This window comes from Sprattus sprattus, assembly GCF_963457725.1.
Source record: "Sprattus sprattus genome assembly, chromosome: 1".
Lineage (NCBI taxonomy): Eukaryota > Metazoa > Chordata > Actinopteri > Clupeiformes > Clupeidae > Sprattus > Sprattus sprattus.
In genome coordinates this window covers 50,771,212-50,842,736 of record NC_137920.1, presented here as the reverse complement: position 1 = coordinate 50,842,736, position 71,525 = coordinate 50,771,212, and the positions used below count along the sequence as shown (strand labels likewise).

At 39.9% G+C, this 71,525-nt stretch overlaps 6 protein-coding genes across 8 annotated transcripts; 2 read left to right on the top strand and 4 right to left on the bottom strand.

Annotated features, from left to right (window-relative positions):
• Positions 1-14,733: 14,733 nt before the first annotated feature.
• On the bottom strand, positions 14,734-20,494 carry trpv1 (transient receptor potential cation channel, subfamily V, member 1; the record flags this gene model as incomplete). The annotated part of the gene is made up of 14 exons (XM_080832277.1): positions 14,734-14,884; positions 15,278-15,399; positions 15,505-15,815; positions 16,033-16,099; positions 16,207-16,372; positions 16,479-16,549; positions 16,673-16,768; positions 16,872-17,036; positions 17,593-17,769; positions 17,911-18,209; positions 18,465-18,602; positions 18,689-18,841; positions 19,633-19,787; positions 20,271-20,494. The coding sequence occupies 14 exons, from the start codon at positions 20,492-20,494 to the stop codon at positions 14,734-14,736; spliced, it is 2,295 nt and encodes a 764-aa protein (XP_080688403.1).
• A 5,263-nt stretch (positions 20,495-25,757) lies between these two features.
• shpk (sedoheptulokinase) lies at positions 25,758-29,040 on the bottom strand. Of its 2 annotated transcripts, XM_080833886.1 has the most exons (7): positions 28,848-29,040; positions 28,606-28,747; positions 27,865-28,048; positions 27,522-27,674; positions 27,251-27,426; positions 26,750-26,824; positions 25,758-26,578 (listed from the first exon to the last, which is right to left on the bottom strand). In XM_080833886.1, exons 1-7 carry the CDS (start codon positions 28,998-29,000, stop codon positions 26,172-26,174), a joined length of 1,290 nt encoding a protein of 429 aa, XP_080690012.1. In that variant the 5' UTR covers positions 29,001-29,040; the 3' UTR covers positions 25,758-26,171. The 2 variants fall into 2 exon arrangements, with proteins under 2 accessions (XP_080690012.1, XP_080690013.1); XM_080833887.1 differs by lacking the exon at positions 26,750-26,824.
• Positions 29,041-29,402: 362 nt separating this feature from the next.
• Positions 29,403-31,001, top strand: emc6 (ER membrane protein complex subunit 6). The gene is made up of 2 exons (XM_080860753.1): positions 29,403-29,586; positions 29,782-31,001. Exon 2 carries the CDS (start codon positions 29,806-29,808, stop codon positions 30,139-30,141), a length of 336 nt encoding a protein of 111 aa, XP_080716879.1. The 5' UTR covers positions 29,403-29,586; positions 29,782-29,805; the 3' UTR covers positions 30,142-31,001.
• A 179-nt stretch (positions 31,002-31,180) lies between these two features.
• Positions 31,181-38,928, bottom strand: p2rx5 (purinergic receptor P2X, ligand-gated ion channel, 5). Of its 2 annotated transcripts, XM_080860730.1 has the most exons (12): positions 38,618-38,928; positions 37,598-37,745; positions 36,297-36,368; positions 36,033-36,108; positions 35,598-35,682; positions 35,435-35,515; positions 34,787-34,928; positions 34,324-34,457; positions 34,148-34,241; positions 33,994-34,059; positions 33,636-33,718; positions 31,181-33,239 (listed from the first exon to the last, which is right to left on the bottom strand). In XM_080860730.1, exons 1-12 carry the CDS (start codon positions 38,749-38,751, stop codon positions 33,071-33,073), a joined length of 1,284 nt encoding a protein of 427 aa, XP_080716856.1. In that variant the 5' UTR covers positions 38,752-38,928; the 3' UTR covers positions 31,181-33,070. The 2 variants fall into 2 exon arrangements, with proteins under 2 accessions (XP_080716856.1, XP_080716857.1); XM_080860731.1 differs by lacking the exon at positions 36,297-36,368.
• Positions 38,929-41,055: 2,127 nt separating this feature from the next.
• LOC308373803 (polyubiquitin) lies at positions 41,056-43,461 on the bottom strand. The gene is made up of 2 exons (XM_080849448.1): positions 43,392-43,461; positions 41,056-42,781 (listed from the first exon to the last, which is right to left on the bottom strand). The coding sequence occupies exon 2, from the start codon at positions 42,771-42,773 to the stop codon at positions 41,172-41,174; it is 1,602 nt and encodes a 533-aa protein (XP_080705574.1). The 5' UTR covers positions 42,774-42,781; positions 43,392-43,461; the 3' UTR covers positions 41,056-41,171.
• Positions 43,462-49,014: 5,553 nt separating this feature from the next.
• cenpv (centromere protein V) lies at positions 49,015-66,216 on the top strand. Its single transcript, XM_080835384.1, has 5 exons — positions 49,015-49,160; positions 60,235-60,333; positions 64,793-64,862; positions 64,940-65,054; positions 65,192-66,216. The coding sequence occupies exons 1-5, from the start codon at positions 49,135-49,137 to the stop codon at positions 65,320-65,322; spliced, it is 441 nt and encodes a 146-aa protein (XP_080691510.1). The 5' UTR covers positions 49,015-49,134; the 3' UTR covers positions 65,323-66,216.
• Positions 66,217-71,525: the final 5,309 nt, after the last annotated feature.

Below are 71,525 nucleotides of genomic sequence, written 5' to 3'. Positions count from 1 at the left end.
TATCAGAAGCACTAGCGACTACTACTCTATTCATCTTTCCCAGGCCTTTCTCCTTTCTACTTAGGATAGTAATGAGTAATGAGTGAGCTTGGTAAGCATGAAGACCATTTACAGCCGTTGTGCTGTATGTGTCAATGCTTATCCCTGGTTTCACATCATATACATTAGTTAGTTCATTTTATTTTGAGCACAGAGGAGACCATGCCTAAAATTAGTATGTAAGACCCAGATCACAACATGCACAAAGTGTGGCAACTGGCAGAGTGACCTGTGCAGGGGCCAACGGGACCGAGGCAGGCTGATTCAGGCTGGCTCAATGGTGTAGGACACTGTCCAGGGCCACAGTGGCAAAGCTTTCACATTAACAACTATTTAAAGTATGCCATTTGAATGACCTTTTCAATGGCATGGTCAATGTGAAATGTACCAACACTGATATGCATCAAATGAAAGCATACATTATCAAAGCCGTACAATAGGCCTTCTGAACAACATACTGTATTCCTATTTGAAAATGAAAGGCCACAATTAAGTCTTGACAAGGCAGTCAGTGGTGAATAAGAAAATTATTCAAAATGACAAGAGGGCAGACGTTAGGATGCTTGGCCATCTTTACCATATTTTACCTCTCCTAGAAATAGTAGTAAATTTATCACAACCAGGCTGAGATTGAAATCCCAGCCTTATAACAGTATGAGTAACTATTCTCACAGCCTTGGTACCACAAGAGGGTAGTATAGGGCTGTTTTTCAGCATCTGAGCATTCAGATTGTGTTACGATATCATCTTTAAAATGTCTGTGGTTGTGGTTTTTGGATAAGATCAGGAGAAAACATTTGAGTATTGTATAACAGCTTAGTGCCCTGCTGAAAATACCAGCTACAAACCAGCCTAGGCTGGTTGCTGGTTTGAGCTGGTCTTTGCTGGTCTTGCTGGTTGGGCTTGCTGGTGTGACCATCTAAGGAAGCTGGTCATGATGGTCTGACAAGCTAGTCATATGCGTGTATGCTTGTTCATGCTGGTGACCAGCTTATCAAGCTTATATTGATGGTTTAAGATGGTCATGCTGGTTTGTCCAGTCAGACATTGCTGGATAGACAATGTTGGTCATGCCAGTTTATCAAGCCTAAATTGGTGGCGTATAATGTTTATGCTGGTTTAACCAGTCACAGTTAAAAAAAAAATCTTAAAAAATGATGGTTACAAACTGTCAAATAGCATTAATTTCACCACGACAAGAGCAACTGTGGTTAAATCAACATGGCTGAGACTTACTCTTCAGGTCAAGTTATTGTACATAGTATCTTTTCTTTTGGGGTACAGTAAGACGGGGCGTGGTTTCCCCACAGTGTAATAATTTAACTTTTCATGCTGCTCCAGCTCTGACTCTTTTTGTGACCATCGTGAGGCAGGAGTTGACACGACTGGCTCCCTCCATGCTTGATGTATTTTCTTTCTGCTATTACCAGTAAAGAGTCAAAGACCAGGTCGGTTGTGGCGTCTCTTATTTCACACAACACAACGCAGAGAACGTGGAAGAGGGAAAACTACCTCTGTTACACTTACTCTTCTATTTTATGTTAGTATTATTGATAGTCCCAGAGATAAATGTTAACATCCTTCACCATCTTTAACATACAGTGCAAACACTCAACTCATGTCTAAATTTGTGCAACTTTATTTTCAATAGTTCATTTCATCAAGAGGGACAGTGTACATTCATGAATATTAAAATATAAATGCAGCCAATTATAGTCAATTGGCTAGTTTCCATTGGCAGTCCCTCCGCCAGACTGAAAAAGGGCTATACAACTTAATATAAAAATATAAAAACAGCAATACAGTACAATATATCAACAACACAGAAACCACAAATAAGTGGTAAAATAATGTAATAAAAAAGGTTAAAACCGGATTTTGACCATTTAACAGCAATTCTTAAATGTGATCAGGTTGTCCCATCTTAAAGTCTGTACTTTAAAGGTAGCTCCTGTTGGAAACTCCTGGGTTACGGCCTGTAAAGGTTTGTTCTCATTTTATAAAGAAATGTCTCTTTCTGACATGGACACACACATGCTTCACAAAAGAAAGAGATACAAACAGATACATTCAGAAAAAAAAAAAATCATGGTCTAAACTTCACAAAAATAGAAACACCTCACAGTTGAACCGATTGCAGTTTGAATGTGCCTTCAAAACAAAACTAACTTTTTCAAAGCAAGGACCACATAACCAATTTGACATTCACTGACTAAGCTGACATTTTATCCCTTTATTTTTTATCTGAACTGATTAGTTAAGTGAGAATTTAAGGTCATAATGAGCATCCTTGCTCTCAATCCTATCCTAAGGGACTGCTAATGGTTTATAGTCCTAAGACTGTTGCTACTTTTAAATCAAGGCTCAAAACTTTCTTGTTTTGTCAGGCCTATGAAATGTGTTGATGGGTGCCAATGGTTAGAGTTACAGATACTCTTGAGTGTTTATTATCTCCTTATCGCCCTATCCTTTTTTACCAAAGCATTTTATTCATTCTATTTTGCACTACTTCTTCTCATCTTGCACTTCATTAATTTCATCTTGCACTTTTTCTTTAGAACTGTTTTAAGGGTACCATGGTGTTATATTCCAGGAGGAGCTAGCTAACTCTCTGGATAGACAAGGTGTTAACTATATAGTAAAGTCTCTCTTCTGTAAAAAAAAATATATAAATACATAAAAGTAAAACATAAATTATTTAAGCAATATAGCACGAGTGCGAGTGGTGTTGGTAAAGGATATCGCCACGGGTGTTGTTCGGCCGTAGCAACGAGACGCAGCTTCACCATCTTTAACATACAATGCAAACACTCTTTGAGGGCCGTTGTTATTTTGCACAGGTTTTTATCTTTTTTATTTATTTTCCTGCTATGTAAAGCACATTGAGTTAGCCTGACGATGTCATACTCATAATTCTAGTCAGAATATGAGTCTGAGACCGAACCATTGGGCTGTGATTATGGGGCGTGTTTCAACGAACCAGGAAAGAAAATTCCTCTTTGCTGAATTGGATACCTAGAACCAATCAGAGCAACGTGGTATTACCATCTGACAGATTCAACTTTTACCTGATCCCGTAGGAAGGACGGCAAAAACATCGTTTCAATCGACAAATGCCTTGATCGCGTCTCTCTGTTCCTCTTTCAAAATGAATGCGCTGTCAATATCTGTTGAGATATGCCTGCTCACGTTACTTAATTAGCACTCAAGGCTAGAAGCTACCATTTGTTTCAATGTTTTTTTTTGTCTACGCGTTAGGATAACCGATCAATAATGGTCTAGAGTTAAGACCTACAATCTTTAGCAACACTCGTTTTGCGTATACACAACTAACCGAGTCAATGTAGACATAAAAAAGTCGTGTAGATAGCTTAAATCATATAAAATATGTCCCACTAAGCTCCCGAGACGGCGCCATCTTTGTCCGATGTATAGGCTATTCTATCTATATCTGTCCATCAACGTATAAAGCCCGCCCTTACAATTGTATTGGTCAGATCACTTTTCGGTGGGCTTGAATCCCTCCCAACTAGCTCGACTCCAGACTGAATCTCCCAGACCAAAAATGTTGTGGGCGGAGTTCAGGCTGGTATCCAGGCTAACATTGAGTTGCACTTGTGTATGAAATGCGCTATACAAATAAAATTGCCTTGCCTATATTGCTAATACAGGGTGACAATGCGGCAATTGTGGAGCTCAAGGGATTGAATAAGGGCAGTTATTGTAAGGTGAAATCGCTAACCCTAACCCTATTCCTAAGGGTAAAAGAGTTACAATACATAGTATTGCTTTAAGTTAAATTTAAGAATTTATAGATAGGGTGAGGTGGAGTGTGGTGTGGGTGCAGTTGATCTTTTTTCTTTTCCCTCCTTCTTCCTTATTTAAGAATTTAAGAATGACCAAGATGGCGGCGTGTGCACAACGTGCGGCTCAGCGTCTCTCCAGATTTAGCGAAATAGTAGTTATCTGCCTACTTGTTTCAAGTCTGCTCACTCAGAACTGTCTTGAGAACACATTCTACAGCCGCCAGGAACTTTTGGACATTGGATCTCAAAATACAGGATACTTTATCGATGGACTACAACTTTTCCCAGAGATCGCTAGGACCACCGAGACAATCAACCCGGCTCTGCCGACCGGAAGTGCTCGCAGGCTCGAGATTGTAAACAAAGACTGGGCTAAGGGCTAAGCTGAAGCTAACACCTCACCGGCTATCCCTACCCTTGCTAATGTACGGTCTCTGGCGAAAAAAATGGATGAGCTGCGACTGTGGATCACCACACACAAATGGATTATGGACTGCTACATCATGATTCTCACGGAAACGTGGCTTAACAACAGCGTTCCCGATAGCGCCATTGAGCTAGCTGCCCAGGGAGTTTACATCTACTATTGTGACTGCAGCCTATATCCCACCCAATGCTAACGCTAAACTGACAGTGAAAGAACTGTATGCTGCCATTCGCAAACAACAGACATCACATCCGGTGGCAGCCTTTATTGTTGCTTTATTGCTGTGCTCAAGACAGAACACCAACCCCTCACACATTTTCAACCTATCACTAGCCCAAGCAGCTGTCCCCACATGCTTCAAAACCACTGATTACCAAACTCAGTGACCAGGGTATCAATGCCCAGGTTCAGCATCTGTCAGAGTGGTGCGCCACCAACAACCTGGCTCTCAACACCAAGAAGACCAAAGTGCTCATCGTGGACTTGCAATGACAATAAAGTTGAATCTAATCTAATCTAATACCTTTTCTTACTACCGTCTGAATTTTTTTTAAACTAGGCTCTGTAAAATTACAAATTGACGCTTTACAAACTGAATTGAAATTTAATTGAATATGACAGCCTAGTTGCCGGGAGGGCCGGGGAAACAACTGGAAATGAGACAGCCTTGGTGCCAGGGAAACAACTGGACTCACTCCCGACAGGCAAATGATAAGACAGCCTAGTTGCCGGGAGGGCCGGGGAAACAACTGGAAATGAGACAGCCTTGGTGCCAGGGAAACAACTGGACTCACTCCCGACAGGCAAATGATAAGACAGCCTAGTTGCCGGGAGGGCCGGGGAAACAACTGGAAATGAGACAGCCTTGGTGCCAGGGAAACAACTGGACTCACTCCCGACAGGCAAATGATAAGACAGCCTAGTTGCCGGGAGGGCCGGGGAAACAACTGGAAATGAGACAGCCTTGGTGCCAGGGAAACAACTGGACTCACTCCCGACAGGCAAATGATAAGACAGCCTAGTTGCCGGGAGGGCCGGGGAAACAACTGGAAATGAGACAGCCTTGGTGCCAGGGAGGGTTGGCGTACTTTCAATCAACTTCAGTCTCTTTCATATGGGTTTGGAAATTTGGAACACACATATCTTTTATCATCCACTAAAAAACTGACACATTTACCTTTGAGGTGTTCCACTGAAAGTAGTATGGAAGGGTCCAAATGATCGACCATTTTGATATGTGGAACAAAACCATATGGATGCAACAATGGAAAAGCATGGACCACGTAAAATGGTTTAAAAATAAGCACCACATCATTGGGCAGACAAATAATCTTCTCAATTTCGCCACACTTACCATCGGTTAATTCTACAAAGCATTCCTTGCGCCTTTGAGACTGAGTATATTGCTTACTTGTGTATATCCGGGACAACGTTGTACTTTGCCTGGCTGAGGTTTGTAAAAGACCATAAGGATTGAAAAAAGCGGACTGGAGGGTCTCCTAGTTCGTCTTCTCTGATGAGTCCAATTTTCATCTTTGCCCAACACATGGTCGTCTGATGGTTAGACGGAGACCTGGAGAGGCCTACAAGCCACAGAGTCTTGCACCTACTGTGAAATTGGACTCATCAGAGAAGACGAACTAGGAGACCCTCCAGTCGGCTTTGGTTCAATCCTTATGGTCTTTTACAAACCTCAGCCAGGCAAAGTACAACGTTGTCCCGGAAGAAAAACTTGCTTCCTTTTGCTCTGACAATGTTCCCCAACTCTGAGAAGTGTTTTTTCCAGCAGGGCAATGTTCCATGCCACACAGCCAGACCAGTAAAGGTGTGGATGGAGTATCACCAGATCAGGACCCTGTCATGGCCAGCCCAATTTCAAGACCTGAATCCCATAAAAAAAACTCTGAAATGTGATCAAGAGGAAGATGGATGGTCACAAGCCATGAAAAGAAGCCGAGCTGCTTGAATTCTTGCGCCAGGAGTAGCATAAAGTCACCCAACGGCAATGTGAAAGACTGGTGGAGAGCATGCCAAGACACATGAAAGTTGTGATTTTAAATCAAGGTTATTCCACCAAATATTGATTTCTGAACTCTTCCTAAGTTAAAGCATTAGTATTGTGTAGTTTAAAAATGAATATGAGCTTGTTTTCTTTGCATTATTCGAGATCTGAAGACACTGCATCTTTTTTGCTATTTTGACCAATTGTCATTTTTCTGCAAATAAATGATCTAAATGACAATATTTTTATTTGAAATTTGGTAGGAATGTTGCCAGTAGGTTATAGAATAAAACTAAAATGTACATTTTACTTTAACACATACCAATAAATAGTAAAACCAGAGAAACTGATAATTTTGAAGTGGTCTCTTAATTTTTTCCGCGGCTGTATAAGACAACAACAATGAACAACGTATCACACTTTGCTGATGAAACTAAAGATTGTGAGGAGAGAGGTGTGTAAAGATGTGGACAAGGGGAAAGGTGCTGTGAGAATCATGTTCTTTGATATATCCAGTGCCTTTAACACCATCCAGCCCCTCCGACTGAGAGTGACAAGCTGGTGCAGACGGGTGTGAACGTCCACCTGGTATCCTGGATCACTGACTACCTGACAGGCCACAGTTTATGAGACTGTGCTGTGCAGCACCGGCGCTCCGCAGGGGACTGTGCTCTCACCGCTCCTGTTAACCCTCTACACATGTGACTTCACCTACAACACAGAGTCATGCCACATCCAGAAGTTCTCTGATGACTCTGCTGTTGTGGGATGTATCAGGGATGGACAGGAGGGTGAGTACAGGAGCCTGGTGGACAACTTTATGCAGTGGTGCAGGCACAACCACCTGCAGCTAAACACCACTAAGACCAAGGAGATGGTGGTGGACTGTAGGAGGTCTTAGCCTCCTCTGCTACCAGTCTCCATCGAGGGGGTCAGTGTGGAGGTGGCTAACACCTACAAATACTTAGGAGTGTATCTGGACAATAAACTGGACTGGTCAGCCAACGCTGATGCAATCTACAAGAAGGGTCAGAGCCAGCTCTACTTCCTGTGGAGGTTGAGGTCCTTCAATGTCTGCAACAAACTCCTGCGCATGTTTTACCAGCCTGTTGTTGCCAGCGTCCTTTTTTATGCTGTGGTGTGCTAGGGTGGCAGCATAAAGAAGAGGGATGCAGGGCGACTGGACAGGCTGGTGAGGAAGGCGGTAGCTGTTGTTGGCACTGAACTGGACTGCCTCACAACAGTGTCGGAGAGAAGGACCCTGAGTAGGTTGCTGACCATCTTGGACAATGTCCACCAACCACTACACAGTACTCTCAACAGACAGAGGAGCATATTCAGTGGTAGACTCCTGTCGATGTCATGCTCATCGGACAGGCTGAGGAAGTCCTTTGTCATCAGGGCCATTCAGCTTTATAACGCCACGCATAAGGGGAGGAGGAGGGAATTTGTGTATAAGCTACTGGATGACCTAAATTTCCCTCGGGATTAATAAAGTATCCATCTATCTAAACTGTATGGCAGAGGGGAGCGTAATGTACTTAATGTTACACCTTTCAAGAACACTGAACATAAAAAGTTTAGAGGGAAAAAAACAGTTCCTCACTCGCAATAGGATAGCACTGCAATTTATTCTCTCTAGTAAAAGAAAGTGTTACATCCAATTTTCCCAGCTATTTATTGGCCCTATGAAAGACCAAAAGGTCAAAGACGTAGTGCGAAGCTACTTAGAACAATTTGGAGATGTAATAGGGGTGATATACAACAGTTAGTGAAGAGTATACATACTCAAAAAGAAAATAACACTAAGATTGATTTAACCACCACACATCAGGTATATAATCTGAGGCTGGTCAATAGAAGACCTGGAACCACTATTAATCCATAATTTCCTCTTGAATTTCAACAGAGACTTCATAATAGGTATAATAAGGCATAATTTGACTACATTGGACCTATACTGAATCCAAAATAGGAGAATATAAAAAATATAAGCCTACACTGTTAATACAAATAGCACCAATACAAATATAGACAGTTTGAGAGGGTTCATGTCTGCAGAAGATATGATTTAAAGTAAAGTAAAACCTGTGCTTTCATGATGTAGTCCTGGTTATTAAAGTTTAGGTTTTTTTCAATCTTATACATAGGCCTGCCTAGTCAATGGTATCTTATAACCATTTTAAAGTAACTTCTAAACAGTACCAAATATGTATACTATATGCATTGTAATCCTGTTTTGCTCTTATAATGCAAGTGCACTGATCAAATACATTATTTTTAATATAGTTTTCAGCTACAAGTATCCTGTACGTTTAAAAGTAGGCTAATGTAATATATCTCACCTTGTTTTAAAACAAGTTAATACAATGCACAGATAACACAATACTATTATAAACAATGATCTAGCAAGTAGTCAGACTCAGACTTTATACTGACAATTAGGCTACAATAGCTTTCAAACACGCTTTCAACTATTTTCCCGATAATTACGACAAATGCAACAAAAACTCGTTCCATAAAAAAGGTTTTTATATAACCCAGTCGATTTACAGGGCTGTTTGTTGTAAAAACCTTTCATTTGATACAAAAAACGTATTTTACTTCCTCGTTTCCTTTTACTTCCTGGGGTTATTGTGGGTTATCGTTGCTGAAAGAACGGAACTACTATGGGCAGCAGCGTTCTGTGAGCAACTATAGTCAAATGAGCTCCGGCAACTTCCGGTTACGATTTTTCAAAATAGAAAGCGCCTTTTTAGCCCCGTGTTTCTTTAACTGTCAGAAATATTAATTTCATAGGAAAATCAAAATTGGTTAAAAACTATTCACTGATGTTAAAAAATTATGATTTTCTTGTTTAAATATAAGGAACACTGACTAAACAGGACATTTTGCTATTATTATAGTAAGAAACAGTAAAACACACCACAATCTGCTGATAAAAGGATTATACCTCCATTAAAGTTGGTTGAACATGTTCAGTACACTGTAAAGAAAGGGTAAAATATGTTTAACAGTAATTATTATGGTCATTCACTGTGAAAGAACAATTGACACACAGATCACACAGGTGAAAAAGGATTATCTCCAATGCCAGGGTATTGCCATGTGACACATGTCACACTATGCTGAAGAAACTAAAGATTGTGTCTCAATGAAAGGGGGGTGGAATATGTTCAGGACACTCCAAACATTAAATAAAATGTGTGATGAAGATGTGAATTGCGTCATTGACTGCTCCAGAATACTTTAAACATAGGCCTACACACAGGCGAAAATGCAGTATTTTTAATTGCAGGACCATATGACAAATATCACACTATGCTGATGAAACTAAAGATTGTGTCTCAATGAAAGGGGGATGGAATATGTTCAGGACACTCCAAACATTAAATAAAATGTGTGATGAAGATGTGAATTGCGTCATTGAATGCTCCAGAATACTTTAAACATAGGCCTACACACAGGCGAAAATGCAGTATTTTTAATTGCAGGACCATATGACACATATCACACTATGCTGATGAAACTAGAGATTGTGTCTCAATGAAAGGGGGATGAAATATGTTCAGGACACTCCAAACATTAAATAAAATGTGTGATGAAGATGTGAATTGCGTCATTGAATGCTCCAGAATACTTTAAATATAGGTGATCAGACAGGCGAAAATGCAGTATTTTCAATTGCAGAACCATATGACACATATCACACTATGCTGATGAAACTAAAGATTGTGTCTCAATGAAAGGGGGGTGGAATATGTTCAGGGCACTCCAGACATTAAATAAAATGTGTGATGAAGATGTGAATTGCGTCCCTGAATGCTCCAGAATACTTTAAACATAGGCCTACAAACAGGTGAAAATGCACTATCTTTAATGGCAGGGCCATATGACACATATCACACTTTGCTGAAGAAACTAAAGATTGTGTCTCAATAAAAGTGGGGTGGAATATGTTCAGGACACTCCAAACATTAAATGAAATGTGTGAGGTAGATGTGAATTGCGTCCCTGAATGCTCCAGAATACTTTAAACATAGGCGATCAGACAGGCGAAAATGCATTACTTTCAATTGCAGGGCCATATGACACATATCACACTATGCTGATGAAACTAAAGATTGTGTCTCAATAAAAGAGGGGTGGAATATGTTCAGAACACTCCAAACATTAAATAAAATGTGTGAAGTAGTTGAGATTTACGTCCCTGAATGCTCCACAAAACTTTAACAAAGGCCTACATACAGGCGAAAATGCATTATTTTCAATGGTAGGGCCATACGACACGTTTCATACTTTGCTGATGAAACTAAAGATTAAGTAAGGTTATTTTTGCCTATTTCAAGCAAATATTACTTATTTTAAGAAACCTTAACAAGCCAAATTTGCTTAACGCACTGGCAGCCAAATTTGCTTGTTTTAGGCAAAAATAACCTTACCAAAGAGCACTAGGTAAGTTCAATTTAGCTAGAAACAAAACCAACTAGATTTTTTCATCTCAATATAAGAGTAATAACACTAGGTTAGAAAAGCATTTTTGCAGTGCAGATCAGTGCAGAATGCAGAAACACCAATCCATGCTCTTATTACGTCAGGACTAGACTACTGCAATGTTCTACTGTCCAGATGTAACAACAACTCAATAAAAAGCTTCCAACTAAAACAGGACGCTGCCGCTCACACTGAAAAATATGAACATATCTCACCTGGATTTCCTCGCGGCACTGGCTCGCTGTCAAAAGCAGAATCGATTTCAAAGTACTCCTTCTAACTCAAAAAAGCTCTAAACAGCTTGGCTCCAAATTATCTCAAGGCAAGTTTCCTTGTTATTCAAAGGATATCTAAAAACACCACAGGAGGCGGAGCCTGTGGATTGATCTTCCTGCCACCTCCTCTCAATCTTTAAAACGAGATTAAAGACATTCCTCTTCAGTGCATCGTATATTCATGAATAATTCATGCATTCCCTTTCACCATTTCAGCCAACATAACTGGACATAACTCATCAAAACTAAACACTTAGAAAAGCATTTTTGCAGTGTGAGTGTCATCCAAGCACACAGCCTTGAGTGACTAGATGACTTCCTCTGATGCGACTGGGTGGCTCATGGTGGAGCTGGACAAATTGAGTTAAAAAGGTAAGATCTAAACCAGGATGAGACACAGCCTTTGATAAGGAAGTTGGGTATGCCTTTAGTTAGCCAAGTTATCAGGATCAAGGTTTGCTTTTTAAGAGATAGTGTGATTTCTGCTATTTTGAATGATTGTGGAATGTATCCTGAAATCAGTGAATTGTCCATTACTTTAAGTAGTGTCTTATTTAATAAGGGCAGTGCATGTATAAGCAGTTTTGTAGGGATGGGGTCTAGTAGGCAGGTTGATGATCTAGATGAGGATATCAGGAAAGTGAGTTCAGGGAGGTCAGTGGTTGTAGGAATGGGATTCTAAGATTAAACCAGGTTGTGGGGGTCATACAATAGTTACTGCTGTAGGTTATAGGAACAGAGCATTGGATTACATTGTGTTGTTTTGCTAGACTAGAAATGGTGTTAAAGAAAAACCTTGGATTGTTTTTATTGTTTTCAATCAATGAAGAATAATAGGCTGCTTTCGCATCAGAAACTGTTTTTTATAGCTAACAAGGCTATCCCTCCATGCCAGGTGAAATATAGAGTTTGGTGGAGTACCATTTTCAAGTGCATGAGTCTGGTCAGGTCCGGTCACCACTGGCTGGAGGCAGCCGCAACACCACGTGTAGTACCTGGGATCCGTAAAGGCACTCCTTCACAGTGCAACAGGTGCTGTCTGTAGCCCACAAGTGCTAAACACAACAACATGGCTGCCCAACCATAAAATCTGAGCAGCAGGATATAACAACAACAACAAAGCTGCCTTTGTGAGCATTTCACTGGGTTTTCAAACAGGCACCTTTCTTCATCAGTGGTTCGTTGAAATAGGCCCACGACAGCTCCGAAAGGCTCAACTCAGTGTTTCTATTGTTTGCTAATTATATACCAGCTCATATATGGAGTGATAGGTGCTCAGTACTCCGGAGCTGCATAAAAGTATATTTATTAGACAAACAACAACAACAATTGCAATCAGGCTCCGCTCCCTGGCTGAAAGTGAAGCAATGATAAACACATCGCACAAGGTTTATATAGACAGAAGTTAAGCTTTCAGTAGTGATAACCACGTGCTGGATTTCTGACTTCCGAGGCATGGATGGAAGTTTTGTACAAGATTGGAAGAAGCACAGTTTGTCCCTTCTTATCACTTCTGGTCTAAACATGCTCTTGTACGTATACAGACTAAGTGGCACCTCATAATCTAAGATACACACACACACCGAAAAGCCATGTTCCTGCTTTCATAAGCACATGATTCATACAAGGAATATATTAATGCAAGGCACTTGATTATTATATTCTTTTGTCATTAACAGTGTTTGGAAATAATCTCACTCATGGAGTTTTGTATACTCTGTTAGTGTAGGCTAAATACATGCTTACGTTAGCCAAAGCTAAGCCTGTTATCAGGAAAGCAAGCCCACAGATCCACAAATATAGGCTCACACTGGAGGTGGAGTTATGTCTTTCCAGGCCCCGATAATGACACACCATAAATAAGGGATGCACCGATACCACTTTTTCACGAACTAATACGAGTAGGCCTACGACTATTTTTATTTGTGCTTATACCTAATACCAATTAGTCTTCCTCTCTACCTTTCACTGTCTGTGAGTGTGTGTATGTGTGTGTGTGTGTGTGTGTGTGTGCAAGTTTTTTTTCTTTTGCAAGACGCCAGTTAAGGTTGGTTGCTTCGGTCTTGCACCACTAGCATTTGTGAATAACGTAATTATAAAAACTTTTTTTTATTACTTTTAGTTTTACTCGTTTTCATCAATAAACCTGGAGCTTCGAGGCTACATCCTGACTTTGCGTCTTTCATGAAAGGAGTTAGGCTGGCTGTCTATATGTGTTAGGATACAATCTTGGAGGATACTACAATAAGCTTGACACATTTTTCTTTTAACAACCCGACGGAGTAGGCTTATAATCACACGCATCCTTACCAAAAGAAAAATAATGATTCATTATCAACATAGTAAGTGATTAATCAGTACCCACATACACACATATACATACACACATACCTCTGTCCTAGATCTCCCTCAGACCAATTATACAGTAACTGAAACAGTTTGCATGCACATACACATCCTGTGAAGTCTGGTTCACATATATAGTATACAGTATGTGTTGATTATACAGTAAGTGTGTTTTATGATTTTATTCAACATTTGCTAATTTAATTTTGACAACCTGAGAGCAAACAAAGCCTTGCACACCTCCTGTGATATTTGCCGAACCCTTAGGTTGAGAACCAGAGCCCTCAGGAAAAAGTCTATCGAGAAAGATTATTTCAATCATGTTGACCGAAGCTCTCGTAATTATAGCCTCTATAGATGGACCTCGCCATAGCTTACCTGTCTATGGACCTTATGTGCTTATCCTGGTTCTGACTATTCTATTTCAAAGTTGTCTTTGATAAATAGTGACATTTAGAACTGCTGAGAGGTGTTATCTGATCATATGTTGCTGACTGATCGAAGGCTCATCTCTTCTCCTTGTCCTTGCTGTTGGCCTTTGGGCTGACGGCCTTGGGGCTGACGGCGAGTAAAATCCCTCACGAACCCTCGCCAGCTTCTTCCTGTTAAAATAAAACATCTATTAATACACATCCTGTTTATACTAAGTCATGTGTCGTACCTGTTCAAATATTTTGGTCTAAAACTAGCGAGCTAAATAAAAGGTATGTAAAACAGCCCAGTTGGCATTGATTATGGCCAGCCAACATGCCAAATGGAGCCTTTTGGCAATATTGTTGCCAAAAAAGTTGGCAGGGTGTTTTGTCCCGGACCATAGAACATGCACAGCCTCGACAGCTACAGGGAACAGCAGGTGTATTCATCTTTTTCTCACATGACATACTATTGAGATGATTTCGAAGATATCAAAAGCAGTTGCTTATAAAAACATACCTCAAAAGGGGGAAATTGTTGCATAGTTATGCATTTATTATTATCACAACAAGTTGTGTTATCTACCACATCCTCTGCCTTGTAAAGGAAAACCTCAACTCTATGTATTTAAACAACTAAACAGAGAAAACAACTGGCAATCTGCATCACTACAGTGGCATTTTAGAAACTGCAGTAAAATCTTAAATAGCAAGTGGGCAGGATAAGATGTCATGTTCTGTTTTAGTGTTAAAAGATTAGGAAAATAAAGTTATGTAGATCTGCCACTCAAAATATGGCAATTGTCACATTTAAACTTGGAGCTATAGCAAATCTTCCACAAAGGTAAATGTAAAATAGCCAAGGACAACCCTGATATCATCAGTCACGGCTACTAGATTATTGAAAACTTTGCACACTGTCAATTCATTTCTACTGGGTGTTTGATATGAGCATGATCGCTACATTACCCCTCCCTGGTCTGCTAGGAGGAGTCGTTGGTATCTTGAAGTCTTGGCTCCCAGGATCCTCATGGATAATGCCCAGGCAGGTGTTCCATTTGTTCCAGTTGACCTCCTCCACTCTGAAAACAACAAACAACACACGCTCCAAATTAGCCATTGTTAGCGACTCCAGTCAATAAGTTCCAATTATTGACATTGTTTCTACATATGAACCGTTGTACATTTTCAATAACATTACATCCATTAGTTAAACCTGGATATTTTATCAACATTTTTTATTTTATTTGATAAGTGCTCTTGTTTATAACAGATCAAATCTGGCTGGATCAAATGTGGTTTTATGATTGGCTGTGTAATATAAGTACAAAGTCGGCAATAAACTATAGGTTAGTTACCAGCTACTAAGCAGTAAGAGTACTGCCATTTGCTGTTACCGAGCCCCCACCTGGGGGGGCCACCCAGCCCCGCCATGCCCCACACTTTAGAAAGCACTGAAGTGCAGTATGTGTCACCTGAAGCACCAGCGAAGGTCCTCTCCATCCCCCTTGCCCAGGTTTTTCTCTACTCCAGAACGAAGTCTGCGCTTCAAACACTGTGGTAGACGTCTTTCTGTATCTAGGATGGTAATGGCTCGCTGGAAACGTATGAAAATATAGGTACAAACATGAAAGACCATGCTCAATGATCTCCCCTTGGGTGGTCTACCAGAAAAGCAGCCGTGTACATTCAGTCACTATACCTGTAGTCTCCAGATGCTGGTGCTCTCCTCTGAGATCTTCTCCACAGTTTTGTTCATGAGGGCGATGAGCATGTTGAGGAGCAGAATGTAGGTGAGGACGATGTAGGAGATGAGAAGCACATAGAACACCTCCTTGTAGCGGTACTGCTCAGTGAACTCCAGGTCCCCCATGCCTATGGTGAACTTGAACAGCTCCAGAGTAGTGAAGTAGAAGTTCTTGTAAGTTGGCTTTATGCATTTGTTCGAATCTTTATCAAATAAACGTGCATTTTTGCTGTTTGGCTCTGGTTCATCCAGCAGAGTGACTACCGCTAAAAGACAATGAAAAAAATGAAGATGGTTTATACAATAGGTGCCTATGGCCTTTGAAACAGCATTCAGAGATGATATTAGCTTTGGATTAACTCTCTAACAGTCATGTTATTTGATATGTATTGTATGTTTACATGTTTACATTTCAAATAATTATCTACTTATATTATATTTCCAAACAACTATTTATCAGTATTTAGGAGGGAATCCATGTACCTGATGAAAATCCAAAGAGGAAAACCATGTAAACAAAAAGAAAACGTAAAATGTCTCCAAGAATCATCTAGAATAACAAAATAATATGTGTGATTATCTACGAAGAACTTCAGGCTGTCAGGAGATCACAACAAATGGCATCCAAAGGTGGGCAGCGCAGCATATGGCAGACACCTTCTGTATCATGACGCTGTAGATGCCCATGTTTTTGGATCCTCTGGAGAAGTAGAGTAGGTTCATCCAGCTGAGAGCCAGACAGAATACCATGAACCCAAGGTACTCCATCCTGCCACAAAAGTACAGTAACACAGACGCCAGGAAGAGAACTCCCTGGAAGAAACTAGGGCCCGGGACACAGAAAATAAGATCAAAAAGACATTTTTGATTGTAAATCTATTTTTGATTGTAAAGCACACAAAGTAAGGATTTTTTTTCATGTGACTTACAAAAGGAGTTCACAGAAGCCATCTATTAACAAAGTTCCCAGTTTTGGACGTTTCCTTCTGAAATCCGAAAACTTGAGAGAGAACAGTATTAGTCAGTATTAGTAGCTCATTTCTGTCCTACAGAATGACCCCCCCCCCCCCCAAAAAAAAAATAATTCTATAGCAATGGTTTCCATTCTAACAGTGATACATACCCCTTTTAAGAAGAAGTAAAGAGAAGCCAAGAGAAGTATGAGTTGCCCTGCCAGGAGAAAGTAATCCTCTATCGTATACTCCAAAGCATATGGTGGCTGTGAGGAATGAATGCAGTGGGGCAGATCAAACCAAATGCAATCACAGAGCAATCAATCATTGGAAAAAATTTGGTAAAAACAACTTAAGTGAATGACTGACCAGACCAGCTGATCCGTCTTTCCTGAAATAGGCCACAGTGGAGAATACGGAGAGGTACATCACATAAACTACAAAATTGAAGAAAAATATTGGATAACCAAATCTCTTCCACTTCTCCTCCAGCAGCTGATTGAGTGGTTCCACCTGAAGCATCTCCAGACGATTCTGAAATAACAGTTTAGCCTACCTCAGTACTGCCACAAGCTGGAGTCTATCATATCAATTCCTACCTCAGTACTGCCACAAGCTGGAGTCTATCATATCAATTCTTACCTCAGTACTGCCACAAGCTGGAGGCTATCATATCAATTCCTACCTCAGTACTGCCACAAGCTGGAGTCTATCATATCTATATGGAGTGATGTCTTTCATTATCACATCATTAGTGTGGATGATACATTTTTAGTACCACTCATTATTTGGCCACACTTCCACACTAAACTGATGACTTTGATACACTAAATAAGGTTTTAGTGTATTACTGTAAAAAACAGACTCTTGATACCTTGATTAACTCACTAATCTTATTTCACTAAAATATGGTACAGTGTTTTATATACTGTATTATAAATATAAATATATATATTGTATACTGTAAGGTACCAGGCTTAAACTGCCTACACTGCCAAATAAATCATTAATTTGAACATTTGTAAACCAATATGATATTTATATATCCAATCGTAATGATACAAAACCTGCACAAACGCTAATGGCTTACTGGGATTTCAGTTCCGTAAACGACTATCTCCAGGACAGATTTTTTCTCACAGGTGTCCAGTGATGAAAGGTCGTACAATGAGGAATAGACAGGCCCATAGGCCCACTCCGTGAACTTCCTGGAAAGATGTCTGGTCTCTTTATCCTGGAACTCTCGATGTAACATGTGTTTAAACAGCTTCAGAAAAACACATAAACAAGGAGTAAAAATGTAATTATGCAATGAGCTTAGGAGAAACAAATCACATAGTATCAAAAATAATACAGCCTTACACATGCCAGAAATAATGTTATCTAATATAATCAAATATAATCTCACCTCAATCTTGCCTCTTTTGGCTGCGAGTTTAATTGGTGTGAGGCGTTGGTTGTTCTCAATCTCCTCCAGCTTGACTTTCGGGTAAAGCTGAGCCGCTTTGGCCAAGATGTGGTCATACATCTTTATAATGAACTCTGTGTTCTCCAGACTGTTATCTGCTACCAGGACCAGAGCATGGAGAACCATGTTACCCTGTGAGTCTGCCTCCCGCACATCTGCATTCTGGTACTGGTTTTCCAACAGGAAGTCAACTATGTCTCTCTGGTTGGTGCAGGCTGCCAGCGAAAGTGGTAGCTCGCCTGTAAACAGACAAAACATGCTTTTCAGTGGTGTAGTCCAGGGTATACGCAGGTATACAGAGTATACCCACTTATTTTTCAAATTTCTAATTTCTCAAAACAGGGCGTTTATCCTGTGCTGTATGGGCTGATAAAAAAAAAATAAGAGTATTCCCACTTCTCCAGGGACCACTACATCACTGATGCTTTTGTTTAGTTACTAATACAAGGTTAAATTAACATTAGCATCAAGGTCTGACTCATTTGGTATCTCACCGAAATAGAAGCAGGGTCCATCATGCTGCTGAAAGAACTTCCCACAGGCCTTGGCGTGGACATCAGCACCTTTCTCAACCAGAAGCTCAACAAAGTATTTACTCCTTCTCTCAATGGCTACATGAAGGGCCGTCTGGCCTACAGAGAAGAAGAACAATCTGAATATCAGAATATCTGTCTGCATATAACAACATCCAGGTTTTAACAATATACCGAACACTCACCTTTGTAATAAACATCAGTATATGCCGCATTGACAAATTTCTTCAAATCACCCATCTTCTCAGTGATGTCAAGGAGCACTTTAACAGTGTCATTTCTGCCATCTCTTAGGTTTAGGAGAGCTTTGAGCAAAGCTGACTTGCCCTTGGACTGATCTGCACAAAGATAGAAAGGTTATGTTTAACACTTGAAATCTGAGGATTATGTATTTACATAACAGTATAATATTACTTTGATAAGTATCTGAACAAGTCTTTGAATCATAAGGTGGGTACAGCGTCTGTCAAGGCCTGAAACAAATAAAGACATAGGCCTATATCACACAACACTGAAACTGTAAACAGGATACGATCGTCCACAAGTTAGGAGAGTGGATGTTTCTGTAACCTGATGGTGTTTTCTAAAGCTTTTTTCCTGTTATTGTTCCCCGTGTGATTAAATGTCAGATGGATCCTTGAGGGTTCCTCGTGATTTAAATGTGAGAAGCTGCAAATTCTTTGATAAAGCATATTATTGTTCTGATAAAAATAAATGTGATTGTGACCTGATGGATTTCTTAAGGCAGGCCCAAGCATTGAGTTTGCCATATAACCTAATACACTTGGATAGTACTCTTACTCGTCTAATCAAATTACTGTTTAAAAAATACCAAGATGCAAAGCACAAATACTAAACTGATTACATTTTTAATCGGTTGAGCTTAATACTAATAATGACCGATTTAATCGAATTTACAAAAAAAGACAGAATGTTCTAATATGGACTTCTGTAGAATTGCAGTTGCTTAATTGATATGACACCTCAAATTATTATACATACTTGATTTCTTATCACACAAGGAGTGAGGCAATATTTTACATTAACATTTTTGAGCGGGGGGATTCATGAATAGAAATAGTTAAATGCTTATATCTTTCTACATTGTGAGAGTCATCTTCCCCCTTACAGGCAGAGTCAGTCAGGTATTTCATAGCGCGACGCAGATACTGCTCCAGTCCCTCTAGCTGGGCAACCTCTCCACTTGACACTGCTGTGAAGAGCCTTTTAATGTCGAATTTGTCTTTGTCTTGAGCAGCTTCACCTGTTATTCCTCTGATACCCCTGCATTAGAGAAGATTATATGTGAAAAACATAGCTTTGACAGCATTCTGGGACCATAGAATTCAGGGTTCCATAGGACTTGTTATAAATATGTAACTTCATATTCCAAACATATAAGGTGTCACTACATATAGGTGAGCCATAATACAAAATAATAGTTTACACTTTTTTATATATAAAAATATATATATTTTTTTAATTGTTTGGAACAGAAAAGGTTGTGGACACTTTATGAGGGTGGCAATGTTTGAGTCCAATAGACAATAAAATGTATCATTTCAAACTCAAAAATGTCAAGGTCATTCATACTTGACTTGAGATTTTGTTAAGCATTAATACCAACTTTAGGACAGTTAACCAAGACACAGAGATGTTGTAAATATGTCAATGAAATGAAAATTGTGTGCTTATAAATACATTCAATTATTTAATTACAATTTGTATACAAAGTGTAGTGATTATTATGAATTATGACAAACTCACTTGATGAAATTCCTGTTGATTTTGATCTGCGGAGTGGTCTCTCCTACGTCCTCTTGATATTCAGAGTCCATAGGGCTTCTGTCTTTTTCAGTTGGACCCAGTCGAAGAGCAGATGCCCAGTGATCCTTTGTTTCCAGTTCTTTGCTCTGTGCACACTCTTCGTCAGTCCTGTCATCAACTTCCAGGATGAATGGCTCCCTCTCTTTGCCCTTTGGTGTACCCATGGTGATGTCTGAATGCAATAATACCTGGATGAGGGAAAAGTCATATTTCATGTGCAATATTTCTGAATATACGTAGATGTAATTGGTAAATGGACTGCATTCATATTGTGCTTTTTAACTCAAATTGCTTTAAACATGGATGCCTCAAACATCTCGCCATTCAAAACACCAATGGCAGAGAATACAGTCTAAGTTGCCAACCTGCTCATCGGGAGTAGTTGGGGGTTCAGCGTCCTGCTCAAGGACACTTTGACATTTAGGGAGAAGGAATCGAAATCAAACTAGCAACCTTCCGATTGCTAAACGACTCTACCTCCTGAACCACAAGCTTGAGCTTTGAATTCAGCACATCTGAACATCTAATGTAATTGCCTTAGATGTTCAGATGAGCTGAATTCAAAGCTCAAGCTTGTGGTTCAGGAGGTAGAGGAGTCGTTTAGCAATCGGACTGGGCATGTCTGCAGATAAAGAGGTGTTGGGGGTCATCCCCAACTCATCTCTACACAAGACTGTATATGATCTATAGCCTTGCATATGAGCCATGACAGCAATACACATCACTCAGCCATACTCCAAGATCATATCATCATCGGAAGCTTAATCATATCATAGGACGCTTTTCAACAAAGGTGTTTGAGACTTGTTAAACTTTTGTATTGTATGAAAAGGACTTCAGTATTCTGGTTAAATACCAGATTGATTGTAAATTCTAAACTTCCTATGTTATAGTCCAGTGGTATACGTGTGTTAGACTGCGTGCGTCAGTAGATCCATGAACCTTAAAATACGATTCAGTTTGACCACCTTACATGTTTGCGTAGCGGCGACTGTGTAGATCAGGGCTGCCCAATTTGGGGCTGGATTTATTTTGGCCCGCTCTCCGGTCAGAATTATAGTTAGAACGTCATTTGTTAGACAGCATTTTAACCCATTTTAACAGGGTCTCTGTTTCAACGTCATATTTAACTAAGACTGGTTGCAGTTCACTGCTTGGCCACAGTTTTAACATTGTTTCAGATGGATCAAGGGGGGCACTATTGACCTTTTGTCAATACAGATCCATATGGTTATCTTGTTGCTATGCTAGCTAACTAGCTAGCTTTTACCTTAACCTTAAACAATATGGAAGAGCTCCGTTTGCATGAAATGATAGCTAGTTATCTAGCTGATGTTATAGTCCTCTCAATTTACATGTATAATGGGAAAAGGTAGAACAAGTTCATATTCATGTGTTCAAATTCATCATGTCAACACGAGTTTAGCAACTGCCAACTATAAGTACCTTACTTATGTGTAAAGAATGTTGAAATGAAATATGAAATCAACCAGTAGTCAATGTGCAAGCTCTCTCTCTCTCTCTATCTGAGTTGGGGCAGTCTGTCCTTCAGTTGAGGTCAAGGCATGATGCTCTCTTGCTACAAGTTTCACCTGTTCGTGTTGGCTTAACAAATGTTTGTGGAGGTAGCCTTTGGAGTCAAGTGCTGTCATGGCGCTTGTTTCCACGGCACAGCTTACACGTAACTGTTATATCTTTCTCTTTTGACGGATACAAATAAAAATAATGGGAGTATTTCCATCGAAACATCAGTAGTCACTCTTGTTGCCTGCAATCATGTTTATCAGCCTTGCAGGTAAGTATATTAATGGTAATGTTAATTGGGTACACATATGCACTACATTTCAATATAATGGGACATGACCTAACATGAAACTCTGGTTTTGGCCCGCGGCCCTCCACTCCGATTAATATTTGGCCCCTGACAAGAAAGAATTTGGGCACCCCTGGTGTAGATAATAGAACAAATAAACATAGCTGGAATGAACCTGTTAGCCTTAGCATTTGTCTGTCTACAAACACGGCATGTAATGTCGTGGTTGTAGCCTATATAAGCATATTGCAGACCCTTTTGCCTGCTTCGATCTGAGATCTTGCTGTTTTTCCAAAAAATGCTTATGATTTATTTGGGTAGAGCTGAAATTGACACGGTTGAAAACATGTTGCCACCCCATTCATACCAATGCTGAGAACCTGGGAAACGTGAATGCTTGACTGATATACCAAACGTTGCTAAGGGGGGCGGAGTTTGCGGAAGGGTCAATTGAGGTAAAAAGACAAGAGTATTTAAAGGGGAGAAGGACGTATGTGGATCTGGAAGGATCATTCTGTGGTGGACCCCTGGTCCTATATGTTACAGCCTGAATTTTTTTGACTTGCTGATGTTGGATTGATGTCTTTCTTTTCTTTTTGCCCAGAAATAGCTGCAAATAAACTACAAATAAACAGCAGGTTTTGTTTGGACACTTAGTCCATGGGCCAGACAACATATTAGTACCATCTGAGGGGGCAACACTTTACCTATACTAAGTTGTTTGTAGGACTGATATAATATTAATATATGATAACCCTTGCACAAAAGCAGCTTTTCATATTTTTGGGCTATATTACAGTTTTCACTGATCAGAGCTTTAGCGAATTTTCCCCAAATCGCATATGTGCTAATATCATCTTGACAGTTATATAATTTTGGTAGAGCTGCTGTAGTGAGAGAGCTGGAGAAAAGCGTTGCCCCTGTAGACGTTATCCCAGAACCATCAACAACCATCATCCATGGGATGAGCTTGGTGTAGCAGATGAAAGGGGATTACAAGACTTTCACACAGCTGGCAGAATCAGCCCCAGCCAAGGTCCTCCATGATGGAGCCAAGAAACAACTCATTGATGTTGTCTATGATGTCTACAACATCTAACATCTAACAATGGAGGAAACTGCTCTGCAGTTCCTCCATCAAAGCAAGTCTAATCAAATTATTGGTAGATGAATGGAAGGAACCCAAACACAGAGAAAAACGCCAGAACAAGGCGTTCAATGTCATGTGATGAACTCTGCTTCAAACTCAACAAAGAACTAATGGAGGAGGTAAACAGAGCTCAAATCTTCCCAGGAAGAAGCTGACACTCGCATGCTGTTACATGCTCTCCATGCAGCAGAGTCTGGCTACAAAGAAGTTGTCTTCACTGCTGAGGACACATATATGTGTTGGTCCTATGCTTAGGATTCAACAAGAACATTCCCTGTCCTATCTATCAGAAATGCGGAACCCAAAATAGAACCAGGTTCCTGTACATAGCGAAGCTAGGCCAATAGCTAACTGTAAAAAGTGGTTTTCTGCCGATTTGTTGAGCCTGTACTCTCACAACACAAACAGGTTAATGCTGATCTGAGTTGTATGACTCACTGCAGGTATTCCACATGAATCAACACCTGCTTTATTGCACCTTAAGCCCGCTCTGTAATCACCATTGAGGCTACTGCTGCCAAATGCAAGTTTGGGATAAGCTACTTCCAATTCTCTGATGGTAAGTGTGAGTCACTCCAGTCAGTCACTCCACTCTTTTGCTGTTTTAACTCTACTCGCATAATTTTTTATCCAAACAGTAAATTTGCCTCTTTCGTGTTTCCACCAAGTCAGAGCCATTAAGGTTGATTTTACGAGGAGTAGATAACTGAGATGTAATATGCTTTGGGTTTTATGGATAATGGTTCTGATTCCAGCTTACATTATAATCTATTTAGTGATTGCCCTACTCTTGACTGCTGTTATATTTGCAAAACAAATGAACACTGCTCCCAGGATATTTGGGGTGATGTTTAATGATTACAATTGTTGGTGCGGCTTCACAGTCTGAGAATCAGTCCTGGTTACCCCATGTGCTTAGTCTTGTGATGTTAACCACATAGCACAGACAAAGCATTTATTCAAAGTGTCTGTCTCCTTCAATAACAGTCTCTAGTGTCAGCCTGTCAAAACCATAACGTTTCACCGAAGGTTCAACAAAAATCACATTCAAACATGCCACGCTCCTAGGGGATCTCGTGACAAGTCATGCCTGCCATGATCGTAGCACATGATCAGACAATTGGGGAAGGTGGCTGACAAGCTATTATTTCTAATAATGTTTTTTCTAAATTATGGCTATGGGTGGTCTGTTATACCATTTAGGTGCTGTTGAACAAACCAAAACAATGCGTGTTTACAACGTTTCATTAACAACCAAGCGTAACACACTACCCCTTGCATTAATCAAACAGTCTAACATTATAGAACAGAAACCTTAACAATGCCTACATGAGGAAATGAGAGCCAGTGTATTAATAGACAATGACCACTTGGAGGTTTAGTGTTGCTGAGAAACTTGAGAAACAGACTTATTGATGTAGTATTTTTTTCTCACTTGATTCTCTTGTTCCTACATTCTTATTGATTTTTATAAGACCGTAATAACATGGAACATTCACATGGACATCTCAAGGACTGCCATCTCTTACGTTGAATAGAATTTCAGTGTACCACAATGCATATATCAGTAAATCAGTTCATGTACAACATGTAACAAAGTAGTGTTCATTTCCCTGTGGTGCACCATATTCCTTTGACACATTTCTATCTTGCCTTTCTAATGGACTGAATTGTATTATCTTGGTTTCAAGAAGCAAAGAGCCCAAATAATCAGATTCTGGTCTTTTAGGCAGAATAATCATATCAAATTCTGGTCTTCCTCACTTGCTATTCCAGATGACAGTGACGTTATCAGTTTTACATGACACACAACCTTTCTGAAATGTGTCTGAGCCCACAACACGGATTCATTTAAGCAGGTTTCACAGGGTATTTACAACTATTGTGGAAAATTTGCTTTCAAAATGTATCACATGCTAAATGAAAATAACACCACAAAACTACTTCAAATGATTGCAATTGTATTGTATTTACATATTGAGAATATCAATGTTGAAGTCTTACCTGAGGTGAGGAGAACCTGGTTCCTGTGATTTAACTGTTCCTAGTTATCTTAGTTAGATGTAACAGAGTCTTGCTTAAATGAGTTTCCTTTTGCAGATGTTCTCTTTTTATATCCTCATATTGTTGGAACTTCCTGTCTGATGATTCACAGGGCTCATTGCTGAGGGCTGTGGTCATGAAGCTGTCTCCGATGCATATGAAGGTGCATGCCTGTATGCCAGTGTGCACATGCAGAAATGAAAGTAGCACCGCCCATGCCATTGTAAAGGCTTTGTTGATCAAATGTGGTGAAGTGATTTTGTTTTTGCTGTAACATTTGTACCGATCACACGTCTAAATACAATATTGTGCAAGACTTTTATTTTAAACTACACATATTTTCATGATTTAGTTATATGTTCATTGAGTTTATACATCAGAAAAGCATTTTACACTGTACATTATAATCCCATTACACATGATATAATATATTGCCGTATCACTATGTGATTGGTGCTGTGATGTTCATTAAGAAATGGCTATTAACATACACTATCACATAGACTATTGAGACATCATGGGCATGCCTATATTTAAGTTAAAATAATGTTTGTTTAAATATGAAATTAAGATATAATCATATAAAAACATTTTATGCAATTATCATGACACATATAAAACTAATTGGTGCTTACTCAATTCAACTTAACTTCTTAGAACATAAAATACAAATTTAAAATCTGTTAAGGAAACCTGATCAGTTAAAAAAAACTTGAAAGAAAATAACGGTAAAAAAAAATGATGAAATTAGAACTTACAACCCTACAGAATTAGCTTTCTTAGACTGCTTAATTACAATTGTCAAAATGTCAAATGTGAATGTAGCTTCTGCTATTTATTGTTTCCTACTCAAACCGTCACTGCAGACCATAGCAACTCCAACTGCTGAGTCTACATCTTTCCCGTAGACAACTGGCAGTGGGAAAGCCTTCTCAACTTCCTGCTTTAACACTTCATTCCGGCCAAGGGCACTCCCACTAGCCACAACCCTCTCCACTCCCGCCTCCAGCAACTTCTGCGAAGGCAACATGCTTACGAGATTGTCCAAGATTCCACGGCACAGGGCTCGAGTCACGTGACCCAGCGAGAGGTTCCAGGGAGAGATGTTGGACACCTGGCCCTGGGAGGAGGCTGCATGCCGCTCACCCAGCACGGTGGGGATGACTCTCACGTCTGTGTTCAGCTGGGCCTGGGCAGCCTGGATGAGCTGAGGGTAGATCGTAGACTCACTGATCTCAACCCCTGGATGAAGGACATTTCAAAAGCAGAGATGATGATGCAGGAGAAACTGGACCCCCCCCCCCCCCCCACCCTTAGAAAACCTGAGGTTTATGAAGAGCATCAACCCTGTAATGTTGAGTTGTGTTATAATACCACTAAGTGCATACTAAAAGTTTCAGTGAATGTATTTACCAAGCTCCTTCATCCAGGCAGTCAGCATTCCAACAAAGGTTGCCATCACATTGCCTCCATTCAGTGAAGCTGCCACTGCCAAATAGGAGCCATTGAAGTAAGGGAAGTAGGAGATGGGTGACAACGCATCAGGCACACAGGCAGGTATGAAACCAGCAGGCATGGCAAAGGTTAATTGAGCTGAAGTGCTAATGTTGAGTACTGTGGATGATATTAGTGGGGTTGTTAGTGGTTGTTTGTTTTTCTTTCAAAAAGACTATACACCAGGCATTACCTATGTCAAGGCTTATCTTAAATGCATTTTAACAAACACCAAGAGGCACTAACTACTACCAAAAACATGGCCGTTAATAGAAGCAAGTTGGTGCCACACAAGACAGGTACATTAGAACACTCCAAAACAAACATTAGAAATGCTGTTGTATGCTTGTACAGTCTATCCGTCAAACATTGTGTTATGTGACCAGAGGCATACACACATACCACACTTAAAATATATACCTGCATCAGTCTTGTTGGTCATTGAGGAGTAGACACTACACTGAAGGTCCCCTAGTGCCGCCCCAACAGGAGTATTAGCAGGGACCCCATGCCATTCAGAGCAGGTGTGACCAGCAAAGGTCCCAGACTCAACAGGCTCAGGGAGCAGATAAACAGGAAAGCCAGCCTCCCTCAGGCTGAAAGAGGTGCCAAGATTGCAAATCCATTCATATAGACGTAAAAAAAATAAAATGCTTATTGCTACGGGTAAAAATATAGAGGACATCCTCACATGTCAAGGTTCCACTGATGGGTGACAGTGTTGAAGTAACCCCAGCTAGCAGCATTCTGTGCCGAAATTGAACAATCCTTGGACGCACACAACATTGATACCACATAATCATGGATGGTTCCAGCCACATTGAATTCTGAGAGCAATTCAGGTCTGCGGATGAAAATACTGTTAATCTCTGCAAAGTATCATGGATATGTCCACATGTGTGTAACACCCTTGGCACGCACACATGTGCACTGTCTATTCTATGTTGTTCTTGGACCATGGCGTTGGAACAAGGTAAATAATAATGTCAGTAAATATTAGATACAGGGATGGCATTGTAAACCACTTTACTTACCTGTGTTTGAGCAACCAGAAGATAGTTGCACATCCAAAGCCAGTGGCTAGGTTAATATGAGAGTTGGGCTGTGGCAATGAAGTAAGGAAGTCACTGCTGCAGCGGCCATCCTGCCATGTGATCAGCTGGCTGATGTCTTTAGGCTTGAACATGTGAACACTATCGGTACCAAACCATTCGCAACCTAACAAGGTGGGTGTCATATATTATGAAAATGTGAAGGTATGGAAATATGGTCAAACTGAATGTAAATGTAGGCTACGACGTTGCACGAATTTGGTAACATGTGTTTTAAAGGCACCCAGTGCAACTTTCGAGGCTTAAAAATAAACATTCAATTTCTAGTCTTTTTTACACATAGTAAGTTGAGATGTAGTTGTGTGGTGAGATCTGATAGAAAATCGATAACAACAATCGCCGCCATTTTCTTTATTTTTTGTAACCTACAATAAATAAAGCAGGATTCCAGTCAATGGAAAAATGGCCTCTCCCCACCGGCGATTGTTGTTGTTTACGATTTTCTATCAGTTCTCACCACACAACGACGTCTCATCTTTGCTCCTTGAATGTCGATATGTAATGGTATGGAGTTATTGAAACGTACTACGTGTAAAAAAGACTAGAAATTGAATGTTTATTTTTCATTTAATGTTTATATAAAGTTGCACTGGGTGCCTTTAAGACACTTCCTAGGCTCGAGAACACACACCAAACGAACTTGCAAAAAACTTTGATAAAAACCTCTCTTTGCTCTCCAGAACACAATCCCATGCATTTGTCCAGAAACTCCGATTCCAACGACTTTCTGTAACTTCTCTCGAGGCAAACAAGTAACACATTTATTGAGGGTGTCAATTATCCTCTCTGCAATTTGCTCCTTGGCCTGCAAGAGTAAAAGACAGTTAAAGACAACATATTTAGCCTAGATTTCTGAAGTAAGACTTCAAATAGACAGGGTTTTGAATCAATTGACAACGGCGTACATTGGGCACACTGCCTCCTGTGTCAGCCTTTGTTGGCAAACATTGACTCTCCGTGGCAGTTCTGGACAAGGTGTCGAGCAATACAACTTTCACAGATGTCGTTCCTAAATCTATGCCAAGGACATAATTCGAAGAACAGGTAGAAAGTGCCATCTTTAAGTTTGCAACGTGTTTACCTCTGAAAACTAGAGACCCTTTTTTCTACTTTCGAAATCTGGCTTAAGACCAGCAACGAAAATATTATACTTGTAGCTATTCTCCAGTGGACGGGTTCCTAACCTGTTTGCTATAACGACGTAATGTTACGGTATACCTTAGCAAAATGGATTTATTCTGTATGTCTAAAAGGGGCAACCGTAGTGTCAAAGGTCATAGTCATTCTTGTAAAATCAAAAAATAAATACTTTGAAAATTATGAATGCATATACAATGATAATTAATGGATTTAATTGTATATTCGATCATCTAATATTTGATCAAATAAAGCTACTTTACGAACAATATTTCCACAGATTGTAGTAGCAACGTCCCAGAATGCTTTGCTTTAAAGATGGCAGCACAAGGAAAAGACAGATGGTCATAACGATTTAACTTGGGTTGTCTCATCAAATAAGTATTATTTTCAGCATCTATTATATTCTTTTTTCATGAGCGTCGCATCTCAATTCATACGGCGGAGTGGTTTGTATATCCACAGTTGGACATTTCCGTAAAGGAAATATCGTTTTCTATCTTCACGGTAAGATGTCACTTATGCTACGTTACATGTATCGCTAGCTAGCTAGTTGTGTTAGCCTTAGAAACATCGTATATGTATGGTGGTAAGTGAACTAACAACACGTCTCTTGAATAAGGTATTGTTTTCTTTTTTCACTGGAATCTAATCGTTTCAACGGTATCAAGTTACTTAAACGTCCCTTTCCCCTTTCGCTAGATTCGTAGTTGATTCTGTTCAATCATGGCCGCCGCACTGCTAGCCAAACGTGAGGGACCACAGTTCATCAGTGAGATAGCAGTGAGGGGCAACGCTGCTGTGCTTGACTACTGCCGGACGTCGGTCTCGGCCCTGTCCGGGGCTACAGCGGGCATCTTGGGTCTATCTGGGTTATCTGGCTTCGTCTTCTACTTACTGGCATCATTCCTTCTGTCTCTACTACTCATTCTCAAGGCAGGTCGCCGATGGAATAAATGCTTCAAATCTCGACGCTTGCTATTCACTGGAGGTCTTGTTGGAGGTCTTTTTACCTACATCTTGTTTTGGACTTTCCTGTACGGAATGGTTCATGTGTACTGAGGGGTTTACAGAGACGTTGCTAATATGTCTGGTTGATGTAAGTCTATAGATTTCACCCTTGTGTTGTATAGATCAGCAGCCACTTAATGCCTAAGGTGACATTTTAATGAATATGAATCTTCACGGAAAACTGGTATTGCACTGAATGTGATCTTTTCCATTAGTCCCAATACAGTTCATGAATGGCGTCCATAGCTCAGTTTTTGCATTGTTCATGTAATTGGCCTCATAACGTGCTTCTGCCACAGACCGTGCACAACGTCAGTCCATTTAAGTTGAAAACATTTTTATTTCGAGAAATGTTATACTCAGTAAATCTGTTCCAACGCTAATTATACATTGTCAGCTTATCTGTGAGCTACCACATGCATAATGTTTCAGGTGATTACTGTAGAATGTGTAACAGCTGGGTATTTATTTCCATCTTGTAGCTCACTGACCTAGAAGTTTTGCTTTATTATTATGGAGGATGGCCCTTTACCAATGTAATTGTTTTCATGAAATGAATAGGAGAGTAGTAGATAGCCATTCCACCCAGTTTATTAAATTATTGTTATTGATTTAGAATGAGTAATATTAACTGTAGAACAGAACACCGGACACAACAAAGTGTCAACAAACCGTCAGTCTTTGCCCTTTTTTGTCATTGTTTAACTAATAACAAATTGTAGGTTGTCCTTGTTTGTGTGCATGCGATATTACTTTTAATATGGTTAAACTGACTGCAAACATACATTCTCTTTGTAGACGCATTCAGAAAAAAAATTGTTTTCTCATGTTGAAATGAATTGTTGACATGTATGGACTGAAATAAAACACAATAATATCAGTTATATGCACATATAAAATGTGTCACCTGCAGAGTTTGGACAAATTAAAGTGACATGCACATGTGCTTGTTTCTCAGTTTATTCAGAAGCCATGTATGTTTAAAACACTCCCTGAATGACTAACCTCAGTTGTCAAAACATCTAAACTCTTCTATCAACTTTGGGTGCCCAGTCATATTCAGTGAGTGTCTCTTGCTTAAAGCAGCTGGAACACAAAACAGCCAGCCTACAATACTGTGAAAGCTGAATGGTTTACATCTGACCAACTGGAAAGCAAATCATTCAGCAATTCCTGCCCCTTTATTTTGACAACATTATTATGTGCCCAGGTAGAAGGGAAGGTAGGAACAGTTACATAAAATTTGGGCAGAAATAACAGCCATCAGCTATATAGAGATGTGTCAATGAAAATGCGCTCTACAGCTCTTCATCTGTAAGTTTATTGTAAGGTTAACCCTCTTGTATAAAAAATATGATTTAAGTACAATTAAAAATAGTACATATTTATTTCATATTTTTTAATTCATGATTTATGAGGATACTTTCCATGCAATTCTCCAGCTGATTGTGAAACAATATAATGAACTTACATTTGTTTTTCTTCACAATAGGTCTGTTCCATCAAAGACCATACATAAAAAAAAAACAGAACAATAAATAATGAACTGACATACATGGACATTTCTCTCTTCTTGCACAATTTCATAAATTAAGGTTAAACTACAAGAGATAGCAATGCTAACTAGAAATAAGACCTGGGAATACATTGTCCTATTAAACACCACACACCAACACAACATTTTGAATTGGCCTGAGCATAGCACACCTGGGGGGTATTCGTTGTATGTGGTTTGGTGGCAAATCTGGATAAGTTAACTCAAAGTAAGTGGTAAACCTAATAAAATAACCCCCATTTGTTCATTCTCCTAGCAAAACAACGTCAGAGGGCTCTTCTATTAGGAGGTTTACCACTTACTCTGAATTAACTTATCCAGGTTTGTCACTAAATCACGTACAACGAATACCCGCCCGGACACAAATGGACATATAGTATGGCTACCAAGATCTGTGTACCAACTGGACTGTAAGTCTAACGTTTGTATGCCATCAGCATATGGCTCTTTTGAAGGCTGAAATGTGACCCTCTATGATGGAAAGGTTGATTGCTTCAATGCAAACAGAAAAAAGGTGACGTATGTGATACATTTGTAAGGTTGATAGGGGATTTGCAACACACCGGTCAAGTAGGCTGCCGATAATTCAGTGCAGTAATCTGGGGTCAGGTGAAAATATTTGTAAACTTTTGTTTGAGTAACCATCATGGGTCAAAAGAAAAACATGGGGTGGGATTTTCAAAGTAAGATTGTTTTGGAAACAGTGACACAGACATCTTGAAAACTACAGGTATTTTTCAGGCACAAGGGCAATGTCTGGCATGTGTGAACACCTGTACAAGCATGTAATTTATTTGTCTTCATTGTCGATAGAGCAAGAAGCTGCCTATTGAACGTGTCAGCAAACAGCTATGGTTGTATTGAATTAGAATGGTTTTTTTTCATCATTTTTTTGCCAACTTATAACTGCTTTTCAAAAGATCTGAAACAATGTCAGAAATGATCTGAGCCTTTAACCATCCTAGTATAGACCTGAATCTCACCTTGTTGTGAGCATTTTGTATGAACAACGATGATGAAACATTTTTATCGCACTTGGCTATGGCTGCACACTAATGCAATTGTATCTGTTGTAACCAGATTACTCTGAATATAACTCAAGGCCACTTTGTGGCTAAATGTAAAGACATGCCAGTACTCTGATTGCTGTTTAAAGGAGCAAATTAACTCTTAAATTAGCACTGACTGCTACAAAGACAGACAGAATCATGTTATTCAGTGCCATCTTATGAAGGTGTTAACAGAAAATTCAAGCCATTTCCAGGATATTACTCACATTTCACTCATGAATTTGTCTCAAATTCAAATTATCTCCCAGTGACCCTACATGTGGGGATCCATCTTGGAGACTGCCTCTGCAGATTACAGCTCTTCATGCCTTGTAGAATATCCCTCATCTTCTCCATGGATCTGGGGAGTGGGAGGCTAATTTTGGGTTGTGACAGCATTCAGCTCCTGCTCTTCTGCCGGACATTTTCGGTGCCGTCTCTCTCTATGATGCGCAGTTTTACGATCTTTGTGATCTTTACGTTCTTTACGATCTTTGCGATCCTTGTGGTCTTTATGGTCTCGATGTTTTTTGTGTCCTCGACCCCTTATATGTGGGAAATAACAATTAGTAGATGTAAAATGAAGACTGGACAATTTTTTGGGTCAAAAATAAGAAAGCCTCTAGACCTACAGTGATCATCTGAATGGATGATCAGAGAAACAGCATTTCCCAATATTAGTATGCATTCTCAACATACCATACCGTTAGTCTGTTTGAGGGACATTATTGCATATGTTTACAATCTCAAATTTTTACATTTAAATTTAAAATGGTCTCTTTCAAATACCATCAAACATAGCTCTTCAGTGATACAGTTTAAAGTTAATCTGATCCGAGTTGAAATACAGGTAGGATGACTTCTTTTAGGCCTAGAAGCCTTTAATTTTCTGACAGCAAACCCTCAGAAAACAGCTCTTTTTAATTCTTAGAGCCCCTTACTTGTCAGTTTCAAATTTCTTTTCACGGAAGTATGAACTATTTGGCATCAGGTAGACTAATATCATGTCGCAAAGGAACACTCCCTGAAAAATAAGGATAAAAATGGTGATTACTGGAGAATAAACCTTTACTCAGTATCAGAATTCTTTCTTTACACATGAAACAGAATGCATTGTTATTAGAGATGGCTTACTCTTTATTATCTGTGCACAAAAACAGGACATTCAAAAGTTCAACAACAGCGAAACAATAGTGCCACTTGGAGTAGTGAGACACTTGTACAACCACAACGCACAAAGCCTACTATATTATTTATGTACGGACACATTTTTAAATAATATTGTATTTAAATACTCACAGCTCCCATTAGAGCGAGGCCTGAACCAATATTTATGACGGTTGGAATAATGCTGAATTTCCCTGCCTGTTGAAGAGGGAGCAGTGTTTAATCATCCGGGCCCACAAACCCAGAAAGTTGGTAAAGACAAGTTCAAATGTGCACTTCCCCATACCTGTCCATTAACCATGATGTCAATCCGAATCCCAAATACTTTGTACAGGGTACGATAGGTGTCCCCACTTCCATCTTTGTAATACTGGGTGTATCTAAAAACATCATTTTGTCTCAGCAGATTTTAAAATGAATCACATGCGACAAGGAAAGGTTTTATGGTTCTCATCACAATACCTGAAATTGTAACCTGATGTGCCAGAGCTGTCTGCGTGACCATCCAGACGAGCAAAGCTGTACTGAGGGTTGCACAAGGAGTTATCTTTGTCAAGATCACAGTTCCACTCAATCACAACTCCGACTGACCCACCCTGGAAGAACAGGCAATAAACAGACATTTATTGGAATATTAACGTTTACACTTACTGTATGATTACATCCTCATTTTAGTCTACATTCTTGTTTTGTACGTTATACGACTGATAGTAAATAGTGGTTCAATCTGGCTTGAGTTAAGCTAAATGTTTTATAAGAGCCAGTAAGAATCAGTATAGAGAATGAACCTGATACCATGCATGTTTCCTAGGAGCACTATTAGGTATCTCTGGGTGCTGGTATGAGAAATCCAATCAAGAGACTATTATGCCCTGAGGCAGATAATGATCCTCCTGTTTTATTCAATAAAGCAAAGACCACTTGCCAACACAGCCATTTCCTCGAAGGTGTGTCCAGTCCAACTCACAAGGTCACCAAGACGAAAAATGGGGCAGTAAGGATTGTGATCCTCATCATACGTACAATTTTTAAGATATGTGCTATTCCCAGTATTCAGGACATTGGACCTAGAAAGGCAGAGGTTTGTAAGAAATAGTCTCAAGACCCTGTCACAGACTACCATATACAGTATGGCATCACACGTGTTTTCAGATTACCCTGCCTGAAGGGGGTGCACTGACTAAATACTTTAAAAATACAATTTCATATAAGCATAATTCAGAAGAAATGTCCAAAGCTGCAATATTGTATCTCTCTGGGTTTTGCCAGCCTTGAGCTATGGTTCCAGCTGGTGAAGTCAGACAACAGCCCTGCTGAAATCGGAGAACTTGAGCCCTTCCTGCTGACACCTGTCATGACCAGCACAAAGTCTGCTGTCATAGATCTCTCGGATGACAGACCTTGCAGTCTGACAAACCAGTAAACTCTGACCGAGTACAGAAATGGTGTGAGACAGTTAACTGTCAAGATATTAAGGGGGAGTAGGGTACTTTTGAGCTAAGAATTCTAAAACACGTAGTGACCTTTACAGACCACTATAAAATCCAAACACGGTCCATGTAGGAAAACTCACTTGGAGAATTCAAATTTAGGAAAACGGATGAAGTTCTTGATGTAGACTGTGAAGTTTTCAGCTCTACTCAGCAAGGCCTCTCTGTTAAAGAAGATAAAAGGCTGATAAATTGTGGAAGATGACCAAGTTAGAAAAGTTCTCTCTTTCCCTCCCTTTCTCTCACGTGGGTTTGAAACTATTCTCCACAGGACACCATCCATAGATCTCACAGGTACCAGTAGTGTTTTCGCAGCGCCCAGTCTTAAGACCTGTTGAAATAACATGGGCAATCAACTGTGTTTCCACCTGCTCTTCTTGAGGTTTCACTGATGCAGCACCGTGTATTGCACATAATCATTTGCCAGTATTGGTTGACTAATCTACAACTAGTGTAGCCAAAGGTCCGCCATTCACACAAAACATGAAGTTAAGTGTGGTGGAGCTCTCTCAATATGAGATAAAATCATTAATATCCTTCACAGTATTAACAGTGGCTAGCTACAGTGAAAATGGTTAACAGGTCCCATGATACAACTTCAAAGCAAACCTTTCAATTTCATTAATGAGGATCTTATCAACAGTATTTTACAGATGATCATATTTTAAGGGAAGGTCTTACCATGGCCAGCACTGACAATTTCCCCTTCAGGGCAATCTTCATCCTGCTCACATTGACCATCGGGCACCCTATGACTCTGGTGAACAAATAATGTCAAATATCTCCACCTGTTATGTTTTCTTATCTTCTTGTGAATTGTTTGTTGTAGATCAGCAGTACATGTCAAACAGGAGGTTAATCTACCTTCAAAATACCTCTTTGACCAAGGACTGTATTTGACTAATATCTTATATGAGCATTGCCAAGCTGTAGGTAATTTCATACCTCAGGGCAGAGACCCAATCTCTGGTTTGGGGTTTCTATGTAATTGGTTACAATGAAGAACACTTGATCACCCTGAAAAGAAAAGTACAGAATACATAATAATGCTTGGTTAATTTAAAATTATTACACTATCATTCTCATCATTCTCCATAGTTTAACTTTAGTCTGGATATTCAGAAATTGTGGAATTTACGGATAAACACTGAGGTCAGGGAGATACTTTTGGGACTTGGGGTAGTTATAATATGCAGTAGAGGCAATGTCGTGTTCATCTGATATGGTGTCCTGCAGTCTAAACCAAAGAGAAAGAATAAATGTTCAATAAAGAGACAATGCTTCACTGTGAATAACACAAGGCTGTGAATTATTTTACGGATGTGTTTCATCCAAATGAATCTCTATATTTAATATGAAATAGTTCATTACAATGGTGAGACGTTTAAAAAAAAAAAAAAAATTCATCCCTTCATCTTTCTGGATCTGGATGTCAACTGTATTTATTATTATGCAGACTAATAATAGTCATAGCCCCAGTCATAACTATCATTGACACATATAAAGTAAAGGTAAATGTCAGGTATTTAGCAGACGCTTTTATCCAAAGTGACTTAAACACAACCTGCAGCGATTGGGAATTGAGCACAGATGCTGACCACTTCAGCACCACACCTCAAACATATGGGTCCCTCATTATAGAAGCAGAGGACTTATGTCTGATGCTTTTTGACAGGATGACATCTTTGTATGTGTGGCCAGATAATTTCTAGGGTTTGTCTTTTCTTCAAATCATGCTGTTCAGTTAAGAAGAGTGCACTGATTGGTTAATCGCTCTTAATTGTGAGTGAGGCCATGTATCTCTGAGTGTACTCAAGTAAAATGTGTGAATAAATGCACAAACAAGCCTCAAATAAGGTCTTAAAACTAACAGCTGAATTTCAATCATCTTTTTGCTCCCCGGGAAAGTGATCTGAGATATAGTGTGGCAGTCTGAGCCAGCACCATCAATAATCGGACCCTGATCTCTGATGTAATCCCTGCCATAGGTGAAATACAACTTTGTTTCTCCACTTCCATAGGCCAATATTCTCATGGGAAGATTGTTGAGCTAAGGCATTGGATTTCATCCCAAGTTCTACTATAGTCCATAAGTACTCTTATGGCTGCATTCCATTGGATCTTAAGACAAGGTCAGTAATAGTGCAATTTTAAAAATGTATTCTGCAGCATTGTATAGGCTAGTGATTAAGGTTCAGCACTATTAACACATTTGTACCGATGGCATTTTTCTCTGAAATATGTACCTGTGGGGGGATGACATAATCCTCTGGTCCCCAGATCTGCGGTCCTGATGTGCTGTTGATCAGAGTCACTCCCTTTAATTTTGTTAAGACAGAACTCTGAACTGCTCCATCTTTCTCCTGGTAGCCTTTTTTCCACAGGAAGACCCACCTATGGACAGTGTATGCAAAGCATTCATTCAGCAAGGACACAAATAGTTTTTGGAGGAGGAGACATTTGAGCATCATATTAACTGCTCACATTATCAGTATTTAAATAGAATAAGCAGACTGGTACGTTTATGAAGTGTTAGAGCCAGTGGACCTATTTATGGAACGTAAAAATGCTTTCTTAAGTCAGTCAGTAGCCTACCAACTAAAGCTAAGCAACTTTTCCGATTTTAGAGTAGCCTGAAGAAAAAGAAGTCAGAGTAAAACTGTCCTGTTAGAAACTTTCTGAACACAGAGAATGCTATGCTTTAAGCGGCTGTTCATATTTAACGTGCTGAAGGGCAGTTCTCAAACTTCTCTAATCGACCATTGCAACTCCAAACAGAAAATATGATAGTTATGATATCGCCCATATTTATTTCCAGCTAATGCGTCGATTTCTAACTTCTAATACTTGTCCTATAAATCTGTAGGCTATCATATTTCGACCGCACATTGTCGGCATACGAAAATGGGCAAAAAAAAACTAAAGAAAGATAGATAACAAACTAACACACAAAATACGAGAATATGTTCAAATGCCATGATAGGTGTACGGATCCACAAAGTGTGGGAAATACTTTAACCAAGTTAAACTTCCTTTATACTTAGTTGTGCCCTATTAATAGACTGCGAGTTATTTCAGTCATATGAATTCGCCTGCTTTAAGTCTTGAATTTCACCTCTATCTTTATAAACTACTTTTTGCTTTTCATTGTTTGAAGGCAAACTATTAGGTAAACTTACAGAATAGTCTAGATGATAACATATGTTTGAAAGAAAAACAAAGTTGCCATGGTTCAACTCACGTAATGAACATGGTTCAAAGCTTACCCAATAAGGTATCCAATGACTGATAACTGAAAGAGTCGGAACAAAATCCCTACTTTCTTGTTTTTAGCGATGACAAACTTCTCAGTTTTGTAATCCAAAAGGGTCCATGCGAAACCTGAACATGCACCAGCCATGTCCGCGCACTGGACACACTGCACGGTCACCTCTGCAGTCTGCACAGTGGTGGATGGAATGAATAAGCCGCTCCACACACGCACGAAGTATGCCCAAACTTTTTTAGTAATCCTATAGTGTTTCGGGGGAAAATGCAAATACTATGCAAAGTCTATGCAAATTCCAAAGACTGGTCAATACATTACTTTGTTTTATATTTTAATTAGACCACAATTCAGCCGCATTATTGCAGCGTCTTCGTGTGCAGTTAGCAACACATGTCTGACCCGGAACTTTTAGCTAATAAAACAAAATTAATCACATAGAGCATGCCCTAAATTCTGAGTTCCTCCAATAAGGCGATAAGAAATTGATAATGGGCGTGCTCAAACTTAGGGGCATGATCAGTGCTTGCAGCCTATCCAAACTTTTGTGCTTTGGAGCTCCAGATTTAGACAGATGAAAAACTATTCACAAATAATAGCCTATAGAGGTGCCACTTAGTGACCAAAACCTGTAAGTGGTAAGTAAATGTCACCCTGTGTCCAAGGGATTTGAAAGTGCAAAATTCACACAGGTCATTTTCAAAATGTGCTAATAGCGCTTTGATCTGTAATTAATTCCTTTGCACATTTCTCTGATGTCTTGTCTATGCCGTTCAAGGGTAAAGTTTAAATAGGCCTGAATTGAAGACCGTTTTGTGAATATTGCGCTTTGCAGAAGTTGTGGCAGAGGGGTGAGTGACAAACCGTTCGTAACTGTTTAAATAGAAGGAACATAATAGTCCAGGCAAAATAGCCCATTTTGGAGCCAAAAATAGAATTAATTGTAAAACAAATTTTTCCAGCATAGATCATTTCTATGAGGTGTAAAGAACAACATACTAAAAGTCCTAAGAAATCCTTCTTGAGGAACTATGTTTAATTCTCATCAATCTGAGATGTGTGCTAATAATGCATGGCAAAAATACACCTCAAAAACGTTATTTTTTCCTTTACTCCTATCAAAATAAAACTTTGCACAAAGAAAGTACCCATGAACATTTAAAAAATGTGAATTACAAGTTTCTTTGAAAATTATTTTGAATATGCAAATGAGCTATACACTTATCGAATATGCCCAAAATACACCCAATAGGCTTAATCGTTTCCTTTACTCCTACCACAATAAAACTTTACGTAGTAAAAGTATACATAAAAAGTAACTTTTTTTGTATTACAAGTTTCTTTTGAAATGAATTTGAATATGCACATGAGCGTCACACTTATTGAATATTCCTGATTGCATAGGCAGAAACACAATACCCCTGGCAGGTACTACCAAGCCAGGCAGTTTTCAGGTTAGAGGCCAAACTAAAAGCAACATTGCCATCTCCCATTGGGAGTAGGATGATAGGATGAAGATTGGGCAGATGTATTTGTCATACATATGAATGGTGTTTCTCCATATGGACATATTCAATTGTGGAGCTCATGTGCATATTCAAATTAATTTCAAAAGAAACTTGTAATACAAAATGTTTTACTTTTCATGGTTACTTTCATTGTGTAAAGTTTCATTTTGATTGGAGTAAAGGAAAAAATTACATTTTTGAGGCATATTTTTACCATGCATTATTAGCACACATCTCAGATTGATGAGAATTAAACCTATTTCCTCAAGTATTTTACTTTTACTATGTTGTTCTGGACAAGTCATAGAAATAATTTATTTTAAAATTATTTTATAATTAGTCTGTCGTAAGCTATTTTGCGTGGACTATAAAGCAAGTCAAATTACTCCCCCAACGTGTGAATACTTCATTTCATTCGGTCATTCACATCAGTACCTGACCTCATAAATGCTTTACAGAATGAATGGGCACTAATTCCCACAGAAAACACTCCAAAATGTTGTAGAAAGCCTTCCAGAGGGGAAGCCATTTTAGATGCAAAAGGGGGACCAACCCCATATTAAAAAGTACATGTAGTCGAGGAAAATGTCAATACAGTGCCTGTTTGTGTAATGGTCATGTGTACTGCTACTTTTGTTCATATAGTGTATGTAGGCCAGGACATCATGGACCACTTTGTCACAAATTTAATTGTGTTTGATCAAGTCAAATACTTTTAATGATTAGAAAATAAATAATTATTGTACAGCTATACCTTTTACATAGCTGATTCGTGGTACAGCGCTCCTGGCTATTTACTCAAACGTAAAATTTCATACCAAGTAATATAGATGTGCTCTTCGGTAAGTATTCCAAATTCATGAAATGCTCCACAAAAACATTGTAGAGCTTCATATTTAATACATGGTGCCCTTCAGGGAGACAGAGTCAGTTATAACTTCAAATGCTTTTATTGAGTCAACAGGGACAATAAAAAAAATTGGATTTAAAACAGCAAAATTAAATATCAAAAGGGATGGGATGGGATTGGGGATTGAATGGCAACAATTACAAGCCCCCTCTAAGGCGCAGGACCAGGTGGAGAGTAGACTCTTTCTGGATGTTGTAGTCGGACAGGGTGCGGCCATCTTCCAGCTGCTTGCCGGCGAAGATCAACCTCTGCTGGTCTGGGGGAATGCCTTCTTTGTCCTGGATCTTAGCCTTGACGTTCTCAATGGTGTCGCTTGCCTCCACCTCAAGGGTGATGGTCTTCCCTGTGAGGGTTTTCACAAAGATCTGCATGCCTCCCCTCAGACGCAGGACCAGGTGGAGAGTGGACTCTTTCTGGATGTTGTAGTCAGACAGGGTGCGGCCATCTTCCAGCTGCTTGCCGGCGAAGATCAACCTCTGCTGGTCTGGGGGAATGCCTTCTTTGTCCTGGATCTTAGCCTTGACGTTCTCAATGGTGTCGCTTGCCTCCACCTCAAGGGTGATGGTCTTCCCTGTGAGGGTCTTCACAAAGATCTGCATGCCTCCCCTCAGACGCAGGACCAGGTGGAGAGTGGACTCTTTCTGGATGTTGTAGTCGGACAGGGTGCGGCCATCTTCCAGCTGCTTGCCGGCGAAGATCAACCTCTGCTGGTCTGGGGGAATGCCTTCTTTGTCCTGGATCTTAGCCTTGACGTTCTCAATGGTGTCGCTTGCCTCCACCTCAAGGGTGATGGTCTTCCCTGTGAGGGTCTTCACAAAGATCTGCATGCCTCCCCTCAGACGCAGGACCAGGTGGAGAGTGGACTCTTTCTGGATGTTGTAGTCGGACAGGGTGCGGCCATCTTCCAGCTGCTTGCCGGCGAAGATCAACCTCTGCTGGTCTGGGGGAATGCCTTCTTTGTCCTGGATCTTAGCCTTGACGTTCTCAATGGTGTCGCTTGCCTCCACCTCAAGGGTGATGGTCTTCCCTGTGAGGGTCTTCACAAAGATCTGCATGCCTCCCCTCAGACGCAGGACCAGGTGGAGAGTGGACTCTTTCTGGATGTTGTAGTCGGACAGGGTGCGGCCATCTTCCAGCTGCTTGCCGGCGAAGATCAACCTCTGCTGGTCTGGGGGAATGCCTTCTTTGTCCTGGATCTTAGCCTTGACGTTCTCAATGGTGTCGCTTGCCTCCACCTCAAGGGTGATGGTCTTCCCTGTGAGGGTCTTCACAAAGATCTGCATGCCTCCCCTCAGACGCAGGACCAGGTGGAGAGTGGACTCTTTCTGGATGTTGTAGTCGGACAGGGTGCGGCCATCTTCCAGCTGCTTGCCGGCGAAGATCAACCTCTGCTGGTCTGGGGGAATGCCTTCTTTGTCCTGGATCTTAGCCTTGACGTTCTCAATGGTGTCGCTTGCCTCCACCTCAAGGGTGATGGTCTTCCCTGTGAGGGTCTTCACAAAGATCTGCATGCCTCCCCTCAGACGCAGGACCAGGTGGAGAGTGGACTCTTTCTGGATGTTGTAGTCGGACAGGGTGCGGCCATCTTCCAGCTGCTTGCCGGCGAAGATCAACCTCTGCTGGTCTGGGGGAATGCCTTCTTTGTCCTGGATCTTAGCCTTGACGTTCTCAATGGTGTCGCTTGCCTCCACCTCAAGGGTGATGGTCTTCCCCGTGAGGGTCTTCACAAAGATCTGCATCTTTCAATCTAAAAAAAAAAAAAGAAAGAAAAAAAGGAGAAAAATATATATTTCCATTACATCCTTAATTCGCACCGGTGAGTAACAAATTATTTTTTAAATACTGTACATGAAACGGTAAGAATTACATTTCGATTATAATACATAATTGTACATCAATATTATTATAACAATTCGTTACATTAGGATTAGAAACGAGTGAAACTAGATTCACAACAAGCTTAGTTAAATCGACCGAGTCGGATTACGAAACACGGCAGCCATAGACGATTTGACGCCATTTTAAGACATCCGGGTTCTTTGTTCCGACTCCAGTTTCTATAGTGAATCAGCAAAACTGACATTGAAAGACAACGTAACCTTAACAACTTGGGGGACGACTTTTTCATTAAAAGAACAATTACTACATCGTGTATCACACGCTTGTCGATTAGAACAACGATCGGTCACAAAAGTAACTACATTATCTCTACTATCTTTTGAACCAACGTAACGTTAGCCACTAGCCTACGTTGCATCGGAAAAGTGACGATTAAAAAACCCTTTACACGAAGACACAGACAGAGAACTAAATTCCCTTCAACAGTAGGTTGTATATTGTGATAAAAAAATACTTACTTTTCAAATAAAACAGAGATACGCCTTTTTCTTGTATGTTCTCTTCTGTTCGCTGTAGTTCTTCAGGAAAATCTAATACCTTGTCGAAAGACTACTGTATTTATACAAAAGAGGCTTTGTGACGTGTACAGGCGTCATACCATTGTATGCTTCCGCTGATAAAAACTAGTCCCTAGTTCTATAGCGTCTGTTTTGCATCAAAATGCGTGTGAACCTACATATAAAATGTCCCAAACTCAAAATGGTCTCTTTTATAAGAAACGATAGCTAGATATTTGCAGTTCCTATCGAATACATACTTTTGCGGAATGATACATGTTGTTATACCGGGAAGAACATAGAAAATGCTAGAAAGGCTGAGAAACTAGAGCTACGCCTTCTTTGGTGATTGGATAGTGAAGTTGTTTGTATCGGTTGCCATTGGTTAACCATAACAGCAATCTCAAGGTGTGAAGCAAGGGCGGACAACAGTTTTGGTGTTGAGCAATCTCAGACTGGGCTATTCTATCTCAAATGTTTCGCGTTTGCAAATGTTACAGGCTACATTAGTGTCTGAACAACTATGCAATGTGTAGAGTTATACATGTTCAGACCATTATTTACAGTAGGCCGCTACGGTTAATGAGCCTCGACTCTACTATATAAGCCTAAACTTCTTTCTCAGGTTTCCATTTGGTTTGTATTAAAATGCAAGGTTGCTAAAGAGAACAAGTAAAATGTCGCACATGACCGTGGTCACGTTTTAGAACGCAAAGCACAGCACGAGACAGAAAGAAATCCAAACACAGGCAGTGCTGTGTTGCCAGATGGGGTGTCTACTGAAATGTAGGTCAGGCCAAAAGAAAGCTGACACCATATCCCTTGGTGTTCTGTGATTGAAAGTAAGCTAATTATCAAGTGGCATGTAGAGCACAAATGTCAGAGCCTAACACAATTCAGCATCTAACAGGTAATGATAATAAAAAAGCAAATACTGTTTTGTCCTGGATAAGTTTCATCATGGTAGGCCTATAGAACTTGGATAGGCTGTCAAATGTATTGTTTCTTCGGCCACTTTTACCATGGAGCATAACTCAAAATTATTTTCAGTTGAGGGTAGCCTTGGTCTATCTGTTGTTATTTAGATTCACTCTTAGAAAATGGCTGTTTTAGTTTTACCAGCCAAGTGAGCTATTCCAAATTACAATGGCCACAAGAGGTCACGTTTTAGAACGCAAAGCACAGCACGAGACAGAAAGAAATCCAAACACAGGCAGTGCTGTGTTGCCAGATGGGGTGTCTACTGAAATGTAGGTCAGGCCAAAAGAAAGCTGACACCATATCCCTTGGTGTTCTGTGATTGAAAGTAAGCTAATTATCAAGTGGCATGTAGAGCACAAATGTCAGAGCCTAACACAATTCAGCATCTAACAGGTAATGATAATAAAAAAGCAAATACTGTTTTGTCCTGGATAAGTTTCATCATGGTAGGCCTATAGAACTTGGATAGGCTGTCAAATGTATTGTTTCTTCGGCCACTTTTACCATGGAGCATAACTCAAAATCATTTTCAGTTCAGGGTAGCCTTGGTCTATCTGTTGTTATTTAGATTCACTCTTAGAAAATGGCTGTTTTAGTTTTACCAGCCAAGTGAGCTATTCCAAATTACAATGGCCACAAGAGATCTGTTTTCATAAACTGAACTGAATGTTTTTCCAGAACAGAGCATCATTCACCTTGGTGAAATGATCATGTTAAAACAAAATGTTTCATATGTGTAAACTAAAGCAATCAATTGTTATCTCTTTGCCTCAAAGGTTTGCCTACAGCGGGTAACCATTGTCATTTTGTAGGCAAACCTTTGAGGCAAATAGATTACAATTGATTACTAGTTTACACATAATTATGAAACATTTTGCTTTAACATGATCATTGTTACCGTTAGCCTACATCGTCTTCATCTAAGTTTCAGGATTTACGAAAGTTTTTTTGGCAACAAGGATTGCCTTACAAAGATAAAATAACAAAAAAAAATATAGCTGCAAGCAGCGATGGCGGTTTCCTCCTCCAGACATTGCGAACCAGGGAAAAATGTATTTTTGTGACAATTTGTCATTGTATAGAAAGATCCATGCTGCAGACTTGCCAATGGGATATTACATTTCAAATGCATTACTTTGAAGATCCTCAAGGGCCATGGCTTCAAGCTAAGAGTGAGAAGGGGTGTGGTCATATCTACATTTCCTTTAATGTTGTGTGTGTGTGCTTGCACGTGTCAAAGGAGCCTGTCAGTGTGTGTGTGTGTGTGTGTGTGTGTGTGTGTGTGTGTGTGTGTGTGTGTGAGAGAGAGAATCTGGAGCACACACGCGCAAAGGAGCAGAGAGAGAGAGTCCTTCTACTGAAAATCACCCTAGAAATTAGCCAAGCATGCCTATTTCAAATATTCACCAAAAATCTACTTTTCATCTTACAGTCAATTTTTTTTCAGATTTGTGTTCTAAACATTCTCAAGTGTCTTCACATGAACTTGTGATTCAATCAGAGTATCGCTTTTTGACCTGTTGATGTGTAAAGCATTGTTTAAGCGTTAACAATTTATCCAATTTGCTTTATATCAATCATTTTTGAAGATATGAAGTTGCCTTTGAACATGGCAACATGTTGTAGTGTCTGCCAGTGACATATCAAGTTTGGTGTTGATTTGTCAAAGATTTGCCAAGATATGACTTCACTTCCTGTTTGGCGACTTTTCTGCTGAATTTGAGTTGCTGTACCGGACAAACGGTTGTGAGGATAAAAATTCTGTTGATAACTTTTGTGAGGCTAGGTCTGAAGGTCATCTCTGGTGATTTTGATGAAGATTTGCCAAAAATTGTAGGAGGAGTAGGCTTTCAAAGGTTTTTGATAAAACCGGAAATAGCGGAAAACCTATATAACCGGAAATGGACGACATGGGGTGGGTTAAATTCGTCTTGATCCAGGGAATCCATGGGTACCTCATTTTTGAAAATCGGTCATATGGTTCAAAAGTTGCGTGTGTTACAAAAGTCCAACTTTGACCTGTTGGTGGCGCTAGAGTGGTGTCATGAGAGCCATGAAACTTGGTGTGAAGGAAGAAGGGACTGTCCTTAATGAGTGTGCCAAATTTCACAAAAAGTTACCATATGGTTCTAGGGGCTGCCATTGACTCCCATGGTACTAACATAATAATAAGAAAGCCTACAAATATAGCTGCAAGCAGCGATGGCGGTTTCCTCCTTCAAACATTGCGAACCAGGCAGTGATAAAGCATGGTCTTTAGAAAGTCCGTGCCAATTTTGGTGAAGATCGGATCAAATTTGCGACCTGTGCAAACTTTTTAGTGTTTTGGATTAAATTAAGGTCAAAGGTCACCAAATGTATTGATTGTCCCCCAGATGGGGTCAGCAGTCCATGTACCAAGTTTGGTTTTGATACATTACAAGGTTGCCGAGACATGAGCTCACTTCCTGTTTGGCGGCTTCGCCGCCTAATTCGATTGGCTGCTACTGGCGAACGCTTTCATCAATTGTTCCATAAACTAATGCAGTTATAAGGCATTGTCTACTGATGGTCTGCGCCAATTTTGGTGAAGATCAGATCAAATTTGTGACCTGTGTTTGCTTTTTAGTGTTTTTGACTAAATTCAATATGGCGCCCTGATCAATTATGATAATGTCACATATTTGCATGTGTCAACCTAAAGACCTCCAAGAGCATGAGTAGATCCCACTAGTAAGTTGAAATTCCAAACACGTCAACAGCTACAGGCCAAAATGCATTTTTTGTAATTACAGCGCCACCTAGAGGTCAAAGGTCACCAAATTTCTTAAGCGTCTTCCTGATGAGGTAAGCGGTCCATGTAGTAAGTTTGGTCTTGATACATCAAATCGTTGCTGAGATATGAGCCCACGTCCTGTCTGGCGTCTTCGTCGCAAACTTTGATTGGCTGTCACGGGCGAACGGTTTTAGTTGCGAAGATGTAATCCAATAACTTTTGTGAGGCTTGGTCTGAAGATGATTTGTGTCAAGTTTGGTGTTGATCGGACAAAAATTGTGACCCGTGAAACTTTTTGAAGGTTTTTGATAAAATCCAAAATGGCGGAAAATCCATCATGGCGGAAAATGACGTCATAGGGTGCGTTGAACTCGTGCAGGTCCAAGGATTCCAAGGATGCCTCATTTTTGAAAATCGGGCCAACGGGTCAAAAGTTACGTGTGTGAACGTACGGCCAACTTTGACCTGTTGGTGGCGCTAGAGCGCTACTTCTGCCTACATGAAACTTGGTGAAATGAATCATGGGACTGTCCCCAATCAGTGTGCCAAATTTCACAAAAAGTTACCATATGGTTCTAGGGGCTGCCATTGACTTCCATTGCAGCAACATAAGAAAGCCTACAATAACAATAGGTTACCTCCTACCGGAGGAAACCTAATAACAATAGGTTACCTCCTACCGGAGGAAACCTAATAACAATAGCCTCCTACCGGAGGAAACCTAAAAACGTCCAAAAAGTTCTTCTCATTTTCATTAATCAGTTCTAGTTTATACAAGGTGGGGTTTTCTTTTTTTAGGTCACTGAAATGCCCTTCGCTTCAGAACGTGCCAGATTTCCATGTGACACCGGTATGATATGCCACGTCACTCTCAGTCTCTGGGTGTGCCTCGGACTGTATGCGAAAGACAGACTCCTGTATTTGACCAACTTGTTAACAGTTTTCCTTCAGTTCGTGTTCCAGGAAGTCTTTAAACAACATTTCTTGTTTTCTGTCCTATATTTTGACTCTTGACTTTGATACTCAAGATTACCTTAATCTGTGTCTCCTTTGTTTGGTCTGTTTTGGTGACACTTATTGGAACTAATATGTTGTTATAAATATAAATACATTTATATAATTGTTACAGATTTGGGTTGTTTCACCAATAAGGCTGTGTGTGTGTGTGTGTGTGTGTGTGTGTGTGTGTGTGTGTGTGTGTGTGTGTGTGTGTGTGTGAGTGAGTGATCGAGGAAAAGATAAGGCCATATCACTTCTTTCATTTAATTGTTCACATGTATATTTTCAACAAGTGGCATACAAACATGACCAGACGCTGGAAGAAACAGATCCACGTGATTTTGTCATCTGATCATGCTTTTGCGCAATGTTCAGATTCCTCAAGAACGCGCGAGAGTTCTCTAGAACGTCACTGTTTGTTCCATGTTCCAGGAAGTCTTTCAGCAACATTTCTTGTTTTCTGTCCTATATTTTGACTCTTGACTTTGATACTCAAGATTACCTTAATCTGTGTCTCTTTTGTTTGGTCTGTTTTGGTGAGACTAATTGGAACTAATATGTTGTTATACAGTAAATATAAATACATGTATATAATTGTTACAGATTTGGGTTGTTTCACCAATAAGGCTGTGTGTGTGTGTGTGTGTGTGTGTGTGAGTGATCGAGGAAAAGATAAGGCCATATCACTTCTTTCATTTAATTGTTCACATGTATATTTTCAACAAGTGGCATACAAACATGACCAGACGCTGGAAGAAACAGATCCACGTGATTTTGTCATCTGATCATGCTTTTGCGCAATGTTCAGATTCCTCAAGAACGCGCGAGAGTTCTCTAGAACGTCACTGTTTGTTTGGTAAACTTACAAGGAAGAAGCCACCAACGAACGAATATTTGCCTTCACGAACATTTTCTGTTGCAGTCAACATTTCCTTAAGGTTGTCCGTTGTACCTTGGTCAATAAAGTTCATGGCACATGGAGGGCAGAACCAAAGGTAGGCGTACCCGAGTCAAATATTATAATAGGATTTGGGACGGGTTTATCATGCCAAACCACTGCAACGTGAGCATGACGCTGCGGCAAAGGTTTGCAACTTGCAAGGGCAGACGAAATAACTGTTATCAGATCGCTGATGGGTTATTTTAGTTCTGCGTGGATAAACTTCATAGCCCACTACACTACCTACTTGTCTAGCCTAGTCTACGTCAGTTGGGTGATCCATCTACTGGCGACAAAACACCAGTGCTGTTGCCTATTAGTTATTTAGGCTATAGTCTTCTGTAGCCTTTAATACGTTTTAACACTGGATGACATTCTCTGTATAGGCAACTTAAACACTGCACCGAATCGACATGTAGGCCTAGACCTAAAGGGTAGAGTGAGCAGGCACAGTTGAGACACTTTTTGCTTTATTGACTACTGCACAAAAATTAGAGTCTGAAAATAATTGATACTTTATATGACGTTTCCTTTGATTGTATAGGCTACTAAAATATTATCAATCAATAATATCCATAACTTGATTAATTTATTCATAATTTGCTCATAAACATGAGGTGCGATTTTGTCTCAACTGTACCCATGTGGAGTACAGTTGAGACGGTACCCGAGTACAGTTGAGACACCCATTGATGGTGACTGACCAATGATTGAAAAGGCTATATCACAATCTAGCTGTCTCAACTGTACCCGATCGACCACCTTACTTATTTAGACCCCAACATCAATTATTCTTATCACTTTCATGTTTGAAAAGACACCCATTCATATAGGACAGGTCTTATATCAAAAATATGATTTTTTTTTTTCATTTGCTTGTTTTTTTGTCTACTTGACCTGCTAACCTGCTGATCGCGGGTACAGTTGAGACACCGTATCTTTCGCCGATATCTCTGCACGGGAGATATGTTAGGTGCTCACATTTCCTGGGATCTATGAGGACGTTAGTATGCATGTGCAAACTAAAAATCACGTCTCAGGATTGCTGAGAATGCAAGTTATGTCGGGTGTCTCAACTGTACTCAGTGGCGGTTCTACATGGAAATACGCCCCGGGCAAGACCCCCTTCGAGCGCCCCCCCGCCCCCCCCCCCCCCCCCCCCCCGGATTTATATATATAATTATTATTTTATTATAACTAAATAATTGAAAGATAAACTTTGCACAATGGCACATCATTTTAGAGAACTTTAAATACTTAAGGCAATCAATGGAAATAAACATGCCCTTACTGCCTACATGCTAAATATCTGTCTTTAGACGCTGTATTATCCTATCTTTCAGGGAGGAACAATTAGCTGCTTGGTTACTGCCTAGAACTCTATGCATGCCACACTTCAACTTATTACTGGTAAACTATACTTTGTCACAAAATTGTTGTAGCAAATGGCAAATGTTCTGTCTTTGAAACTGCCTACAGAAGATATGAACATTCCGTTGGCTAATTACACGGTCCAACGTCAATCTAAATGATGAACCTAAAACTGAACGTGTAACAGTTTTGTTGCAAAGCACAGTCTTATCGCGAAATTAGACCTCGTGTTTGTTGAGATAAAAAACTATTTATTGTTGTATAATCATAGGCAGCAGAATAGCAGGCTAACAAGAGTTATACCACCAATTAACATTAGCCCTTCATCATTACATGGATACTGTAATCAGACAGAGAGAACATAGTGGCATACCTTTATGTTTTGCTCGTTTCTCCTCTCCTTCTTTTCTTTTTTTTTTTCAAAATTGGGCACCTGTCGGCTTTGGCCTTTTCTTATCCATCTCTGTGCTTATTTTGCACTCGACAATCAACAAATTCCCCATCCCCCAAAACTGTCACTTGTACAGAAGACTAAACCAATTCACCTTGCCCTTGGTGACACATCATCGTTCAGTATTACCTATTTGTAAGCCATTTCACACAATTCAGAAAAACAAAAAACTGAATTATAGGCCTATAATTATAATATTATGAATGTGCGTTTTTTGCAAGAAAGTCGAGGTGTGACTATAGCCTACAGTGGATCCCCCCGTCCCCCCACTTGTCCGTTCCAGTTGGGAGACACAGAGCTGAACTTTTCCCCTGCGCTCCCTTCCCCCTTTTCATACATAGACGGCACCTTCTTAGCAAGCAGGGGCGCAAGCAGGAGCGCCTGCAGCTGCAGGGGGCGCCAATTTGCCAATTCCCCACACAGTGATATGATAGATAATAGAAAACCGCTTCGCGGCCCAGATTATTATTATTATTTGGTCGTGCCGCCCCCCACGTGACTTGAAAAAGTGCCGCCCCGGGCAACAGCCCTGATCGCCGGTGCCTAAAACCGCCACTGACTGTACTCATGTCTCAACCGTACTCACTCTACCCTATAAGTAGCCTACTGCCTGAGTATTAAGGAGCCTATAATAACACATAGCCTACAGTAGCCTAAATACGTGTCTAACCTGTTTCTTTTACTTTGTGTATCCAAGTCCCATTGACATGTCGCTGAATTGAAAGTTATTAAGTTATTTATATTTGAAGATGTATAAATCTCTCATTTATTTAATCTTCAACTAATTCATAAAGTTACTGCACACCATTTAACAATAAGGCACAGACAGAGAGATAGGTAGACTTCGTTCTTTATTGCAGTAGGTAAAGAATATTCTGGAATTTTAAGATTTAATCTATCTGTGGCATTGATAGAACATATACTTGTGGCAAGTATCTTCAAGGCAAGACAGATGGGAAAGATATCTAATGGTAACAGGAATAAACCATCCAAGACCATGGCATCAAATACATTTTTAAAAGACTACTTGACCCTGCATTGAAAACGTAGTAAGCAAGTTTTAAAGGCACCCAGTGCAACTTTCGCGGCTTAAAAATAAACATTCAATTTCTAGTCTTTTTTACACGTAGTAAGTTTCAATAACTCCATACCATTACATATCGACATTCAAGGAGCAAAGATGAGACGTCGTTGTGTGGTGAGAACTGATAGAAAATTGATAACAACAACAATCGCCGCCATTTTCTTTATTTATTGGTGCCCACAATAAATAAAGCAGGATTCCAGTCAATGGAAAAATGGCCTCTCCCCACCGGCGATTGTTGTTGTTAACGATTTTCTATCAGTTCTCACCACACAACGAAGTCTCATCTTTGCTCCCTGAATGTCGATATGTAATGGTATGGAGTTATTGAAACTTACTACGTGTAAAAAAGACTAGAAATTGAATGTTTATTTTTAAGCCTCGAAAGTTGCACTGGGTGCCTTTAAAACTTGCTTACTACGTTTTCAATGCAGGGTCAAGTAGTCTTTTAAAAATGTATTTGATGCCATGGTCTTGGATGGTTTATTCCTGTTACCATTAGATATCTTTCCCATCTGTCATGTCATGGATTTTAATGGAAACATTCTGTTAAAGTAGTGTATTCTATTAATGTAACCATGCAAAATCTTACAACTGTCCACCCAGTTTTTCTGTTAAAAATGTTTAAAGTTATTCATATTCTGAATCATATTTTAACCTCTCCAATGGCTCAAATAATGAATTTAGCTTAAATGTATGCTGTGATAGGTGAAAATTCACCCTAGTTAGTTCAGGACTCCGGAGCTGCATGAAAGTATATTTATTAGACAAACAAACAACAACAATTGCAATTGGGCTCCCCTCCCAGCCGAGGCTGACAGTGAAGCCCTGATAAACCCATGGCACAAAGTTTATATAGCCAGAAGTTTAGCTTTCAGCAGGGATGATCACGTGGTGGATTTCTCACGTCCGAGGCTCCCTGTCTTGCAATGATGGCAGTTTTGCACAAGGTCGGAAGAAGCACAGTTCCTTTCTTATCTCCTCTGGTCTAAACATGCTCTTGTCCATATGCAGACTTAGTGGCACCTAATATTCTTGTTACACACACACAGAGAAAAGACATGCTCCTGCTTTCATAAGCACATGATTCATACAAGGAATATATTAATACAAGGCACTTGATTATTATATTCTTATGTCATTAACAGTGTTTGGAAATAATCTCTATCATGCTGTATATCAATAAAATCCCTTAGATAATGTCCACTGAATTTCAACTTGATCTGTGTTTCTGAATTAATATAGGCTAGTTATTAAATGAACTAGAACAGGTACTTTTTCATTAACACGCATACCAAACATCTATGTATATAAATTATTATCTTAATTTCCAGCATTTGATCATCTGTAGAACTTACATAGGTCTATCAATCCTTTTGTATATTTTTCTTCTTTAAAATAAATCAGAAGTTCCAGTGATAGAAATGCCCTTAAACCTTTTTTTACAAGTACCGGCATCCATTTTACACAACTGATAATACCACAGCTTGTCTGCCTCAGAATCAAGGTTTCACCAAGCCACAAGCGAATTCAGGTGCTTACTTAGTGCTTTCCATCTGGTCAAAACCGCAAAAACTTGATAACCTGATAAGTAACTGAACACAAAGTTGAATGTGCCAGAAAATGAATGCAAAAGAAGGGTGTTTTAGGAGATATGGAGTCGAAGTGAGGCAGGCCTTTCTTCAGGGACACTGAAATCAGAGTGAATGAGTTCTGGAGGACAAACGTATAGGAATGAAAGGATTGACAAGTGACCATGATAATGTGATTTGATTAGAAAACCTGCTGAGGTGGCACATGGGCATATCCTGATCAGTGCTTCCTGTTTAGTCTCTGACACTAGGTAACTACTCAACTACTAAACTACTAAAAGTATATGTGTGTATAAATTATATATTTTATTACAGTTCTGTTTTCATACCTTTCTATGTAATGTTAACCTTTTTTGTCTTAGTATCCTGGAGACACACAAAACAAATATACTTGGACTCACAAGGCAGAGTAGTTTTTAAAAAAAAATGTATTCATTAAACTAGTGCAGCAGACTTACAAACATTTCATCAGTTTGCATGACGTGAATTTGAATACTGTTAAAGTAGTAGTTAGTTAGTAGTTAGTCCTCTTCGTGCTTGGTAGCACATAAGGTCTTCACCAACGAACGCCAATGCTGCCTGTCTGTTGCCCAATGTTGCACTTGGCCCCAGGACCATCCCAGTTGTTTCATCTCCTTCTCCACAGATCTTCTCCATGTCTCTTTTGGTCGGCCTTGTTTTCTTGTCCCAGGTGGTGTCCATCTCATGGCCACCCTTGGGATAGCGCTTGGGTCCATTCTGCACACATGTCCAATCCACATCCACCTTCTGTTTTTGATAACATTTGACAGGGGTCTCATGTCTGTTCTACTGTAGAGGTCTTCATTTGAGATTGTCCTAGGCCAAAATATTCCCAGTATCCTCCTAAGGCTTCGAGTCTGGAATACGTCTAGCTTGTGGCAGATGGTCTGTGTCACTTTCCATGATTCTGCTCCATACAGGAGAACCCCAAGGACGTTGCTCTTGAATATCCTCAGCTTTGTCTTTATGCTGATCTTCGAAGTCTTCCATATTTTTCTTAGTGCTGCAAACGCTCCCCTAGCCTTATTGATCCTGCCCTGGACATCTGCCCCTGAATTGTTGTTATTTTACTGCCTAAATAGGTGAATTACTGCTCCTCTTCCACGTTCATGTTATTGATGGTGAGCGGCTGGTTGGATTTTGGGTTTATTTTCATGACTTTAGTCTTGTCACTGTTGATATTTAGCCCAATCTGTTTGCCATATGTTGCTAAGTCTTCTGTTTTGCCTTGGATGTCCTTTTGGCGATGGGCTAACAAAGCAATATCATCTGCAAAATCAATGTCCTCCAGAGTTTCTGTGAATGTCCTGGATATTCCTCTTTTGTTGTTTCCATTTGTTTCTTTCATAAGCCAGTCTATGCAAAGTGAGAAAAGTAGTGGGGATAGCAAACAGCCTTGCTTGACTCCTGTTTTTATAATGAATTCTTCAGTGAGATTGGATCCACAGATAACTTTGGCACCAAAGTCTCTGTATAGCATCTTGATTATAGAGATGATTTTGTTGGGAATTCCATAATGACTTGAATTTTCCACAGTGCTGTTCTGTTGATGCTGTCAAATGCTTTAGCAAAGTCAATGAAGTTAATGTAGATGGTTGCCCTCCATTCATTGCTCTGTTCAATTATCTGTCGCAGTGTGAATATATGTTCTGCACAGGATCTTCCCTTTCTGAACCCTGCCTGTTCTTTTCGAAGGTAATGGTCAATTGTGTCACTTAGTCGATTTAGAATGATTCGACTTAGGACTTTACTGGTGACTGGTAGCAACATGATTCCTCTCCAATTGTTGCAATTTGACAGATCTCCCTTTTTCGGTAGTTTGAAGATGAGGCCCATTTTCCAGGATTGTGGTGTTTCTTCTGAAGTCCAGATGTCCCTGAGAATTTCTATAAGGGCTAGATCTGTTTGATGTTCCTCCGCTTTCAGCAATTCTGCCTGTACTCTGTCTATTCCTGGGGCCTTTCCATTCTTCAAACCCTTTATGGCAATCTTTACCTCCTCTACATTTGGTGGCTCCGTTTCTATGTCTAAAAGGTCTACTGCTGGCGTGATGTTTGCCTCAGTTGCTGGGTCATCTCTGTTAAGTATCCTCTGAAAGTGTTCTTTCCAGCCCCTTAATTGGTCTTCCTCTTTTGTCATGGTTTTCCGTTTGAATCTTTAATTGGAATGTCCATTGACTGAAATCTATTTGTAAGTGATTTTGTTAGCTTGTAGAGTGTGCCCATGTCCTGTTTTGAGGCAGCTGCTTCTGCTTCCTCTGCGATCTTCTCAATATATGCCTTCCTGTCTGCTCTAGCACTCTTTTTTACTTCTTTGTCTAGTGCACTGTATAATGTCTGTAGCTGTGCCTTCTGTCTGTGTGACTTAGTTGTTAGGATTTTCTCCTTCTTTTCTTTTCTCTCATCAATCTTCCTCCATGTTTCGTCTGATATCCAGACCTCCTTTCTTCTCCTTCTAGGTCCTAGCCATTTCTCTCCAGCTTCCAGCAGAGCTTTGTTGAAGTTGTACAGGTCTAGTTCTTGCTGGTTCTGTAAAACTGTAAACCTGTTCTTCACCTGGGTTTGGAAGGATTTCCTCACGTCTGGATCTTTTAGTTTTGCTACATTCATAGCTGGTTCCCGTTGGTCTATTTTCTTGGTCTTTCTGAGTTTTAATCTTATCTTTGCTACGACAAGTGTGTGGTCACTGCCAACATCTGCTCCTCGTTTTGCCACTACATCCTGAAGGCTACTTCTCCATCTGTTGTTGATAATTATATGATCGATCTGGTTTCTGGTATTACCATCTGGGGATGTCCAAGTTAGTTTATGGATGTTTTTATGTTCAAAGATGGTTCCTCCTATCACTAGTCTGTTTTCCTGGCATAATGCTGTTAATCCCTCTCCATTGTCATTTATCTCTCCCATACCTTGCTTCCCCATGGTGCTCTCTTTACCCTCATTTTTGGATCCAACCTTTGCATTTAGATCACCCATGATGAGGAGTACATCGTGTGAAGGTGTTTCATCTACTAGTTCTTGCAGTTTATCGTAGAAGGTGTCTTTTTCCACTTCCGGCGAGTCCTCTGTGGGTGCATAGCAGACTATGACTGTCAACTTTGTGAATGATGAGTTGTACCTGGCTTTAATTATCCGTTCATTAACGGGCTTCCACTCCAACAGGCATTTATGAACCTGTTTTGTTGTGATGATGGCTACTCCTCTACTATGATGGTCGTCTGTTCTTCCAGAATACATTATCTGGTGCCCTGTTGCTAACTGTCTATTTCCACTACCAATCCATCTTGTTTCACTCACTCCTATTAATTCTAAATTATAGCTTTCCATCTCCTTTATGACTTGAGCTAGTTTCCCTGTCTGGTAGAGTGTTCGCACATTCCAGCAACCTACTCTAAGTGTTACTTTCGGTCTGAGGATATCCGCCCTCGAGATGCCAGCTTCCAGATGGGTTTGGCTGTCATCTGTCATCAAATCAGTTTCCTGAAGTGCATCTATCCTACTTGCCGCATTTGGTTCGTTGGCTAAGATTTCTGTAGCAAGTGTTTTTTTTTACATGGCAGGGTTGCTAGCCCTGTGCAAAAACCCCTGCCAGGGGGAAGGTGGAGTTGGTTTGTTAGTCCTCTCCCCAAAAACCTAGAGTCTTCTCGGTAAAGGATTACAGGCTCACACCACATGAGCCCAGACAGGTTTTAGGTCGTGTACAAGCTGCCCCGGCACGTCAAGCCCAACCAACTCCTGCTGCCATGTATGTGGTAGTTTGTTACCAAGTTTGGTGCAAAATTCCCATTACTGGCAGCACAGGACTGTTAAAGTGCTCAACACAAAACATCTTGATCTAATGTAACATTCAGTTGTATATCACTGTAAACCGTATAAAAGCTACTTCACCAACTCCAGTTTATGCCACTCAAGTTCTTCAGTTGATCTTCAGATCAACCTCTTCTTCTTCTCTCTGGCGCATCATACTTCTTGTTGCCGAATGGCAGTTTTTAATTGCAACGTTATACTTCTTTCCACCAGCTCTGATGAAGTCAGAGACAGACATCTGCCCTTCAAAGTTTTTCTTCTCACCTGTTGCCTATAATCATAAATCACACCCCCTATGCTGTTAGTCTCAGTATGCATTTAAACATCTCCAGTAAGTGTAAAATTTTGTTGTGAACAAAAGTCTGTAGTACTGGGTCATCACAGATCTGTAAGTGAAATGGATTGTATATGATGCACTGTAGCTGTATGTAGGCAGGAGTGCTGAGTGAAAGAACACTGTCGCAAGCAACCATATGACACTCTTACCCTCCATCTAGGACTCATGTTGCGTGCATCTGTCACTACCCTCTGGGGGCTGATCCCCACCTGACGTCCTTGTAGATCAGATGCTGTGAGCCATCCTGTAAGGTCACCCTGGAATAAGAGGAAATTGTGCAGCGCAGTTAGTGGCAAGACACGACGGCACAGACTCAAATTTTCATTTGGCCAAAGCATCTGCGTACAGCAGTTTTCTGTGTGTGAATGCCACATTTAATTTGAGCATAATTCAAACTTCCACAGAACATGCCTTTGGCTAGATGTATTTAGTTATCTGGCTATACTGTTTTTTCAACCCAATACAGAAAAAGAGCAAGCCAGAAGTTCCTATGTCAAACCTTTCAGGCTCAAAGATACAACACAGCTCATAACACATACAGTAGTGGACTATGTAGCTGCGGAGGCCTAAGCTCAGGAAGAGGTTGGTTGACCCATCCCATGGGGTCCTTCTTACCTGACTCCAGAGTGGGACAAAATGCCGTACTCTTTCTTAAAGCCATCCAGAGGTCGTTTCATTACTTCAGCATTGACCACTTTAGAGCCCAAGAGGTGCTTTAGGTCTCCTGGGTTGGACAGTTTCACAATACATTTCACTGTACATTTCACAATATATCCACCTCAAGAGAGACCATTCAATGTTAATATAATCAACATTATGCAAATTAAGGGGAAATCATATGTAGGTTCCTTGGTTCATATATTGAAACGTTAGCTTGACGCTCTGATTAGGTCTCTCCTTCTATATCAATTCCAAATTATTCCACGAGTCCACTCCTTCGTTCAACTGTTTACTTGAGTTTCTTGAATCAACATTACAGGCATAAACGAGGTTATCCACAAAGAACATAAAATATCAATGTATAAGAGATCGCTAAATCGAGAGAGAGGTCAAAAAACTATTTCGCTCCAATCTTACTTTGTTTCAATCTTTTCCCCCTCGACACATGTCAAAATAAAAGTCCTTTACAGTAAGTATAAAAATCATATTAAATTCCTGTCTCCTCTCATATCAAAGCATTTTAACATATTAAATCACGAAATTATAAAACATATTAATCTTAATAATGAATGTATTTCCTTTTTAAAGTAAAATCATTAACACTTAATCAGACTGCATTTAGGCTCCTACATCATATTTACAAAATATCTTATAACAGCACCATTGATAGATATGAATCTCAATTTAGGCAATGTCTTGTGTGATGAACAAACTACATACAATGTTATCTATATCACAGAGACATGGTCCACAGGGGATGTAATATACACAGAAATACTGCATAGAAAAGACACGGTCACATTCAAAAGAATATGGCAAGCAGGATTGTAATTACCTCCACCACCACTGCTACTGCCGCACTCAACAGCCATCACCAGCAAGGCTATGAGGGCCAGGCAAGCTGCTGTCTTGAAGGAGAGCATGGCTGCTAAGTTGCTTCAGGGGAGCTGGACTGCTTGAGTGAAGCCTTGCTTTGCCTGAAGATGTGAAGACATGGCAGAAGAGCTGGACTATTTATACAGATACATGCAGGAATTCCCAGTTTTCTGAAAGCCCTAGGAGAGCCAAAATGCCTTCATGTTCTGCACTTTCAGCAAGTAGATTGTGGGGTATAATATTGAACTAAAATAATAATCATATATATAATTTATCATTAGATAAGCGACCTGTTTCACAACATATGAAAGCAACTGTATAATACAAACATAAACACTCTTGCTAACACACACACAGAGTGAAACACACACACACACAGACAGAGACATACACACACACTCACACACATAGAGACATACACCCACACACAGACACGCAACTGTTTGAAATTATTTTTATGCCACAGTTTATGACCTGACGATGAGTCCCGATAGACACCCATTGTGGGGTTGAATCATCCCTCTTCCACCACATATATCTCTGCTGGTGGAAACGTGGCTGATGTCTGTTAACTTTTAAGAGATTTATGCAAAATGTGAGAGGGTAAACCAAATGTAACAGCCACCAACATAACTTGATTCAATACAGATTCAACCATTTGTCTTTACTGCATCCCTCAGACATTTTTCAGAGGATACAAATGCTTAAATCATGTTCTCACAGGCTATTCTAAAGACAGACAAACAGTGGTCAGGGAGGCCACATTCCTACCATGTAGAAAATAAACAATTGCTATCTGACCCCATTCAAATCAACCCCCCAACCAAGTAGTTATTCACAGAAAAACTAAAGGTTCCCAAATTCCAGGGCAATGAAGCCACTGGAAAAACCAGAAGCTGTACATATCAGTTTGTTTTCTACTTTCACACAGGGCGAAAGAGTGTCTGGTCAAGCACACTGGGGGATGTCATTGTGGCATTGTTCGTTTTGAGGTCCTGAGTGACCCTGATCTACTTGTGTTTGATTGCAAGTAAGTACCTTTGCTATCTGACCAATAAGCAGTGCACTGTGGCTAAATGTGCTTAATATTTAGGTGTGCTGTCCTTCAGACCCCTTTATCAATAGATCTATCTATAAATCCAGGAATCTCTGTGTGTCTGTCAGTCTAGGGCGTATCTCCCTGACGGTAGTTACGTTAGTTATGAGATTTCGCATGTAGCTTACGCATGTCATGAACCTGTGCATCCTTGATTTTGAAGATTTTTGAAATCATAGTTCGCGAGATATTTGTATTTTACCGTTTCCCGTAAGCACTAATGGGTTATCGTTTCCCGTAGCAAGTCCCACTGACCGATTGTGCCCCGAAATGACGTCACAATCAAACAATATACGCTTAGCGGTATTAAACTATCCTGCCTTCACTCAAAGTTCAGAATAGCGTTGGATACGATAAGGAGGTCCGCATTCAAATTCTTCTTGGTGAACAGATACAGACTTTTGCTCAGGTAATCTTAAGACAGTGATTGATTTTATCTATTTGTTTATTTTTAAGCTTCTTTATATTAAGTTTCAAAGTAACGTCTAGAGTTGTACAGTCATCTAACAGACATAGTAATCCATCAAAATATTCATATTGTTTATTAGTATAGCGTATTTTTACAGTACATTTCTGCACTTATTCGACTTACAACTTGGCAAACTCATTTCATAAGCATGGTTGAAATGTAACTGATTACAGCACAATTCATGGCATATGCAAAACGCATGAATTTTACTCTATACAACTCTCTCTCTGAATTCATAGTTCGCGAGATATTTCTATTTTATCGTTTGCGTTCTCTCATTACCTCATTACCATGTTAAGTAGTATATTGTAGTTTGATGTATTTGTATAAGAGTTAGCTTTCTATTCAACGTTGCTGGTTAGCCTAGACCAGTGACCAATTCTGTGTGTCTGTCAGTCTGTCTAGGGCGTATCTCCCTGACGGTAGTTACGTTAGTTATGAGATTTCGCATGTAGCTTACGCATGTCATGAACCTGTGCATCCTTGATTTTGAAGATTTTTTGAATTCATAGTTCGCGAGATATTTGTATTTTACCGTTTCCCGTAGGCACTACTAGATATTTCTATTTTATCGTTTGCGTTCTCTCATTACCTCATTACCATGTTAAGTAGTATATTGTAGTTTGATGTATTTGTATAAGAGTTAGCTTTCTATTCAACGTTGCTGGCCAGCCTAGACCAGTGACCATGCGTTCATGCATCTACTAACGCAATGACAGAGGTTTTCCGATGTGTCCTGTGTATCTGTTGTAATTCGTGTGTACTTTGTTTGCTCATTATTTGAAAACATGAAAAGGAAACATGCATCACAATAATACTTCAGTGTAACCTGTCTATGTGGAGTGCAAATATGTCTTGCTATTACACTACCCAACAGCTACACCTACGTCTGCTAACACTACAGAATGCATAATTCCTACGGGCACTGCACTAGTATATATAAAGGCTAGATGTCTCATCTGCACATGGTGGCCATCTTGCTCCAGTAAGCTCACTCACCCATAACTCTCACTGCGGTTGCATGTATTCGAATTTCTGGCTTTATCCGATTTAAATCAAAGATCCATTTCATGTGACCACCAATATTAACCCCAAGATAACTCGATCGGAGTTGGTTGTTAATCAGAGAACGCGTGCATGTAACGGTGAAATCGGAGAATCAACTGGAGTTTACATCTTTGCGCATGCTTGAAATCCTGCCCATAGAAATATATTCATGCGCCATATATGTCTATGATTATCGCTTCAAGACGCTCACTTTTCTTGTGCTCCCACATCTCATTCAATTTGAAATACTGAAATGAAATCTAAATGATCAAGACCATGCACCATTTTCTTTGCCCTAATGTGCTGTATATCAGAAATGGCCAATAGAGAAGATAATTATTCTGACTGCTCCTTTTACCATGGAAACAATAAACAAAGCTAACTTTAGTATCTAAATAGCAGCTGCATATCAGAAATGGCTGACAGAAAAATGAGTCTCAACAACAGATATGTATATGGTATCAACTGTTCATGGCCTCGTTTCCCGAACGCAAAAAAGCACTTGAAATCAGTCGTAAGAGGGATCCTACGTTGCAGAGCAGTTTCCTGACGCCGCACTTAGCTTAAATTGTTCTTTCGCTGAGAAGAATTCTACGTGTGGTCAGGACCAGTAGTAACTTCACACTTAGCGAACTTCACACTTAACTTCACACTTAACTTCACACTTAGCGATGCAATCCACCAGGGGCGTCGTTCGCCCGTCGTTCGGAAGAAAGGGGAATTTAAAAAAAAGAAGTGAGGAATATTTTACATTAATAAAGCTATCTACACAACTTTTTATATGTTTATAATGACTCGGTTTGATCTGTAATGTGCTACGTGACCGATGCAGAGTATGTATGTCTTAACTGAAGCTTTCAAACAGTAGTTTTAAGGCACAATTAGCGCTTATGCCACCACTCCATTGGCTTATATGGTAGCTTTCTAGCTAGATGCTAAATACATTACATGTAAGTATTTTTGGCTTATAATTAATTTAAAAATGACGACAGTCTTGTTTCGTGCTCTACACAGTTGTATACATATATATTTGCAACCATGTTCTTCATTGAAACTTTTTTTAAATCGCTAGTTTCATAGCTCATCGCATGACGTACGCTTCAACCCCCTCGACACCTTATCCAGGGTCGTCGTTCGGCGTTACTATCCCCACCTCGAATTCAGTGCACACTACACGTTCGATGCACGCATAGGCTAGCTAATTTCACAGCAATTAACGTAAACAGGTTAACCTGACGTAAACAGCTCTTAAGATATACTTAAGAACTCGTGCACGTTGCGCTCGTGCACCTGACTTTAAGATGATTTTCGGGAAACGCTCGTAAATAGAAAGTGTTACTGAGTCTACTATGTCTTAAAAATCCACGTAGGCCGTTAAAATACGTCGTTATCGGGAAACGAGGCCCATACTAATGCCACGTTTTTTATGTATATCCTGCAGACTGTCTCACAAACTTATTCTTGTTGATTATGAACAAACATAACACAAGAGGCCGGAATAGATGAGCACCTTTACAACCTATCCTTAAACACGTATAAGGACGTTCAGATGGCTGCGAATTCTTGGAGAGAATACTATCCCGTTTTTACAGGAAACTTCACCTGCACACAGCAATCAGGACATATGTGTCAAATGCGATAAAAGATATGCTCTGATATATTCCCATTCCATACTGAATATTCTGTTTAGATCAAAGGTTTGTTTCAACATACCGTGATATTCAGATGATATGGTATATCAATGTGTTGACATTAGAAAAACGTTGACTGCGACTGTTTTGGACAGAACGCGCTAATTCACCGGATAAATATTTTCATATTACTTTTCCGACACTTGTTAGTCATGTCATCCGTTATATCGATGTAAATCAATCATTACAACTGTGATGTGTTTTTGTTTCATTTCACAACTTATTTGGAAATGAAATGGAGATGGAAATGAGCCCTAGTGACTCGTGACTATGTTTATGGCAGAGATAGTGACACACACACACTCTGAATTCTATCTCTGCATTTTACCCATCCAGGGTAGTGATACACACAGTAATACACACAGTGAGCACACCAACCCGGAGCAGTGAGCTGCCATTGGCGGCGCCCGGGGAGCAGTGATCGGGGTTAGGTGCCTTGCTCATGGGCACCTCAGCCGTGGATGTGGGCATGGGAGAGCAGCGCTCTACCACTTCCCCCGCCCACATTTTTCCTACTGGTCGGGGATCGACCGGCCACCCTCCGGTTACCAGCCCGAAACCCTAACCAGTAGGCCACGGCTGCCCCCCATTTACTGTAGCCTATTTATTGTATAATCAACAGTAGCAGGTGCCCGCTTGTAAACATTCCACATTTGATTTGAACAGACGCGGCCAATGATTTAAATTTTTCAATGCCATGTAGGCCTACTTTGCATTAATAGCAAACTCTGACTAAAGCCATACTCGGACAAATGCCATCATGTAACTGTACTGAATGTGTTGGTACTTTTTAAATAACCATAACTTGCTCAATTTTCAACGGATTAACAAATGGTTTGGTGTTTTCTTACAATTGTTATTAATGTGGTTAATTCTGGATGCTTTTTGGATATTTTTTAGAAAATAACATTATTATTCATAAGTGTGCAGTGTCATAACTACACCTTTGACGTTTATAACAAACCAAACCGTTTAAAATCGGTTGGAAATTGAGCAAGTAATGGTTATTTAAAAAGTACCAACACATTGTTATGGGTGAGGGAGTTTACTGGAGCAAGATGGCCACCATGTGCGGACGTTCGACTCCGTTGGCCGGCAACGCGGACGAGACATCTAGTCTTTATATATTATCAATATCCTGCCTGTGGCTCCATTACTGTAGATGTATTCTCTGTTCCCTTTTCAGCTGCAGCATTTGTACAAAAAAGCAGCACCACCATTTTATTGTGCCAAAAGCCCATTTCACACTTCTAAAGGTAAGCAAGCTTTTGTGAAGCCACACATTCAACATAATGATTTTCACTCATTTAATGAACTTCTTAATGTTTAACAGGGGTCGGACAACCTTACTACATACACATTTAACACACAACAAGCCAAGCATATGTTCTGTAAAACCTGCGGTGTACAAAGTTTCTCCATTCCCCGCTCCAACCCAGATGGCTATGGTAAGTAATAACACATATTCATCAGGTGATGATCAACCAGCTAATGAAAAAAACAAGTGAAAAATTGTTTTTGATGGTACCTGTGCCCGCCTCTGACATTTGATTGTTGATTCATATTTGTGTTTTCCTCCTTAAAGGTATAGCACCACATTGTTTGGACTCAGGGACAGTGCGCAGTGTGACTGTAGAGAAGTTCAATGGTGAGGACTGGGAGGAGACTATGCAGAACCATCCAACTATCAGTAACATGTCAAAGCCTTTGGAATAGCTGTAAAACACAACAGGAAAAATACTGCCTAAGTGCAGGCCCTGAGCAGTAGCTCTGTAAAAAATAATAAAATACACAAAGCTGCATAGTGCAAAGCATGTAACAGCACAATACACTGTACCCAACAATTATGTCAACCGTAATCGGTTGTTATCTTCAACCAATAGTTTTCCTTTCAGGAGCTTTGTATTTGTAATAAGTTTAATCTCTTGACCATGGGCAATGATTTATTCACTGATGAGGTGACAATTGATGATTGAAAACAATAATGTCTGAGCTCTCAGGGCCAGTCTATTTCTACCTGTAAGCAACTATTTAAGCTGTTAACGCAAGATTAAGCTGTTAAGATTCTTTTACATTGACATACGCATTTTCAGGGTCATATGTTTACATACTGTAATTCTGAAAGGATAATTGCTGATCATTTTAGAAATGCTAAAAGTGACCGACAACAGAATGGAGAAAGAAATGTAGAATAACTGCATTAGTGTAAACTTTTGTTGAGAGGGAATATGGATAGGCAATCTCAAAGTTAAAAAGTTAATCCTGAGGGCATTTAAAAAAAAAACTCTGGAAAGAGATCACAAATCAGTCAAGAGTTAATTAATTCATGTCTGGAAAAAAGAGAATGAAGACTACATGTATCATCAGTTATCAACAGCTATCATATAAACTGATTTACATGTCAGATAGAAATGCCATAAAAAAAAATAAGAAAACATTTTCAGGACGTTTTGACCCTATATTTACCGGCATCCATTTTACATATATAGAAAACTGAACGATGCTTTATGTTGTCTTCATGGTGAAATAATTTGGAAATAACAAATGGATCCTAGCTAAGAATCATCTTTAATGCTGATAACCCTATAATAAATCATTCTGTGCATCTAATTGCTCTGTGCATTGTGCTTTTTATTTGATGTTATAGTTTGTGGAAATGGCGATTATGTCGGTAAAGGTTCTGTAACTGGCATCAGTTACAGCAATTGCACCAAACCCTGCAGTACATAAGATGAACACACGATGAAGTGTATGATGTCATCATAAGTGACTTGATAATGGAAGCCTGTTGTACTTATCTTACGCCTACAAAGTGGATGCACTGAACTTACTGATAATACCACAGCTTGTATGTCTCTGAATCAAGGTTTCACCAAGCCACAAGCACATTCAGGTGTTTACTTTAGTGCTTTCCAGCTGGTCAGAACCGCAAAAACTTGATAACCTGATAAGTTACTAAACACCAAGTTGAATGTGGCATAAAATGAATGCAAGAGAAGGGTATGGAGTCGAAGTGAGGCAGGCTTTTCTCCAGGGACACTGAAATCAGAGTGAAAGAGTTCTACAGGAGTAAAGATAGGAATTTCATACATTTCTTTGTTATTTTAACCATTTTTGTCTTAGTATCCGGGAGACACACGAAACAAATATATTTGTACTCACAAGGCAGAGTAGTTTTAAATTTGTTTTATTCATTAATCTAGTGCAGCAGACTTACAAACATTTCATCAGTTTACATTACGTGACTTTGAAAACTGTTAAAGTGCTCAACACAAAACATCTTGACTTATTGTAACATTCAGTTGTACAGTACCTTGCGTAAGTATTCACCCCCTTGGATGTTTTACCCTTTTATGGCTTTTATAAATCAGTCATGGTCAATATAAGTTGGCTTTTTGGACAAAAAAAATCACAAAATAGCTCTCTTTAATGTCAAAGTGAAAATATATTTCTACACAGTTATGTAAATTAAATACAAATATGTAATGAAAATAAGTGCTTGCATAAGTATTCACCCCCTTTATCACCCCCTTTGTATAGACTGACCTAATTCAACAGAGGTCCAGCCAATTGGTAGCCTGACGATGTCATACTCATAATTCTAGTCAGAATATGAGTCTGAGACCGGACAATTGGGCTGTGATTATGGGGCGTGTTTCAACGAACCAGGAAAGAAAATTCCTCTTCGCTGAATTGGATACCTAGAACCAATCAGCGCAACGTAGTATTACCATCTGACAGATTAAACTTTTACCTGCTCCCGTAGGAAGGACGGCAAAAACATCTTTTCAATCGACAAATGCCTTGATCGCGTTACTTAATTAGCACTCAAGGCTAGAAGCTAACATTAGTTTCAATGATTTTTTTGGCCAACGCGTTAGCATAACCGATCAATAATGGTCTAGAGTGCTTTAGTTAGGACCTAAAATCCTCGGCAACACTCGTTTTGCGTATACACAACTAACCGAGTCAACGTAGACATAAAAAAGTCGTGTAGATAGCTTAAATCATATAAAATATGTCCCACTAAGCTCCCGAGACGGCGCCATCTTTGTTCGATGTATATTCCGGTATATTCTATCTATATCTGTCCATCAACGTATAAAGCCCGCCCTTACAATTTGATTGGTTTAGATTGCGTTTCAACCTTTTTGAAACGTTAAATCTCTCCCAACTAACTCGATTCCAGACTGAATCTCCCGGACCAAAAATTTTGTGGGCGGAGTTCAGGCTGGTATCCAGGCTAGCCAATTGGTGCTAGAAGTCTCACAATTTGTGTAATGGGGGTCAGTGTGCAGTAAATGTGTCTCAAGTGATTGTAGTATAACGACACCTGTGTCTGGAAGGTCCATTCACTGGTCAGTATTCAGTAATCAGTATTACTGGCTATTGTTAAACCATTAAGACCCAAGATCACTCTAAGCAACTCAGAGAAAAGGTTGTTGAAAAGTATAAGTCAGGGGAAGGATACAAAAAAATGTCCAAGGCACTAAACATCCCCTGGAATTCTGTTAAATCCATCATCAAGAAATGGATGGATTGTGGCACATGTGTAAATCTGCCTAGATCAGGCCGTCCTCACAAACTGAGGGGCCGTTCAAGAAGGAGACTAGTAAGATAGGCCACCAATAGACCTATGACTACTCTGAAGAAGTTTCAAGCTTCAGCAGTTGAGATTGGAGAAACTCTGCATACCACCACTGTTGCCTTGGTTCTTCACCAATCTAAGCTGCTTTATGGAAGAGAGCCACTGTTGAAAAAAAGGATCGACTACAGTTCGCCAAAAGGCATGTGGAAGTCTCCATGGTCAAGTGGAAGAAGGTTCTGTGGTTTGATGAGACCAAAGTGGAGCATTTTTTCAACAGTGGCTCTCTTCAATGAAGCTTTGATTGGTGAAGAACTGTTGTGGAGGATTCTGAGTATTATAAACTAATTCACAATAAGAAGATGGATTACAAATGCTGGTTTCAGTGCGATTTAATTGCAGATCTTTAAGCCACAATTAGAGAAAAACCACCGGCAGTCATTCTGCAGAGCTGCGTTCGCGGGCTCATATTTAAAACATACTAAGACACTCCCACTCAAGCCATAATTGGCTGTCCCTTACCCCAATCAAATGACCCCCTCTACTCTAACTCCAACCAATCAGAAGGCTTATAACCTAAGTCTAACGACCCTCCCCTTCTCACTCATCTTAACACGTTTGCTGTGTGTGTGTGACTAAAAACCCCTTGAACTAATTAAATGATTTGCTATATTTCTTCTTACTTAATTGTTACAATCCATCATAATTCCCCCCTTTGTGTCTGACCAGACACACTAAACAATATCCCCATTACTCTATCAAATACACACTGTCAATCCCCTATATGATGAAACAATTACCTTTGAACTCCTATAAATCAAAACCCATTTTTAGCATTATTTTAAACAGTCCATAATTACCCCCATACAAAACATCAGTCTCATTAGGGCAGTCCTAAATGAGCACACAGTAATGTTTACAGTCTCAGGTGGGCAATATACGTTCACATAAAAACATACAATACAAAACAATAAACATCCATTCATGTATACAGTGTTGTGCCTTTGAAACAGTCCTTATGTGTATGAATGTCCTTTCTGGTATTCTTGACATCCTAGATGGCATTTCCTTGACCTCACAGGCAAGAGCGAAAACCCCTTTTTCTTCAATCTTCAAATTTATATCTTGGGGAAATTCTCTTGCTGCCTCGTCTTCGTACGACGACACCCCTTTTTGCGAGCTGTGAGTGACATCATGCATCTCTTATTCTCATTTCTGATACAGTTGTGTATAACATGAAAGTCCCATTCATGTCTTGCTGTCACTGCCGTCCAACCGGTAAGATGAATCTCAACGGCGATGATGATGATGGCCTGGTCCTTGCATCAGGTCACTGGCTCCCTTGCGTTCCTTGTCCTCTCTCTGCTACTTTTCTGAAAACCAAACAGAAAAAAACTACACCAGTATCACGAAGTCTATAGAATATCCTTCATTAAACCAATACAAACAAAACTTAAAAACATATAGGAATAAACAATTCAGCTGTGAATGCAATGTTATGCAGATGATCCGTCCTAATATGTATGAATGTTCTGCGCCGTTGTAGAATTGTTGTAGATGTCCCACAACAAGCATCTCCTTCAAGTTCCACTGATGAGGCCTTCCATCTGATTCCGCCAGAGAGCACTCTCTGAAGATGTCCCATCAGGCTCCCTCCCTCAAGGATGGGACCCATCCATCTTCTGCAGCATATCCATGACCTTGGCAACCTCTCAGCCAGGTCGAGTTGCATCCAAATGGTCCCCAATAGAGCATCAGCTCCTTTGAATCGTGGTCGTCCCACCACCTAGTGATCCTACGCCCTGCAAAACAGTTGACACAGTACAACACAATTAATCCTTCTACCTCCCAGCCCCATTGGCTGGAGGCTCCACGGTTTTAAGAACCCTAACCCATAAACAGTCTCCCGACTGGACCAGTCCATATGCGTCCACCTGTGTATACATAATTCCAAAGATTAAAAACAATCTATACACATTATTTTCACATATTTCCTAGACATACTTCAAAAGTGTGTTGTACAATATCCAGAGCTTGCATTACTTTACTGCATATTTCCCATAAATGTATTATTGCTATACTATACTATTCCCAAACTGCTTGAATAAAACAAAGATTTCACAAACAAAGATTCCACATAAAACATACAGCCGCGGAAAAAATTAAGAGACCACTTCAAAATTATCAGTTTCTCTGGTTTTACTATTTATTGGTATGTGTTAAAGTAAAATGTACATTTTAGTTTTATTCTATAACCTACTGGCAACATTCCTACCAAATTTCAAATAAAAATATTGTCATTTAGATCATTTATTTGCAGAAAAATGACAATTGGTCAAAATAGCAAAAAAGATGCAGTGTCTTCAGATCTCGAATAATGCAAAGAAAACAAGCTCATATTCATTTTTAAACTGCACAATACTAATGCTTGTACTTAGGAAGAGTTCAGAAATCAATATTTGGTGGAATAACCTTGATTTAAAATCACAACTTTCATGTGTCTTGGCATGCTCTCCACCAGTCTTTCACATTGCCGTTGGGTGACTTTATGCTACTCCTGGCGCAAGAATTCAAGCAGCTCGGCTTCTTTTCATGGCTTGTGACCATCCATCTTCCTCTTGATCACATTTCAGAGTTTTTTTTATGGGATTCAGGTCTCGAAATTGGGCTGGCCATGACAGGGTCCTGATCTGGTGATACTCCATCCACACCTTTACTGGCCTGGCTGTGTGGCATGGAGCATTACCCTGCTGGAAAAAACACTTCTCAGAGTTGGGGAACATTGTCAGAGCAAAAGGAAGCAAGTTTTTCTTCCGGGACAACGTTGTACTTTGCCTGGCTGAGGTTTGTAAAAGACCATAAGGATTGAACCAAAGCGGACTGGGGGGTCTCCTAGTTCGTCTTCTCTGATGAGTCCAATTTTCAGCTTTGCCCAACACATGGTCGTCTGATGGTTAGACGGAGACTTGGAGAGGCCTACAAGCCACAGAGTCTTGCACCTACTGTAAAATTGGACTCATCAGAGAAGACGAACTAGGAGACCCTCCAGTCGGCTTTGGTTCAATCCTTATGGTCTTTTACAAACCTCAGCCAGGCAAAGTACAACGTTGTCCCGGAAGAAAAACTTGCTTCCTTTTGCTCTGACAATGTTCCCCAACTCTGAGAAGTGTTTTTTCCAGCAGGGCAATGCTCCATGCCACACAGCCAGGCCAGTAAAGGTGTGGATGGAGTATCACCAGATCAGGACCCTGTCATGGCCAGCCCAATTTCGAGACCTGAATCCCATAAAAAAAACTCTGAAATGTGATCAAGAGGAAGATGGATGGTCACAAGC

Coding starts and splice junctions, on each gene's coding strand:
- shpk (XM_080833886.1), bottom strand. CDS start 29,000: ATGGCACTTTCTACCTGTTCTTCGAATTATGTCCTTGGCATAGATTTA. Junction 28,748..28,847: donor CAGGAGGCAGTGTGCCCAAT/GTACGCCGTTGT, acceptor TTACTCTTGCAG/GCCAAGGAGCAAATTGCAGA. Junction 27,427..27,521: donor CATCAGTGGAACCTTGACAT/GTGAGGATGTCC, acceptor CACCTCTTTCAG/CCTGAGGGAGGCTGGCTTTC.
- emc6 (XM_080860753.1), top strand. CDS start 29,806: ATGGCCGCCGCACTGCTAGCCAAACGTGAGGGACCACAGTTCATCAGT.
- p2rx5 (XM_080860730.1), bottom strand. CDS start 38,751: ATGGCTGGTGCATGTTCAGGTTTCGCATGGACCCTTTTGGATTACAAA. Junction 37,746..38,617: donor GTCATTGGATACCTTATTGG/GTAAGCTTTGAA, acceptor CACTGTCCATAG/GTGGGTCTTCCTGTGGAAAA. Junction 34,060..34,147: donor ACATCATGGTTAATGGACAG/GTATGGGGAAGT, acceptor CCTCTTCAACAG/GCAGGGAAATTCAGCATTAT.
- LOC308373803 (XM_080849448.1), bottom strand. CDS start 42,773: ATGCAGATCTTTGTGAAGACCCTCACGGGGAAGACCATCACCCTTGAG.
- cenpv (XM_080835384.1), top strand. CDS start 49,135: ATGGCACATGGAGGGCAGAACCAAAG. Junction 60,334..64,792: donor CTACTTGTGTTTGATTGCAA/GTAAGTACCTTT, acceptor TTCCCTTTTCAG/CTGCAGCATTTGTACAAAAA. Junction 65,055..65,191: donor CTCCAACCCAGATGGCTATG/GTAAGTAATAAC, acceptor TCCTCCTTAAAG/GTATAGCACCACATTGTTTG.